We start from the raw sequence: 72,089 nt of genomic DNA on the forward strand, positions 1-72,089 counted from the left end.
AGCTTGTCATATTAGTCAGATCCGGAATAGTATATGGAATACTAATACTCGGTGCCGCGCTATGAGCTTGTAGATCAGCTATTTTTGAATAGCCAAAGAAATCTAAAATGACACAGATACTTTCCCGGATTGAATGTTTTTAAGCTATAACTAGGCTAAGTTTGAACTTAGTGTGAGGTGGTGCAACTGGCCCCATGGAGACGAGCATACTGCTGTGCATGTGGTATCTTCACTTTTTTAAATAAATGCTAATCCCTTCTTTGCATGTCAGCATTGCATCATACACGCATTGTTTCTCCTGAATGCAAAACACCTTTTTAAACTGGCTTCTTCCTCTTCTGTGGTGTCCTCCTGTCCACCTTTTTTATTTTATAGAGTCCAGATGACAGGCAACTGGAGGGGCTGTCCAAGCAGCTGGACTGGGACCAGCGGAAGTTACAGAGATGGTTTCGCCTGCGGCGGAACCAGGACAAGCCCAGTGTACTCAAAAAGTTCTGCGAGAGCATGTAAGTTCAACGAGGACGACGACATTCTGACCTTTGAGTTGCTGCAAAGACAGACCAACTTCAACCACCTAAACCAGTGGTCCGGGGACCACCAGTGGTCCTTTGGGGTGTACCAGGGGGTCCCCAGGGAAATTAGTTAACATAGCGTCACAATCATTTTTAACCACTTAGCTTCGGCTATTCAAAAATAGCATATCTACAAGCTCATAGCACGGCACCGAGTGCCGCGCTATGAGCTTGTAGATCTGACTATTTTTGAAAAATCTTAAAAATGTGTGCAAATCTTTGAATATATATATATTTTAAAGCTAACATTTTTAACTCAAATCTTTGCTTCTGGGTGTCCCTGGCACAAAACATTTTCATATGGGGGTCCGCGGCCAAATGTTTATCAATTTAGGGGTCCTTGGCATGAAAAAGGTTGAAAACCACTGACCTAAGCCATATAATGATGATGCTTTGTCGTATGACGAGTAGCAAAAATAACCGAACTTCCAAGCTTTCAGTTGAACATTTTGATTTTTAAATTTGGTTTTTGAAAAGTTTCCAAAATGTTCACATGACAACATGCCCACAATGAGGAAGTGGACGATAGTTTGAATCGTTCCAACTTTGAGCAGATTCTTTGTTTTTACATTGTTCTGCTTTCCTAACGTTCCTCTTTTGTTCCCGTTTAGGTGGAGGTTAACGTTTTACTTTTGGATATTTATCTACGCAATGCGGCATCTGTGGGTGGTGAGTTTAACTGGCATACACACACGCAGTGCCTTTTAATTCAGCGTGAAACATTCTAAACATTGTTTGTTGGCCACGAAACCTGCCGACTCTCGCAGTGAATTGACAGAACGTGCCAAAGTTGCACCATTCAGGCCCGTATGGGAGGCAAAAGAATGTGTTACCTTGGAGGCCTATTCTTACGTCAGACACGGGTTCCTTCATTTGAATTGAATTGAATTTGCACATTATTTAAATGATGTCTTGGTGTCTCCCTTCAGTCTCCTTGGATGTGGAATACCAGAGAGTGCTGGTACAACTACCCTTTCCAGGTGAAAGATTTTACCCCTCTAACCCTAAATGTCATGTTTAATAGACATAAATATGTGACTGCAGGGGCAGTACGTCAACACCACCATACATTTATTATGTGGGGAAGCTAGCAACTGCTGGAAATGTGTGTGTGTGTGTGTGTGTGTGTGTGTGTGTGTGTGTGTGTGTGTGTGTGTGTGTGTGTGTGTGTGTGTGTGTGTGTGTGTGTGTGTGTGTGTGTGTGTGTGTGTGTGTGTGTGTGTGTGTGTGTGTGTGTGTGTGTGTGTCAGTCACACACACACTACTGGCCAATCGCAGCGTGTCTTTTCCGGGAATTGTCGGAATCTAGTTGTATAAAAATCTAACAGGAATTTTATTTTTATACAACTAGATTCTGACAAATACAGTACTGTGTGTGTTTCGTGTGTAGACGTTCAGCAAAGCCGGATGCACGGTGCACGGTGGATTCAAACGCACCACCTTCGCGGTGGTGGGCAGGCACTTTACCACCGCGCCACCCGAGCGCCAGTATAACGTAGTTTGTTATTATGAAAACCCAAACGTTCTATTGTAACAAACCAAACCGCTTGTAAATCGGTATTCAGCGAGTTATATTATTTTAATTGTGGGCGGAGCTTGCCCCTGCCAATATGTCGGCCGTGGTGATGACTCATCCACTCAGCCAATGCGGGTATCTATGTGCACATCGTTTCTGTCGGGGTGGAAACCACAAATGTCCAAAACTGTTACTTTTCAGAAAATAGCAAAAGTAGCACATCGACAAGCTTAAAAAAACAGCTTGTAGATCTGCTACTCTTTGATGCTTTTGTGTGACGCTGTAGTACGATCAAGCAAGGCATTCATTTACAAAAGAAACACACACACCTGCCCGACAGCAAGCAACGACATATCTTCTGGTTTAGGCCTTATATTGTGAGGGGGATTATGAGGGAATTACCGCAATGTTGTCTTAGTCGGGGCAACATTTTTGACTCGTGTGTCATTATTTTCTTTCGCAACTCCCTCCCACAGCCTCTGAGTCCTGGCCAGCACAACTACTATATCGCTGAGCTGGCCTTCTATTGGTCGCTCATGTTCTCCCAGTTCACGGACATCAAACGGAAGGTGAGTCCTTTGACACGGCGCTATTGGTTGCGGCGTTTCAATAGGCTGAATTTCCAGATTTTCCTGAGACTTTGCCTGTCTGTCGTGTGTGTGTGTGTGCGCACACACATTCACGCCTGACGACGTGATCCTGCTTAAGATATTTTCAAGCTAATCATATTTAAAATAGCCGGAACATCCTGATATTCCTGATATTCTTTTGTCAGTCTGTCATGCGCAACCACCCATCCACAAAGACAACACCACGCATCACATCATGCTTAAGATATGTTCAGGCTAGTCACACGCTTATTACTACACACGTGTGTGTCACACAAGCAAAGCAACTGGGGCACCGAGTTGCTAGCCTGGCTCCACCCCCTGAATCCTTTGCCTAGCATTCAGGGTCTGGTGACGCTGTCGAAGGCGGGTGTTTCTCGGTTGAAAATCTGTACGACGAATAGGGATCGGGATAATCCAGTATGAACCAATCGCGTTGGTTCATAGTCCCACTTTGGCCACGCCCCCATCTCAGAACTCGGCTGCATTGAAAGGGCTTTCAGACTGAATAATGGAGTGAAACGAAATGAATATTCAGGCTGAGTGTCAGGCTACCGAGTTGCTGCAAACACAGATCAACTTCAACCACTTAAAGGGCTAGTTCACCAACAAAATGACTTTTTGTCTATGGATTAGTCACCCCATGGAGACTTGAATTCAAGGATATTCTTCAGTTTTTGTCACATTCCTAAGCCAATAATTATATGACCGGCAGCAGTTCCGGTAGGAGACACAAAGAGTCTCTTTTGTGTCTCTACCGGAACCGCTGCGTAACGGTCCGCTGGTCATCAAATTATTGGCTTAGGAATGAGACAAAAACAAAAAAATATCCATGAATTCAAGTCTCCATGGGGTGACTAATCGATAGGAGAAAAAATAAGTAATGTTTGGGGTGAACTATCCCTTTTAAGCCCCATATAATGATGCTTTGTAGTATGACGAGTAGCAAAAATAACTGTACTTCCAAGCTTTCAATTGAACATGTAGATCTTCTATTTTTGAACATTTAGATTTTTAAAGTTGGACGTTTTTTTTTAAAGTTTCCAAAATGTTCACATGACAACATGACAAAATGACAACATGCCCTCAATGAGGAAGTGGACAATGGTTTGAATCGTTCCATCTCTGAGCACCATGCCTCAGCACCATGCATCAGCACCATGCATCAGCACCATGCATCAGCACCATGCATCAGCACCAACATCCCAGTCACTGCAAGAGTGATTTGCGTCAGTTAACCCATTAAGACTGGGAACGCATCTGTGTCATTTTAGATTTCTTTGGCTATTCAAAAATAGCAGATCTACAAGCTCATAGCGCTGCACTATGAGCTTGTACTGTAGATCTGCATTTTTTTTGAAAAATTGTGCAAATCTTTGAATATATATATATACATTTTCAACTCCAATATTTGCTTCTGGGGGGTCACTGGAACAAAACATTTTGAGGTCCGCGGCCAAATACATATCTAAAATGTTTTTACTAAATCCTAACAGTTTGTTGCTATATCAGTGGTGCTCCAACATTTTCATATCAAGGACCCCCAGAATGATATGTATTTGGCCGTGGACCCCCAGCTCAAAATATGTTGTTCCAGGGACCCCCCAGAAGCACAGATTTGAGTTAAAAATGTTGCTTTAAAAAATATATATATTCAAAGATTTGCAAAAATATTCACGATTCCTCAAAAATAGCAGATCTACAAGCTCATAGCCGCGCTATGAGCTTGTAGATCTGCTATTTTTGAATAGCCAAAGTATAAAATAATGGTTATAGCTCAAATCTAAAATGACACAGATGCGTTTCAGGTCCTAATGGACATGCTGTGTGTCTAGTTCAAGGTTAAGCGTTCTTATTGTCACGTGTAATTACCATACAGCAGTGGCAAATGGAAGTGAAACAAAGTGACATATTTGTACTTGTAGCTCTACTCTCAGTTCCATCCTACCAACATCTACCTGTAGCATCCTGTCCACCCTGTCATCTCCATTCATCTCCCTGATTTGTCTCATTTTCCCCCCTCATCTCACCACAGGATCACCTCATCATGCTGGTCCATCACCTAGCCACCATAACCCTCATTTCTTTCTCCTACGCCAACAACATGCTGCGGGCAGGAACGCTGGTCATGGCGGTCCACGATGCATCCGACATCGTGCTTGAGGTACAAGACTTAAAGACCAATAAAAACATATGTTAACCACTTAAGACCTATTTTAACCCATTAAGACCGGGAACGCATCTGTGTCACTAAGATTTCTTTGGCTATTTAAAAAATAGCAGATCTACAAGCTCCTAGCGCTGCACCGAGTGCCGTGCTACAAGCTCTTTTTTCCCTTTTTTTAAATGTGTGCAAATCTTTGAATATATATATATATATATATGTTTTAAATCGAAAATGTTGTACTCCGATCTGTGCTTCTGGGGGTCCCTGGAAGAACATATTTTGAGATGGGGGGTCCTCGGTCAAATACATATCATTTTGGGGGTCCTTGACATGTAAAAGTTGGAGCACCACTGATATAGCAACATACTGTTAGGATTTAGAAAACATTTTTAGATATGTATTTGGCCGCGGACCCCCCATCTAAAAATGTTTTGTTCCAGGGACCCCCCAGAGGCAAAGATTTCAGTTAAAAATGTTTGCTTTGAAAGAATATATATATTCAAAGATTTGCACACATTTTCACGATTTTTCAAAAATAGCAGATCTACAAGTTCATAGCGCGGCACGAGCTTGTAGATCTGCTATTTTTTGATTAGCCAAAGAAATAAATAAAAAATGACACAGATTTGTTCCCGGTCCTAATGGATTAAACCCTATTTAAAGAAGTATTTAAAAAGTCCTGTAATCTGAGGCCGGCTTCTCACTTTGTGTGTTTTTTTTATTTGGTTTGTTGTTTTTTAATCACACTTGATTTATTCATGTGTAATTCATTCCCTAAAAGTTTGCCAAGCTGTGCAACTACGCCAAGTACCAGCGTCTCTGTGACGGCCTGTTTGTGGTGTTCGCACTGAGCTTCTTCATCACCCGCCTCGTCATCTACCCGTTCTGGTGAGAACCGCTTTCTCAACTAAACCATGTCATGTTTTGGTGTTCTGTGTTAAGTCACTTTTGATGACCAGCAATTTGTTGTTGTTGGGCAGATAAACCTCTTATCTCCATATTTGAACTGTTTGTGGGGTTTTTGTCCGTAAAATTAGATGACCAGCGGACCGGTAGGCAGCGGTTTCCGGTAGGAGACTCTTTGTGTCTCCTACCGGAACCGCTGCCGGTCATCAAATTATTGGCTTAGGAATGTGACAAAAAGTCTCCATAGGGTGACTAATTGATAGAAAAAAAGTCCTTTTGGGGGTAAACTATCTCTTTTAATGTCCTACCTACTTGATCATATTACAGCGTCACACAAAAGCATAAAAAAGTAGCAGATCTACAAGCTCGAAACGACCGAGCTTGTAGATCTGCTACTTTTGAATCCTGAAAAGTAACAGTTTTGGACATATAAATAACGTGTGTGTGTGTGTGTGTGTGTGTGTGTGTGTGTGTGTGTGTGTGTGTGTGTGTGTGTGTGTGTGTGTGTGTGTGTGTGTGTGTGTGTGTGTGTGTGTGTGTGTGTGTGTGTGTGTGTGTGTGTGTGTGTGTGTGTGTGTGTGTGTGCGTGCGTGCGTGCGTGCGTGCGGTACTGGTAGGGTTGTGAACAGCGTTCTGTTTGAGAGCTGGGAGATCATTGGCCCGTACCGGTCGTGGGGTCTGCTGAACGGCTTGCTGCTGGTCCTGCAGTGTCTTCACATCATCTGGTTCTACACCATCTCTCGCATGGCCGTCAACGCCATCTTCAAGGGAAAGGTACTTTGCTAAGACCAGTGGTGGGAAAAGTAATCAAATATTTTACTTAAGTAAAAGTATCAATACTGCAATGTAGATACTCTGTTACAAGTAAAAGTCCGGAATTCTAAACTTACTTGAGTAAAAGTACAAACGTATTGGCATCAAAATGTACTTAAAGTACCGATTATGTCCCAAATGTTCTATCGTGTTCTCGTCCTGCCAAGATATCACAATTTAATTGTGGAATATCTGAATTTGGAAATATCACAATATTCGGTTTGATTGGAAATCGGCCTAACGTCTAGCAATGAGCGGAATCGTGTACGGCCCAATTCCAATGGACCGCTTATCCCATTACGACCGGGAATGCATCGATGTAATTTTAGATTTCTTTGGCTATTCAAAAATAGCAGATATTAGATCATAGAAATTATTGTCATTTAATAATTTTACACATAAAAATAGCAGAAATAGCTGATCTACAAGCTTACAACGCGTCACAAAGTGACGCGTTCTAAGCTTGTAGATCAGCTATTTCTGCTTTTTTTATATTTGAAAATGGGTGAGCATTTTTCAACATAGAAACGATTATGCAAAAATAACTGTGATTATCTCAAATAATAGCGATTAGACGATTATGTAATAATTGTGACAGGCCTATGTGTGCATGGCGTGCATGAGATGGACAGGGTCCCCACGGTCATGAAATTCCTGGAAATATTTTGAAATAAAAATTAAAAAAATCCAGTACTGGAAAAGGTTTGGAATTGATCAAAGGTCCTGGAATTTATCATGGGTCCTGGAAAAATATTTGGCTATGCATTGTTTTTGGCTATTGATTTTGTTAATACAAAACATTTTCATAAACATGTATAACATTACACGAAATATGTAACATAAGTAGTTTTTCGCCGAACGGGCTGTGTGATGGCAGCCTAATGTCTCAATTGTTAGGTTGCACTGCATAGGGTGCCAGGTTGGTGTCACGTGATAAAAAGAACAGAGCTACAAGCTCACAACGTGCTGCAGCGTGATGAGCAGTTAGCTTGTAGAGCTGTTCGTTTGTCACGTGACACCAACCTGGCAACTTGTGCAGGTTGTGTGTTTGCTGTCCCAACAAACAATTGCGAGCAACATGTGAATAGTCGGTGAAGCGTAAACGAACACAGTTAAAATATATCGGTTGAACTAGTAGTATGATCCACAATGCCAGGGAAATGTTTGTTTAATAATTTGTGGCTTACAAATGAAAAATTTAAAGACTGGGTAAAGCGAGAAAAGGACCCGAATAGAGCTGGCTGGTTTTACATAATTATGTTCATCCCTCCTCGTGTCTGACAGTATCCTCTTGTTGAAAACTTAATAGGAAAAACATAGGAAAACCTACAACAAAAGTGTAATTTAAAACATCCTTGCATCCTTCATTACGTTTAAATTCATAAATGGGGCAAATGCAAGGCAATATTATTTAAAAAAAAATAAGTCATACGGATGCCATAATGAGTCTTGTATTCCAGTGAGCTATGCCCTAATTTTGCACAAAATTTTGAATGGAATTGTACCATTCTATATTATGCTTTATTTTTGCTACACTGCCTATGTTTGGGCATTGTACATAGGAGTAAGAGACACATTATTGAGCTGCATGATTGTTATATAGGCCTGGAAATTGGGCTAAATATTCTGGAAAAGTTTTGGAAAAGTTTTGGAAATTCATTGCTAAAAATGTGTGGGGACCCTGGATGGAGGTATTAGCCATGTCCTCAAGGCACACTTCAGTTCACACCCACATGAGTCAGAAATGCTGAGGAAAACGCATCCACTTCTTCTGACGCCTGTGTTTATTAAAGCCGTTACATAATTACTTGCGAGTGCTGACGTCTCCATTTGCTATTTTGGTGTCTTTTGGGTCAGTACCCATCCTGCTCTAAGACGTCTGAGTTCCGGTTTGACCGATATGCTTGTCTACAGTGGTGGAAGAAGTACTCAGATATTTTACTTAGTAAAAGTAGCAATACCACAATATAAAAATACTCTGTTACAGGTAAAAGGCCTGTGTTCAAAATGTTACTTGAGTAAAAGTACAAAAGTATTGGCATCAAAATATACTTAAAGTACCAAAAGTAAAAGTACTCAAATGTTGATAAAAATAGCAGATCTACAAGCTCACAACATGTCTCATCGCGACGCGTTGTGAGCTTATAGATCTGCTATTTTCAAATACTGTAGCCTATGTATAAAATGGGGCTGAAGTGGTTAATGCATGTTTTATAATATAATCATTTATATCTGCTGTGCAAAGTAACTAAAGTTTTCAAATAATTGTAGTGGAGTAAAAGTGCAATATTTGCCTCTAAGATGTAGTGGAGTAGAAGTAAAAAGACAATTGGAAATTCTCCAGTAAAGTAATAGTAAATGTACTTAGTTACTTTACACCACTGGATCCTGCTGGGTCTAACCTTAGATTACGCTGAGTCTAACCGATTCGACTAAACATATTCTTTTGTCATGTTTCAGGTGGAAAGGGACGACCGCAGTGACGTTGAGAGCAGCTCAGAGGAGGAGACGGACACCCACAGCAAACCTCGGCAACACAGCCCGAAACCAAAGGAGGAGAACGGAGCCAACGGTCGTTGTCTCGTCCACCGAGGAGAACCTCACGACCGCTCAGCGCCCACAGAGCTGGACAACGGTACCCAGACGCACCGCTGATGTGGCCCCTAAAAAAAAAACCTCTTCATCCCTGTGGGGGGCCGCGGGAACCTTCCTCCTGGTCCCTGTGACCTACTGAAAGAGCATCAGCTCTCTTCCCTTTTAGAATGAGTATTATTCCAGTTTAAGGGAGAGCGGAATAGACACAGGACAGTGTGTGTGTGGAGATCGTACTGCTATATCTGTGTGTGTTTGTGTTTATATGGAACAATGTTTGTGTCAGTTTCACTGGTCAAATTCATGTTTCATGTCATGTTTGTGGATAAGTCATATTTCTTACATGGCGACAGAGCTTTATCTATGAAATTGTGAATATATATTTGATGATTGTTGGAGATTTACAGTTCTTTTTTTTGTGTGCGTAACTTAACATGCTGCCCGTATTGATGAATATACTGCCTGGTTAATGTTAAAAGGACCAAATATTGAGTTGATTCTAATAAAAAAAAAGGTTTGTTTAGCAAATACAACGGTGTGTAACTAGCGGTTTGACCCTTGAACTAATGGTGCAGAAACTGAATGGTCAACTTGATTGTTGATTAACCTTGTGGGAATGCTCCGCTACAATGTAACCTCTTAACTCTCATTGTGTCACCATCGTAGAGCAACTGAAAAGCATCGTCACTGAAGTCATTATATTTCAGGCTGAACAAAGTGGGTCTACAAAAGCAGATATTAAGAAATAGTTTGAAAGTGCCTACATTAACCGTTTCTACGTACAATGCCATAAATGCAAAGATGCAGTGAATGAATTTAATGAGTTTTAAAGTAGGGATACACGCAGTGGTGTAAAGTACATTTACTCAAGTACTATACTTAAGTACACCTTTGAGGAATTCTTCCCATTTTCAGTACTTTTACTCCACTACAATTATTTGACGGCTTTAGTTACTAGTTACTTTGCAGGTTTAGATTATCACAAAACATACATTAACCACTTCAGCCCTATATACATTTCGGCCATTTGAAAATAGCCGATCTACAAGCTCGACGCATTGTGAGCTTGTAGATCTGCTATTTTCAAATGATGTTTATAATTTTTAACTTGTGAAATGGGACATTCTGCACACTGAGTTACTTTTGATACTTTAAGTATATTTTGATGCCAATACTTTTGTACTTGTACTCAAGTAAAAAATTTTTACCGGACTTTTACTTGTAGCAGTATTTCTACACTGCAATATTGATACTTTTACTTGAGTAAAAAATGTGTAATTGTAGTGAAATTCTTTCCTTACCCGGGCCCGGGCTATGTGGAGAACACGAGAGGAAAAAAGGAAAGTGGGGCCGTACTTGTGACTGCAGCTTACAAAGTGGATTGTGTAGAACTCTAATTATGGCTTTCTGAAGAACAAAAACATACTGACAGAATGCTGAAGAGGAGAGGAAGGACCTTCTGACTCTGTACGGAGCTAAATGAGGGGTTTTGACAAACTAACAGGCAGTCTAGGACTCCTGTTAACTCTGTTAGATTACATTACAGTCATTTAGCAGACGCTTTTATCCAAAGCGACTTACAGTCAGTGCATTCAACATAGATAGGGAACGAAAGGAGCCAGTTGCACCACCTCACACTAAGTTCAAACTTAGCCTAGTTATAGCTTAAATGGCTTTTAAAAAAACGTTTAGACCGGGAAAGTATTGGTGTCATTTTTTAGCTTGAGCTTTGAGCTATGAGCTTGTAGATCTACTATTTTTTAGAAAAATCGTGAATATTTGTGCAAATCTTTAAATATATATTTGTATATTCTTTTACATTTGTAACATATTTTTGTTCCAGGGACCCCCAGAAGCAAAGATTTGAGTTCTATATATATTCAAAGATTTGCACACATTTTCACGATTTTTCAAAAATAGCAGATCTACAAGCTCATAAGGAGCAAGAAAAAGAAAAAGGCCCGTGTTCAAAATTTTACTTGAGTAAAAGTACAAAAGTATTGGCATCAAAATATACCTAGGTACCAGAAGTAGAAGTACTAAAATGGCAAAAATAGCAGATCTACAAGCTCACAACAAGTTGCATCACGGCGCGTTGTGAGCTTGTAGATCGGCTATTTTCAAATAGTCTAGGTATAAAATAGGGCTAAAGTGGTTAATGTATGTTTTATAATGTAATAATTTATATCTGCAAAGTAACTAGTAACTAAAGTTTTCAAATAATTGTAGTGGAGTAAAAGTACAATATTTGCCTCTTGAGATGTAGTATTGAAAATTGGAAATACTCCAGTAAAGTATATATATACCTCAAGTACAGTACTTGAGTAAATGTACTTAGTTACTTTACACCACTGCCGCCTTCTAGAAACCCGGGACTAGTGTTATGCACAGAGACTTTTTTTCTTGAGCCCCCCCTTGAGCCTTAACCTTTTGACCCCGGGGGGCCTTGTTCAGGATTCCATCTCTGACCTCAGTCAGCACCAAGAGAGTAGTTGATGAAGCGTATAACTAATGGTGCATTTACTGGAAGGTGGACAATGTGATGTGTGTTCACACTGGCCACAAGATGTATGGAAGATCAAGAAATGACTTAACCGCATATTCTGGGGGCAAACATTTGCAGAAAATAGCCGATCTACAAGCTCACAACAGGTTGCATTGTGACTGACCAGTTACTTTGTAGATTTTTGATTATTATAACACCCCTATATACAGTTAGGCCATTTGAAAATAGCCGATCTACAAGCTCACAATGTGTCGCATTGTGAGCTTGTAGATCTGCTATTTTCAAAAGATTTTCTACTTTCGGTACTTTAAGTACATTTTGATACCAATACTTTTGTACTTTTACGCAAGTACATTTTTAATTCAGGACTTTTACTTGTAACAGAGTATTTCTGCATTGCGGTATTGATACTTTTACTTACTTTTAAGTAAAAAATGTGAGTGCTTTTTCCATCACTGCCAAATACAGAGCTGACCCCAGTTTACCAAGTATAGAGGGTTTAAGTGGTTAAAATAACAATAACAACTAACATCTATTACAGAAATAGGAATCAGACGATGAACCAAATGCTTCAAAAAGCCAAGCTTTATTCCAACAGTTTGACGTTCAGAACGTCCATCAGAACCCATGTGTGCCCCCTCAATGGCCCGTTTAACCCAAGACCGGGAACGCATCTGTGTCATTTTAAGATTTCTTTGGCTATTCAAAAATAGCAGATCTACAAGCTCATAGAGCTTGTATATCTGCTATTTTTGACAATCTTAAAATGACACAGATGCATTCCCGGATTGAATGGGTTAAAATGAGCAGCCTGGACACAGGTGTGCTGTATTGTTTTCCATATAGGCTGTTTGGGGGGGAGGAGGAGCGCTTGTTGTCGTTACCTCAGACGCCGCAGGCGTTGAGGCTCCGCTAGCCCCGCCCTCAGGCGAGTGGCTGAGGCGAGCCAGCCGATTGGCCGAGCACACCCAACGAGCGGCAAGCGGTGGCGGAGGGAATCGTTCATCACGTGAGGCAAAACAACCGCTCCCCCGTCTCAGCCAATTGGCTCCATGCACAGCAGCCATTTTGGAAATAAATTGGGCCTCTTTCTTACTTCCTTCACAGGTGTTACCAATGACGCTAATGAAGGCTCTGTTCCATTCTGGTCAAACAGAGTCAGGGTGCTGATATTGTGCATGTTGGCTCACTGTAAACACTCTGCTACACTAGTGGGTCTTGAAGTGTGGTCCAGGGACCCTCATGGTTCCTTGAGGGGGTTCCAAATGGCCCCTTACAGGTGTGTAACTCTGAGAGTGCACAAATGGAACCATTTGGTTCCATTTGTGCACTCTCAGAGTTATGGGGGTCCTTGAAATTAAAAGGTTTGAGAACCACTGTGCTACACTAAATGGAACAGAGCCTTCATTAGTATCATTGGTAAAACCTGTGAAGGAAGTAAGGAAGAGGCCCAATTTCTTTCTAATATGGCTGCTGTGCATAGAGCCTATCACAGGCCGAGTCCTTCCCAACAACCATTTGGGGGAAAACAATATGGCCACCGGTGCACCTAAATGATGAAAAGGCCTGCACAGAGAAACTAATTATGGCTGGTGCTCCACATGTGTGCTAGTCTGCTAGAACAGTGCCTCTCAACCTTTTCTGTACCACTGTGCTAGAGGAGTATGCAAACATATAAGAAAGCCAGCAGAACCGGTGCACACACTGTATATAAAAATATAAAACCTCCACCATACTAGTAAAATGACAAAATAAAGAATAAACAAAACACAGGACATAAACCATGTCCTGATACACAAGCATTGACCTTAAACAAGATCCCAATAAAAGCGTTGGCAAACAATTATCCAAAGAAAGGGTTAAACGTTAAAGTCTATCGTCGCCGTCAGGCGGGAAACCTTGTTATTTTTCAGGAAACCTTGTTATTTTTCAGGAAACCGTGTTATTTTTCAGGAGATGGAAACGCATCTTAACCACTGGAACTTTCACTCTGAATCTTTCAAAAATTGCTAAAATAGCCAAACTACAAGCTCACAACGCGTTGCTTGTGAGCTTGTAGACTAACAAAGTAGGGCATTAATTTATAAACAAAATAAACATTTGAAACATGGAGATACAAGGTTTCTGTCTGACAGACTAAAGACTATGTAAAGACCATGTTTAGATTTTCTGAAAGGTTTCACGTCTAAGGAGAATGTTAGCCATGTTCCCCATGCATGGGATTTTTTTAAGTTTGGAAAAGTTTTGGCATTTCTTTGTAAATGTTTTAGCCTAGAACATGGCCAAAACGGAGAGTCCAGGGTTAATGTGATTAAAGTGCATGACTAAAGGCCTGCCGGGTCTAAAGACACTGATGCTGCTCACTAATTCTCGCCCTTAGAGCTCTCCTAGTGTTATCCACATATAATAAGCAAGCCCACAAGGGCAACAAACCCATTCAAACCAGGAACCCATCTCTGTCATTTTTTGTTGAAAACAGTTTTTGTTGAAAAAACTTATGCTGCTATATATCAGTGGTCAAGGACCACCGAAAATGATTATGTATTTGGCCGTGGACCCCCCCCCCCCCCCCTCGATCTCAAAATATTTTGTTCCAGGGACCCCCAAAAGTAAAATAAAATTCACTTAAAAATATATATATATTCAAAGATTTGCTCAAATTCTCACGATTTAAAAAAAATAGCAGATCTACAAGCTCATAGCGCTGCACTCGGTGCCGCGCTATGAGCTTGTAGATCTACTATAGCCAAATAAATCTTAAAATGACACACAGATGCGTTCCCGGTCTTAAAGGGTTAACATAATGGCATAGATACAACTAATGATACCCCACACTGTCATTTTATTGTGCCCGTCTGCAGGCGAGAAAAGAATGTGCCGTTTACCAGTGAAACCGTGTTAAATGAAATGTTGGGAGGTATTAGGTGGCATAATATCTGACCTGAACAATATGTTAGAGGTTTAAGGTTGTCTCATAGAAACTACCCTGGGGACACCGTCAACAACAACGTGAAAAAAAGTGGGTCAGACTAATAAATGGTGAATGCCAGTGCTTGACTCAATCTTTGAGCCCCCTAGTGGTAAGTAACCGGTAATGTCTCATTGTGACCAGTGTAGCCGTACTTCTCTAGTAGAGCCTTTATTTCCACCTGCACTTCAGAGTTATTTTACTATGCCAGACCGTCACCTTTTTTTGCCCTAATGTCTAATCATCTTGAATGATTACATAAAATTGTAATTACAAACATACATTTTAAACAAAACTGTCAATATTTTAAGCAATTTTTCATTACAGGCAAGAACTCTGGGTTCTTTGTTGGCCACTGGAAAAATGTCTAGCTCAATCAAAACAATACCGTGTATTGTAGGATATTATTTTACGATTTTTCAAAGGTTCCAGGGAAAGTGCATTTCTGACCCAAAAGCAAATCATCTCTTAGACTTAGGGGGCAAGTTTCAAATGAAAATCCTGCCACTAAACAAAAAACACACGCGCACGCAGACAGGAGCAATTATTACAACGTGCTGCGGGGCAGGGTAACGACCAATAGCAACGTGCTGCGGGGCAGGGTAACAACCAATAGCAACGTGCTGTAGGGCAGGGTAACAACCAATAGCAACCGTTTTCTCCAGGCAGATTCAGAACTTCTTCTTCAGTATCTGATTTTTTCACACTCGTCCAGCAACTCAAAAGCATCTTCGCTGAAGTCATTGTACCTCAGGCTGCAGAGAATGGAGACATGAAGGAGACATGTTAGACACAGGCTGCAGAGAATGAGACATGAAGGAAATAAAATGAATATCAAATATTTAAATACTAAATCGAGCAACTTAAAAACTGTCTGGGGGCCTGAGTAGACGATAAAATTACCACATTTTTTTTAAAGTGAAATATCCCTTTAAGTACAGTACCTGAGTGAATGTACACTATACTTAGTAACTTTCCTCCACCTCTCACGCCTCTATAGCTTCACCACTAATAAGGTGTTTTTTTTACTCACTTGAGCTCCAGCATGTTGTCGCTGTCCTGCATCACCTGGACCAGCGCTGGCACCGAGGCGTCGGTCAGCACGTTGTTCCTCATGTCGATGCTCTTCAGACGGCTGCTGGCCCTCACGGCGGCACACAGGTCCTCCACACAGCCGTCCGTCAGCTCGATCATCTCCACCCTATAACAGCACAGAGAGAGGAGAGACCCGTTGGGTTCCAGTGATTTCGTCTAAGTTGATTTAGTTTCAGTCGAAGAAAAAACATTTTTCGTCGACTGAAAGTTAATCAACTTTGACGACCCCGATTACCTATTTTCACTGACGAAAACGAAATGAAAAAGAATTAAAAACTAAGCTGCGATGACTAAAACTAAGACTAAATATATTCAAAAAAATAGACTGTAATGTTAGTGAGGGACTAGTGGAGAAGAGATCCAGTAGAACTAAAAGACAAGTCATTTTATGTTTGGTTGCTCTCTGGTGTTGTGCTCTGAAAATAGCCGATCTACAAGCTCACAATGCGTCGCAGCGCGACACGTTGTGAACTTTTTCCGCATGCAACCAAGTGTAAAATCAGCCATTACGACGCCATCAAGGCACCGCCAAAATACATTTTAGTCGACTAAATCAACTGTAGATTTAGTCGACTATAATCTTATGATATTTAGTCGACTAAAACTAGACAAAAACTAAAACATTTCAGATGACTAAAATATAAAACTAAATGGGACTTTATTCCAAAGACTGAAAATTTGCTGTAAAAATCAACACTGTTTTGGATTGAAAATGCTCTCTTCCATTTAGAAACACAATAACAAATGTGTTTCACTCGTCTTAAACAATGCACTGTTTGAACCGTTTCTCTCCGAAGAGACCTTGAACAATGAAAGAGCTCCTTTTCTATGAAAGAGCTCCTGTTTATCTCGGTCTTTTAATGAACTAAATGTCCTCACATTCAAGGTCGGGATGTGACCCGCACCAAAATGATTGCAGAAGCATTTCTATCTGCAGCACCTGGATTTGATTACACAGTCACACCAAGTTTGATCAGTATACAGTGAGATACCACACATCATCTTTTATAGCAATACTATAGAGTATAAAGTCTGTTCTTAGCCATTAAATAGGTTCTGGTGGAACGGCTTACAATTTACTATTTACTATTAAGGCATTTATCAGACGCTCTTAATCCAGAGAGATTTACAGTAAGCAAGGAAAACACAAGGTAATACATCTAATGCATAGGAATAGTAATCTGGGATCATAGGTAAACCAAGAACCTATCATCAGTCTAAACAGTAGAATATATATATAGCCGATCTACAAGCTCACAATGCATCGCATTGTGAGCTTGTAGATCTGCTATTTTCAAAGGATTGTTATACATTTTATACATTTGAAAACTTGGGAAATGGGACCTTCTGCATAATGACTACTTTCATTTTTGCTACTTTAAGTACATTTTGATACCAATACCTTTGTACTTTAACTCAAGTAAATTTAGAATTCCGGATTTTTACTTGTAACAGAGTATTTCTACATTTTGTTTGTTGTTTTTCTACAAAAAAAATGGAGCACTTTTTCCACCACTGACTATTAGCATAATGAAGACAGTGGCGCAGGACATTTTTCACTTTCCCCAAATTTAAGCTGTTTAATAGAGAGTTTGGAAAAGGCAATTCTCTTCAATGCTGCCTTCGAGTACGGCATGGATAGGGGGCATTTGCATTTCTTTCACCATAGTAAATGCTGCATTCATGGTCTGGAGAGAGAGGGCACTTTTTACAGATGGGTAAAAGGGCAGGGGCTTAAGCCTCCTTTTATGTCTATGTGTGCACACGTATTATGGCACTAGTATTGAACCATAATGTGTTGTCACAGCTGGGTAAATAGTGCTGGGACAGGTCAATGATGACACCATCATTATTATGAACATTCATGACGTTCGTTGAAGTGAAATCATGCAAGGTTTGATGTTGTGTTATCCAGTGTTCATATTGACAGCAAATTTTGATTTAATTTTAGGCTCTTTTGAATAAAATTTGAAATGTTTTACTTTTAGTTGACTTTTAGTTGACTAAATATAAGATTTGATCAAATTAGATTTAGGCAGGCCTTGATGGCGTTGTAACGCCTGATTATTAGCCGTGTGCCGAAAATATGTTTTCGGAACGCAGCCAAGCATAAAATGATGTCTTGTTCTCTAGTCCCTCCCTAACATGTTCGTCTAGTTTTTTATATTATTATTATTAGTAGTAGTAGTAGTAGTAGTAGTAGTAGTAGTAGTAGTAGTAGTAGTAGTAGTAGTAGTAGTAGTAGTAGTAGTAGTAGTAGTAGTAGTAGTAGTAGTATATTATATTTAGTCATAAATACGGTCAGGAACATTACCATTAGCTCTGGAGACTGGCAGGTTTAATGTCACTCCAGAGGAAGAGAAATACTGTTTGTTTTGTGAACTTGGTCAAATTGAAAATAAGGTTCACTTTTAGTTTTATTGCTCTAAATATGATGATATAAGAGAGGTTTTTGTTAGTAATAATGTCTTCTATTCGTGGCGATTTCCTTGAGTTAGTTAGATGATTATGAAAAACGTAGATATGTTTTGTTGTGGCAGAGCTTTTGTTGTGGCAGATCTTATTTGTCAAGGTTGGAGAGAAGACAGAACACTCTGTATAATTCTGAGATGTAAGTGAATGTATTATGTGAATATACTGTAAACACACTGTAAGCGTAAAATGGTGTCTTATAAACCCATGAGGGTTGGGCACTTTGTGTGCAGGACACGGAAATACAATGATCTATCTTATCTTTCATAGTTTTAGTCATCATAGCTTAGTTTTTATTTAGTTTTCATAAGTAAAAGGATGTAGTGGACGAACATTTTTCATCATAGTTTTAGTCTAGGAAATGAACACTGGGTGTTATGGTAACTAGTCCATACCCGGTGAAGTGCGCAGGCAAAAGTAGTTGCAAACGTAGAGTTATTGGGCGTCCCGTCGCGGCCCCCCGTCGCGGTTCACCGCACCCACCCCCCCCACGTCGCGGTCCACCCCCCCGTCCCCGTCCCCGTCCCCGTCTGTCCATCGCGGACCCCCCGGGTCCCGTCGTGAACACACACACACACTCTCTGTGTGTGCTTGTGGCAGACAGTGGGTCTATGGATTGGACAGAATTAACAGCTGACGTTTGGTGAAATCGAAAAACGGGCTTCGCAGTTCCGTGGGCATGGTAATGGTCAATGGCTGTGTGCAAATTCAGATCAATTGCTCAAGCCACTGAGGAGAACCGGGCAGACAGTTTTGGCCTCACCACCACCACCACAGAGGTTTGAAGAATTATAGGAGGATGATGCTTAGTGACTCACTCTAGGTTCTCCAGTAGACAGAGAGGGTTTGCTACAGCCTCCCACAGGTGTCTGGCTCCTTGGTCTCCGACGCTGTTCAGAGACACACACAGGGACTTCAGCCGGGACGTCCCGCTCCTCAGCAACGAGCCCAGTTTCTGGAACACCGACTCGGTCATCTCACACCGGGTCAGGCTGGAAGAAACAGTACATTTAACATGAATGGACGTTTCACTCACTGAACGTCACCCAATAGGGCATAGCAGTGGCGGCCATTTTTAGGTGCCAGACAGAAAATCCATAAATTCTTCCCATAGAGCTTTCCCAAAAAATTATTTAAGACCTAAAACCAGGCTCCTGGTGAATCATTTGATTCTGTGTCAAAACATTTTTGAAAACCGCAAAAGATGTTATTTATTATTTTTTATAATATAATTTAACTAGACTGATATTCAAATATCTTTTGACACAGAATATCATTTAGTTCTTAGTTCATGGCTGGAAATAATTTATATATAAATATTTTTGGAAATCTCTATGGGAAAAATAAGGCATGGGTTTTCTATCAGTGGCACCACTGCAATGCCCTATAATTGAAGGAGCAGAGTCAGTTGAAAGGTGCTGTAAGTGATATGTTATGGTTCAAACTAAAAGCATGTTGTTAAAAAGTTAAAGCTAATAATTTCTAATCATTCTGTTTAAAAAGAAAATACATTTTCAGGTGGGACACCAATTGCATCCAATCAGGGGAGAGAACCCATTTATAACCTTTAATTGTATAGTATTCCAATAAAAAAAAAATCTGCACATTGTAGTTTTGTCACTTCTTCCAATTTCACTTGTTCATCCTGTATCCTGTATGCGTTCTCTCTCCTAATTAGATGAAATTGGTATCCCGACCTGAAAATGTATTTTCTGCTTACTAAAGAGCTGGAGAGACAGGGAGACCCCTGTTACTCTATAGACCAATCCACAGACGCGCTGCCTGTAGGCAGCCATAGCTGCGGTGTCAACGCTGCGCACCGCGACACCGCAGCAATGGCCGCCTACAGGCAGCGCGCGTCTGTGGACTCGTCTATAGCAGGGGTCTTCAACAGGGGGTCCGGGATCCCTAGGGGGTCCTCAGAGATACTACAGGGGGTCCGCCAAATCTTTGTATATGGGAACATTAGCCCGAATATAGCAGATCTACAAGCTTACAGCGCCTCGCAGCGCGAGGCGCTGTGAGCTTGTAGATCGGCTATTTTCTGACAGTTGGCGTAGAGGGAAAAAGAGCTGTCCAAGTACAGAGCCAATGGTCAAGTTGAGTAAATATTGAGGGTTTAAAACGTTAACTGTCTGAAAATACACGAAATCCAACTATCTGTGAAATCTATGAAAAAGTTTAATCAACATGAATGAACATGGCGGCGCGACCGATGCTTGCTGCGGCCACTCCTCACAGAGACAGACAAACAGTGCGAAATAGGGCATTAGATAGCGTGACAAGGGAAGTTTACGAACAGGCCAAGTTTAGCTATAGCCGGCAGCTTTTATTAGAAATAAGGAATCAGTGTGGTAACCACCAACCGATAGTTCTAAAGGAGCAGCTAAGCACGCTAGGGCTGCTGTGCAATGCGTGCCGCGCCGGGACCACGGCCCCGTCTGCGGGCACTGTGAGGCGGACCCGCAGGGGTTGGGTGAGAGCAAGGAAGAGGGGGAAGCGCGGAGGAGCTAATGCGAGGCTAAGAGCTAACCCTACCAAGCCGTCTATCCCGACTGTTGTATTAGCGAACGTTCGCGCTTTAAGAGGCAAAATGGACGACATCAGTCTGTGGAGAACGTCTCAGCGGGGAATGAGAGACTGCTGCGTCTTCATTTTCACGGAGACGTTTCTGAAGGACAATATCACAGACGCCGCTGTTGAGCTTACAGGGCTGACACTCCACAGAGCGGACAAATCAGCCGCATCTACGGAGAAGCGTCTGGCTGCAGACTTGTTTCACGAGACGAGCTCAACACGGCCGAGGTGGTGACGTCACGTTCCAGCAGAAGAGGTCCTGCATAATTGTGTTTTAACCACTGGGGGCAGTAACGTGTTGAATTCTTCTGCTTCTCCAAACAAAGAAGAAGGAGACTTGGACTGCAACTCTTAGCTCAGCTCGCCGAAATAAGGTAAAACAATGAGAAAATATTACTATTCCAAGTCTTAACTTATAAAGTTAAACTGCCTGTAACCTAGCGTCATTAACATGAGTTTGTTTTTCTTTTTTGCTGTTCGGGTTGGACTTCTTTTCCGCGCCAAGTAGCCTAGCCTCTTAGCTTAGCCTCTTAGCTTAGCTCACTGGAGTAATGTAATCGATCGAGACGGTATTAATATTACAAGTCTAACTTAACTGGCGTTAGGAGTTAAATGAGTTTGTTTTTTCCTTATTTTTTGCTGTTTGTGTAACATGTACTTGTTTGACCTTTTGGTAAAATTCACGTAAGTATGTTATTAGCTAACGTGTAGCTAGCATTAGCTAACTGGCTCACTCGGTATTTACACCGTGTTCTTGTTAGCTTTTAGATGCTTATCTTCTAACACGCTTGTCTCCTAGGACAGTGTAGCAGTGGCGTAACGCAGAATCGCGGGGCCTCCCCGCGGGAGTTTCACGTACATGCACGCGCTCGCAGCGCGCGTCCATGTGCGTGCACAACCTGAAAAATTTCGGGTCTAAAAAATTCGGGTCTAATTCGGGTCTAATTCGGTTTTATTTTACCAATATAAATCAACTTTTTTCTTTTTTTTTGCTGTAAAAATATTTGTATCAGCGCAGGCGGGCCCCCCCCTGCTGGTGGCCCCCCCGCACCGCATCACTTGCTACCCCTCCGTTACGCCACTGCAGTGTAGTTAAAGCTGAGGTACAAATAAATGACTTTGAGTGGCTATTTCTAGTAGTTCATGAACCATCGTGGGATTGGGAAAATGACAACAGAAGAACGTATCTAGCTACAGTCAGAAGCCTCAAGAATGGAACTCTTTCTGTAGAATAACTACGATCAAAAGTACTTGACAGGACGTCGGAAAATGGAGTTAAAGTTGGTACTTAATATAAGAAAAAAAAGGTGGAATAAACATGGTACAAAACGTTCTTTTTGCTTGTTAGCGTAGCTTTCATTCATTCGCTCCAAAAGCTAGCTCAACATCACTGAATCACAACAACTTTCCCGGTCTTTTCCAACATACGGTTTAGACGCAATGCATTGTGGAACATGGAATTTCTTATTTAACCCTCACAATTCAGTGTCAAACAATGTTTACCAAATAAATCAATATCGATAGACTATTAAATGAAAGAAATCCTTTTAACTCTGCTTTTAACTGTAAATAATACTGTATGAATTTAGCAGCTTTTAGTCAATCATGCAAATGAATTATCATCACAAATTAACTATGTAACCCATTAAGTTACAACACTTTCCACTAATGTGAGACCAGAGATCGAATACCCAAAAATGATCCAACTTTCTAACAACCCCTTTGTAAAGTTCCTCAAATGAGGCAAAAGAGGAGAACCGGCACTCACAAATAGGATTATTATTATTTTATATAATGTTGGATGTTTCGGCCTGACGCCTTCTTCAGCAGAATATACAACGAATGGCATACAGGGAATGAGTAAGAAATTATGTGTTAAAGGAGTATTTCACTTTAAAACACTTCTGGGGTCATTTTAATGTCTACTCTGGCTTTGGTGTGCACCCCAGTCTGTTAAGTAGAATATTTTGAATATTTAAATATTGATTTTATCAGACACGCCTCCCTTACTAATTAACCGTTACTTATTCATCTACCACAATGAAATTAATTCCAAACACACATCCCTGCTTCTGGTGACTGATAATCCTAATGCACGAGGGGGGTTGTGTTTTTTTTTTTAAATAAAAATGGGTCCTGTTATTGGTGCATCATTGGTTGAGACATCATAGCCTGTCAGCCTACGGATGTTGTAGGCTATTTACTTTGTATATCCCTGCTCTGCGAATTCAATGTAATTGTTACTGTAAATTTGTATTTATTTGTCTTTTTTCCCCAGATGCATCATTCCATCTTAAAAGCCACTGAGTCTGTACGGCTTGAAAAATGTACAACCTGCTGCACACTGTACCATAGCCCTTGGTGTTTGAACTTCAAACCAGCCAGATTGCCGGGACTGCAGAAGCATATCAATGCCCATCAAAAAAATGCACTCAATTTGTTTGGCTGAGATGGCCATTCAGCTAAAGAGTTCCACCTGGGGAGACAGAAGTGTTTGGCAAATGGCAATCATGATGGGCAGGTGCAATGTGGGTAATAGGTGTAATAGAGACTAGGTGCAATATGGTTGAGAAGTGCAATATAAGTTTATTGTTAAGGTTTGTACTGTACTGATTCCAGCCACTAAGACGGTCCTCTTCACACAGTCCATGTTTCCCAGGTTCCATCTCTGTAACACTTGTAATGTGTGTGTCCAGTGAGTCAGTCTAGTGACTGCCAGGACTATAGTGTAGTCTATGACGGATGATAAAACAAACTACAAACATTCATCAACAGATGCCTACGACACATCCTGGCAATTTACTGGCCTAACACCATCACAAATGAAGAGCTCTGGCAAACTAGCCTGGTAAACCCTCCCTCCAGAAATCTCATTTGTATTTTATTTCAGGAGTGAGTCTGGCATGAGGGCCTGTTTGGTTTTTTGGCTGTGGGCTGGAGCTGGGCGGGAGTAATGTAGCTTTGATGTCCAAGTGGCCCTTTGATGTCCAATTAAGCCACTTTAGGCTGCAGTGATTATCACCAGGAGTAATTGGTTTGTCTCTGATGTTAATGAGCAGCTTGTATGAAAGGTGTATTGATTAATGATGTGTGAACCACTCGCGTTCCACCTGATTGGCCTACCTCCGCTGTCAATCACAAAACAATGAGCGAGGATGCTGATTGGAGAGTCCATTTGGTGGACGAGCAAGAAACGCCCAGATAAGCCTTCAGGCCAGACTCACTCCTGAAATCAAATGGAAATGAGAATTCCGGAGGGAGGGGCTTTACCAGGCTACTGGCAAACCACACAACAAGAACAAATTGAAACCGAAATTAAACGCAGGAAATGGGGCTGGATTGGGCACACCCTGAGGAAACCATCCTCCAACATAACCAGGCAGGCCTTAACATGGAACCCTCAGGGGAAAAGAAAACCAGGAAGACCCAGCTGTAAAAGGTCTGTCGAGGCGGAACTCAGGGAAAAAGGAACATCTTGGAAGGAAGCAGAGAAGATCGCCCAACACCGAACTAGCTGGAGGAAATTCATAAATGACCTATGCTCCCCAAAGAGCAAAAGGGTTTAAGTCAAGTAAGTCATGACGGATGCCTTGCCCGTAAGAAAGAACGCTTCCATGAGATGGGACTGTGTGTGTCTGTCTGTCTGTCTGAAAAATCATTTTTTGTCTTTTATCCCCCCTATATCTGCGCATCATCGGATGCAATCTTGCCTGCAGATCAGCGGCACACTTTCACTGTCCCTGGTGTGAGAAGACCATTTCAAGGCTTGATGACATGAAAAGACACCTGCTGATTTGCAAACTGCATTCAGGTCCCACACAGTACTCCACCCAGTCTAATCCCTCCACCAGCGGTCAGCCGTTCAGCTCTGCCCAGATGCCCTGTAGTCAGCCGCCAAGCCCTGCTCAGTTGCCCAGCAGCGGTCAGCCGTTCAGCTCTGCCCAGATGCCCTGTAGTCAGCCGTTCAGCTCTGCCCAGATGCCCTGTAGTCAGCCGTTCAGCTCTGCCCAGATGCCCTGTAGTCAGCCGCCCAGTCCTGCTCAGTTACCCAGCCATGGTCAGCCGTTAAGTCCTGCTCAGTTGCCCTGTAGTCAGACGCCCTGCCATGCTCAGCCGTACATCAGCGGTCTGCCGTTCAGCCCTGCACAGCCCTCCAGCAGCGGTCAGCCACCCAGCTCTGCCCAGATGCCCTGTAGTCAGCCGCCAAGCGCTGCTCAGTTGCCCTGTAGTCAGACGCCCTGCCATGCTCAGCCGTACATCAGCGGTCAGCCGTTCAGCCCTGCACAGCCCTCCAGCAGCGGTCAGCCGCCCAGCTCTGCCCAGATGCCCTGTAGTCAGCCGCCAAGCCCTGCTCAGTTGCCCAGCAGCGGTCAGCCGTTCAGCTCTGCCCAGATGCCCTGTAGTCAGCCGCCCAGTCCTGCCCAGATGCCCTGTAGTCAGCCGCCCAGTCCTGCTCAGATGCCCTGTAGTCAGCCGCCCAGCCCTGCTCAGCCCTCCAGCAGTGGTCAGTCCCCCCAGCCCTGCTGAGCCCTCTAGCCATTCCAGTGCTAAATTAAAAATCAAATGCCCGCACTGCTCAAAAGTTATGTACCGGAAAAATCTCCGTGTTCATATTGCACGTAAACATTCAACATCCAAGGACATAACTGCCATAAGCCACCTTGCAGGTAAGGTGAAACTGAACAGGTGGAATCAGTGGTTTTCTAGTTTCCAGTTTCTTCAATGAGGGGTTTTCGCCACCTTTGTCGCACAATACGACTCCATTCATTTACACAATTGTCAAAGTGTCATGAATGGTCAAAGTCTTGCGACTTTGACCATTCCAACTAGATTGACATTGGTGCTTGTAAAGAACATTCCGGGCATATTTGCCAGCATTAGCCATAGATGGATAACACCGTAAGGGGAATCATGGCAGGACGCCCAGAAACCTATATAAGGGGATGAATGACTCATTCAGTCCCGACCTTTAGTGACCCAGTCGATCCCAGCCTTCCCATATATGGAGATCCCCATAGATGGAGACAACCAACCTCCCCAAGTCTGACATCATTGAATCTCCTAGACGGCTATATATGGAGATACCCGGGCATACCTGGCTCTGACATCAGAGAACCCCTCTTGGAACTCCATATATGGAGATAGCCGAAACGTCCAGGACTGATGTCATAGTCCCAGATTTGGGCATAACTGACATAGGCCGCTCCATATATGGAGATGCCTGACACTACCTGACAACACCGTAGTGACATGAGGACCGCAGCCAAGAGTATTGGAGTGCCTTGGTTGGAGGCAGTTCCAGCAGCCACCCAGAGAGACATTAACTCCTTACAGAGAGACAAGCATCGAAGAGAATCCAGCAATAGTTGATTCCCACAGCCTAAACCATCACATATCAGTTTCCCTACTTCGCATAAAGGCTTTCGGATCTGGTTAAAGAATCAGTCGATTATCAGTTTTACAGTGCTGGTGTGAGGAATGTTTTGCCGTACAGTGTATCCGAAGAAAAGACCAGAGAGACGTTCATGGTATCATGCTGCTGTGACAGTAGGACACAAAGTGTACTCCTTTGGAGGAGTCTCTTCCTCGGGCAGTGATGGGCGTGAACATCTTCAACACAGTGTCTTTATGCTGGGAGAAGGTGCCTCCAGTGTGAACTGGAAGAGAACGTTCCACTGAGTATCCCTGCAGACGCTGGTGCCACACAGCTGTGATCATAGGTGAGTCTGTCTACATCTGGGGAGGGTATCCTTAACTCATTCAGTGCCACAGGACGTCAAAGACTTAATTTTTTTTAAAGGTTCAGAACACAAGATATGATGATTTGAAGATTTGCTGCTCCATTCACTCTTTGTTAAACTACTTACTAAAAAAGGCTTTATCTCGGCTCCTAAGCACTTTTTTTTTTACAATGAATTTTGGTTGTGGCACTCCAAAATTCCATAAATAAGCATGGCACTGAAAGAGTTAATGCAATGAGCTTTATTCATTCAATGTCGACACCCACAGATGGCTCCACCACAATGTTTCTGGGACTGTCCCAGAGGGGAGGGACTTGCACTCAGCCTGTGTCTTGGGGAAGGTCATGTATATCCATGGAGGAATGAAATGGTTTCATCCTTTCCGTTATCACATGTTCAAAGGCATGTTCAAGTTGGACACCACGACAATGGTCTGGTCTTTAATCAAGAACAGAAGCGCTGTTTCATCACGATCATTTGGTCACTCTGCCACCATTATCGGGACAAAGTTGTTTGTATTTGGAGGAATTGGTCTAGGGTGGAACTTCCACAACAATGTCAAGAGTGTTTGACACAGACACCGAATGTTAGATGAGCACCCCTTCTGCACAGCTTGTTCCAGAAGGACGCCAGTGTCATTCAGCCTTTGCCTACAATGGAGAGCTGTACATATTTGGTGGCCATAGAGCATTCAGGGGCTTAAATGGTCTGTTGTGGAAATTCAATCCAGATACCTTCTCCTGGAAGAAGGTTGAGCCCAAGGGAAATAGCCTGTCTTCAGGCTATCGCAGCATGTGCTGTTGCATGGTCGGAAATCGTATCATCATCTTTGGAGGACACAAAGGATTCTTCTTCCGGAGGAGAGCCACTGATGACCTGCACATCTTAGACTTCAGTCCTAGTCTGGAGACATTATCCAAGCTAGCAGTTATTCAGTACGGTCTGAAGCAGTCAGAACTCCCACACAACATCAGGTGTGAATTGGCAGCCATGACTACCAACAGTAGTCTATTTTCCTCATTTATGAAAAAAACGATACAAAAATGTAATGACATGTCCAAAGTAGAGGACACGACATCACGTGGGAACACATATCAGTGGTTCTCAAACTTTTTCATGTCAAGGACCCCCAAAATGAATATGTATTTGGCCGCAGACACCCATCTCAAAATATGTTGTTCCAGGGACCCCCAGAAGCAAAGATTTGAGTTACAAATGTTCGCTTTAAAAATATATATACTCAAAGATTTGCACACATTTTCACGATTTAAAAAATAATAGCAGATCTACAAGCTCATAGCGCTGCACTCGGTGCAGCGCAGTGCTATGTCGGACAGCGCTATGTCCGTCAGACCTCATTCTCTGACGGACAAGAAATAAATATAATCCTTTTGCAAAAGACATCCATGTTCCATTCCTTTTTTAAACAATGATCCAAATGGGAATTTTTCAGCAGCTAGAATCATGACAGTTTGACATTGTTTGAGCAGTTTTTGGTGCGCAAAACTAGTCGCAATCTCCCTCGTTAAGTTAATTATGTGCAGCTGCTGTGTTGATCTGCACCGTGCGCAGATCCCCGCCAGGCCAGGATGTCTACCCAGGCCTGTAAAATTCATAGGCAGCCAATTGGAATGAAATCTTCTAAAACTGACTGATATACTGATACAGAACCATATATAGGCTATATAACGTCGCTGTCAGGTGGAAACCTTGTATATCCTTAACCCATTAATACCTGGAACGCATCTGTGTCACTTTAGATGTCTTTGGCTATTCAAAAATAGCAGATATACAAGCTCATAGCGCGGCACCGAGTGCCGCGCTATGAACTTGTAGATCTGCTATTTTTGAAAAATCGTGAAAAAAAAAATGTTTAGATTTTTTTCCAAAAACTGTTAGGATTTAGATTTGTTTTAAAGAATCGCCTCAGGTCTTAAAGGGTTAAATAAAAAGAACAAAAATTAAAATAGCCGATCTACATGCTCACAATGCATTGTATCTCGACACGTTGTGAGCTTGTAGATCTGCTATTTTTACTCTTATAGTGCGACACTCTTGAATGATGAAGTAGGGCATTTATGAAAAAACATAAAAAGTTGAAATATGGAAATACAAGGTTTCTGCCCGACAGCGACAATATATGATTTAATAATTTGCATTTATCCATCAAAACATTATTTATGTTTATTTGTATGGACTTCAAAATGGTCTGTGGAATGTAAAATAAGAGCACTGTTGGCCTATAATGTGTCATTTTCACTGTTGCTACACTTAAAAATATAAAACAACAAGTGTTAACGCATAGTCATATTCATAGCTATTTAGATATTTGGCATAAATATTGAGGTATGACATTTTTTATCGGACAGCCCCATAATTCTAAAGTAGAAAGTAAAATAATGTGTTTAATTGAACGGTAATTAAAATTTAACCTATATCATTTTATAACGTCCAGTCATAAAGGAGATTAGAGTATGGCCAAGGGGGGCTACAGAAACATTACAGGGATGCTTTGACTGCACACTATGGCATGTTTTTAGAGAGGCAGCGACATGTGAGGGCGTCACAGATTTACAGGAATACACAGAGTCGGTGACAGGTTATGTAACCAAGTGCATAGACGATGTGACTGTAACAAAGACGATAAAAGTACGTGCCAGTCAAAAACCATGGCTGACCAGGAAGAGACGCCTACTATTGAGGGCCAGGGATGCTGCCTTTCGATCTGGCGATCCGGTGGCCTATAGGAAGGCAAGAAATGACCTGGAAAGAGGCATTAAAGAGGCAAAAGGACTGTATGGGAAAACATTGGCAAGTCACTTTAATGACAACAAGGACACTCGTTGGCTGTGGCAGGGGTTCCGTACAGTAACAGGCTATAAGCCTGCTCCGCAGCCAGTCCCCACTGACCAATCCCTTCCTGATAACCTTAATGCCTTTTACACACGGTTTGAGGCCACAAATGACGGAGAGGCACAGAGATTTACATCCTCATCCACAGACCAGGTACCCCAGCTATCCACCACTGAGGTCAAGGGGGCCTTTTCCAACATCAACCCTCTAAAGGCTACTGGACCAGACAATCTACCAGGCCGGGTGCTGAAAGACTGTGCAGAGCAGCTAAAAGATGTTTTTACAGACATTTTCAACATCTCTCTCAGCCAAGCCAGAGTACCTGCCTGTTGGAAGAGCGCCACCATCATACCTGTGCCCAAAAAACCCAGCCCAGCCTGCATGAATGATTACCGCCCTGTGGCCCTTACCCCAGTCGTCATGAAATGCTTCGAGAGGCTTGTCATGGGACGTATTACAGCAGGCCTTAGTGCCGACCTGGATCCATTCCAATTCGCTTACAGACCCAACCGTTCGACAGAGGATGCTATATCCACCATGCTCCACTTCACTCTGTCGCATCTGGAAAAGACAAACACCTATGCCAGGATCCTATTCATAGACTTCAGCTCTGCCTTCAATACCATCATACCACAGCAGCTGGTGGAGAAGCTGAGGGTGCTGAATGTGGATACTAGCACCTGTAACTGGATCCTGGACTTCCTGACACATAGGAGACAAACAGTCAAAGTAGGCAGCAACACATCAAAACCTGTTGAAGTGAACACAGGATCTCCTCAGGGCTGCGTACTGAGCCCCTTACTGTTCACTCTGCTTACGCATGACTGCACGGCTAGGTTCAAAAGCAACCACATTTTAAAGTTCGCTGATGACACCACCGTGGTCGGCCTCATAACAAATGAGAATGAAGCTGCCTACAGAATGGAGGTGGAGCAGCTGGCAGTTTGGTGCAAAACGCACAATCTCGCCCTCAATACAGAGAAAACCAAAGAGATGATTGTTGACTTTAGGACAAGGATCAGGCCACAACACCAGCCAATGGACATCGATGGCGCAGCTGTGGAGAGGGTAACCAGCACAACATTCTTGGGTGTACTGTTGACAGAAAATAAAAGAAGGCCCAACAGCGCCTCTACCCCCTCCGTCAGCTGAGGAAAGTGGACCTGCCCATCCCAGCCCTGCCCATGTTCTACAGAGGTGCCATCGAGAGCCTTCTCACTTACTGCTTCACCTCCTGGTATGGAAACAGCACAGCTGAGGAGAGGAAGCAGCTAAACAGGACGGTGAGAACAGCGGAGAAGATCATCGGCACCTCGCTGCCATCTCTGGCAGACATATACAGTCAGAGATGCATGAGGAGGGCAACCAACATCATCAGGGACACCACCCACCCCTCTCACAGCCTGATCTCCCTTCTGCCGTCAGGGAAACGTTACAGAAGCATCAGTGCCAGGACAGAGAGGATGAGGAACACTTTCTTTCCCCAGGCAATCCGATTCTTGAACTCAAATCTCCCCAGTAGATGAACTTTGGGAGGTGTATGCATTCCTGTGCATCAAATCATGAACTAGTTGAAACAGATGAACTATGGATGAATTTCATTCAGTTTTAGTTTTAATACTTAGTTTTTTATCAGGGTATGCTTATTTTATAGTGTGAATTCTTGGTTTTTAGGACCTTTTATTCAGGTCGATAGGGTATGTTTCTGCACTGTTTGTTTTTATTCTTTTATGAATTCTGCTGTCTCTTACTGGGAGAAACATAATTTCGTTTGTTTTTCTGGCACTGCTTGCAGATGGAAAACAAAGGACAAATAAAGCAATCTTGATCTTGATCTGCAACACAATTGTATAAAATATGTAGTGGGGGGTCCCTGCTTCATCTCTATCTTAGCTAAGGGGTCCTTGGCCTGAAAAAGACCCCTGCTCTATAGCAATGATAACTATGAGAGTATACAGTTTAACACTTATTTTAACACAAGAATATCACATAAACCCCCTTTACCAACCTTTTTGTTGTGATAATGTACCTTGTCAATAACCATGATTCTGCTCTGAAGCTTTCAAAACTGAGTCCAGTGTAAATTAGTAAAGAAAAGATGTATGATTTAACCCATTAAAACCTGTGTAACCACTTTAGCCATTATTTTATACTTTGGCTATAAAGAAAATAGCAGATCTACAAGCTCATAGCGCGGCACTAGCTTGTATCATGAAAATGTGTGCAAATCTTTGAATATATATATATATATATTAAAGCGAAATTGTTTTACTCAAATCTTTGCTTCTGGGGGGGTCCCTGGCTGGAACAACATATTTTTAGATGGGGGTCCGCGGCCAAATACATCATTTTGAGGGCCCTTGACATGAAAAAGTTTGAGAACCAATTATTATAGCAACGTACGTTTTTTTTTAAAACTGTTAGGATTTAGAAGACATTTCTAGAATCCCCCAGAAGCAAAGATTTGAGTTACAAATCTTCGCTTAAAATATATATATATTCAAAGATTTGTACACATTGTCATGATAAAAAAGAAATAGCAGATCTACAAGCTCCTAGCGCGGCACCGCGCTATGAGCTTGTAGATCTGCTATTCTTGAATAGCCAAAGTATAAGATAATGGTTAAAGTGGTTCAAATCTAAAATGACAGATGCTTTCCCGGTCTTTAATGCGTTAATTGTGGACAGTACCTGATCTTCTCCAGTGGGCATCCAGGTTTACTGAGGGCTTCGCAGAGCTCCAGCGCCCCCTCCTGGCCTAACTCGTTCACAGACAGGTCCAGCTCCAACAGAGGGCAGTGCTCTGAGCTCAGAGCCTGAGACAGGTCAGCACAGCACTCTGCTGTCACACTGCTGCCAAACAGACTGCAACACAAAACAACACACTCTGCTGTCACACTGCTGCCAAACAGACTGACCACAAAACAACCATTAATGGTGCAACAGTTCATTTAATGGATTATAAAAAAAACAAATACATCCATAAAGTGATCAAATAATCGATTAACACATTCCCTGCCAGAGTTTTTTTTTTAAATTCCCACCAAGTGCCAGCAAGATTTTTAAACCCTTTTCAAGTTTCTATTTTATCAACTCTAAGTTCTCTTCTAAATGGATAAGAATTGATTTAGCATTTTTTGGACAAAACCAGGACTCTCTCAAATCTGGATCGGCACCAGTGTTGATTTTGACAGCAAATCATAGTCATAGTCTTTTGAATAAAATTCCATTTAATTTTTGTCATCATATGACATTCTTTTGTTTTAGTCTAGTTTTAGTCGAATAAATATCATAAGATTATAGTCGACTAAATCTACAGTTGATTTAGTCGACTAAAATGTATTTTGGTGGTGCCTTGATGGCGTGGTAATGGCTGATTTTACATTGGTTGCATGCTGAAAATAGCCGATCTACAAGCTCACAACGCGTCGCGTTGTGAGCTTGTAGATCGGCTATTTTCAGAACGCAACACCCGAGCGCAACCAAACATAAAATGACTTGTCTTTTAGTTCTACTGGATCTCTTCTCCACTCGTCCCTCACTAACATTTTAGTCTAGTTTTTATTTGTTGACAAAATTGTCAATGTATTTAGTCTCAGTTTTAGTCGTCGTAGCTTAGTTTTTATTTGGTTTTCGTCAAAAAGGTTGTCAACGAACAATTTCCATCATTCAGCACTGGATTAAAAACAAACAAATCTGGCATCTGGCGGAGCTCTACTCACTTGAGACTCTGCAGCTTACAGAGTGGACTCTGAAGCGCTCTCGCCAGGTGCTTCACTCCAGCGTCACCTATGGCGTTTCCGGTCAGGTCCAGCGTCCTCACCTCACACCCACCGGAGGACAGCGCTGCCGACAAGGCCTCCATGGACGCTTCGGTCAGCTGACAGGTGTGTAGCCTGGAACATGAACACAAGAGATGTGAGTTTTTTTCTTTTTTATTGAGTGAATACCAGTGTCGATTTCGTCGACTAAAACTATGACGAAAGGTGTTCCGTCGACTAACTTTTTTTCACAGACGAAAACAAAATAAAAACTAAGCTACGATGACTAAAACTAAGACGAGATATATTGACAATTTCGTCAACAAATAAAGGGAAGAGTGGAGAAGAGATCCAGTAGAACCCCTTCCTACTGGAAGAAAGTCCTGTTTCACAAGTTTTCAAATGTATGAAATGTATATAATTCTTTTGAAAATAGCCGATCTACAAGCTCACGATGCGAAGCATCGTGAGCTTGTAGATCGGCTATTTTCAAATGGCCGAAATGTATATAGGGGTGAAGTGGTTATTTGTATGTTTTGTAATAATAATCAAAATTATTCAACTAAGACTATATACAGTATAACTAAATTATAAAACTAAGACTAACTAAATATATTGACAATTTCGTCAACAAATAAAGGAGAAGAGATCCAGTACTAAAAGACAAGTAATTTTATGTTTGGTTGTGCTCTGAAAATAGCAGATCTACAAACTCACAACGCGTTGCGCTGCGAGACGCGTTGTGAGCTTGTAGATCGGCTATGTTCAGCATGCAACCAAGTGTAAAATCAGCCATTTACGACGCCATCAAGGCACCATTTTAGTCGACTAAATCAACTGTAGATTTAGTCGACTATAATCTTATGATATTTAGTCAACTAAAACTAGACTAAAACATTTCAGATGACTAAAATATGACTAAAACTAAATGGAATTTTATTGAAAAGACAAAATCGCAAAAATTTGCTGTCAAAATCAACTCATAAGTCATAATAAAATCAGGAAGGTGTGGAACAACAACGTACGTGAGCGTCTGCACTTTGCAGGAAGGACTGCTCAGAGCGTGGCACAGCTGCGTGGCGCCCTGGTCCTGCAGCTCGTTAAAGTTCAGGTCCAAAACCCGCAGCTGGGCGGCGCCAGACGTCAGCGCGGACACCAGGTCTCCACAGCAAGCCTCAGTCAGCTTGCACACTGTAAGCCTGCAACATAACCAAGAGGATTAGAGGAAGTTCAACATGAGTAAAATACATATTTTTTGGCAAGAGTGAAGGCTCGCAGTCAGAGTGACGAGACAAGTCCGTTTTTGTATCTCTCTGTTATGCCCTTACACAAGAGGCCTCTTACGTAAGGGCATATGGAGGAATAAAGAACGGACTTATCTTGTCACTCTCTGAGTGCGGCCCTTCATTCGTGCCAAATGTTTATGTTTTAAGAGGACAAGGCACCAGAGGAGTCAGAGAGCGCTGGCAACAAATAAAGTATATTTATCATAGGAAATTATGTTTTGCCTTTGGGGGATGCTTCCATAAGCATACTAGAAAATAACAATTGATTATAGGGGTGCGAAAGGCACCGAGTGCCGCGCTATGATCTTGTAGATCTGCTATTTTTGAGGGGGAAAAATCATGAAATTGGGTACAAATCTTTATATATATATATATATATATATATACACTTTCAACTCAAATCTTTGCTTCTGGGGGTCCCTGGAACAAAATATTTTGAGATGGAGGTCCGTGGCCAAATACATATCATTTTGGGGGTCCTTGACATGAAAACATTTGAGAACCACTGATATATACAGCAATATAAGTTATTTTTAACCGTTAGGATCTAGAAGACATTTGTAGAATCCCCCAGAAGCAAAGACTTGAGTTAAAATGTTGCGCTTAAAAAAGAATATATATATATATTCAAAGATTTACCCAAATTGTCACGATTTTTCCAAAACAATTGCAGATCTACAAGCTCGCAGCTTGTAGATCTGCTATTTTTGAATAGCCAAAGTATGAAATAATGCTTAAAGTGGTAACACAGATGCGTTCCCGGTCTTAAGGGGTAAATTAAAAAAAGTTAATTGATAAAAAACTAGAAAATGTGCTCCTCGGAGCACAAGTCTCCGCCAGCAGACCCGTGCTATTTTAATAGCACGGGTCGTTTTGGTAGAACGGGTCGTCTTGGTAGAATGCGCGTGGTTTTTGGTGTTCTGCAGGGGCGACTGAATATGTAGTGTCTGCATCTAAAAGATGTTCTTCTTGAAGCAATGTGTCATATGGGAGTCGTCGTAATTGACTGGTTTGTTCAAATTCTTGTCTGTCTTCTTCATCTTCATTGTCTTGAACAGTTTCAGCAGTTGATTGGTGTGTTTGATCTATGTCAGTTTTCTCTAGTGCTACATAATGTATTTGATCAAGGCGGCCAATTGTTACAGTATTAAGACTTCGGCCTTGTTGTGGGATCAATTCAACTCTATAGTCCTCTTCTGTGTTACTGTTGTAGATGAGTATGCTTTCTTAGCTTTGGCCTTCTGCGCCTTTGCTTGACCAATGTTAGGTGTTCTCAAGAGGGACACACACACGCACGGACGGGTGATTTGTACTGGAAGGTACTGTTCCAATCAAGACTGATTGATCCTGTCTTACCTCACTTCAAAAGACATAAGTGGTCTTTTGAAGTGACACACCTATTTATAGGATTTTATTTCGTCATGCGTCCCTCTAGCCAATCAAAGGCATTGGTGTCAACATATTGACACGTGTCACGTGGAGCTTGACCAATGTTAGCTTGGCTAGGGGCCATGCTAACACACGGCGGGACGAAGCGAAAACATACTCTTAATTTCATTCCTTCTCTCTGTTTCTTAGCTTTGGCCTTCTGCGCCTTTGCGTCTTCATCAGGTTTCAGATGCTCATTTGCTGCTTCTTTAGTTTGCATAATGGGAGTTAGTTACATTGTGTGATCTCAGCCTCCTATTTATATATTTATATTACATATTGTGATGTCACGTAAAACTGACCAATGTTAGGTGTTCTCAGAGGAACACACACACGCACGGACGGGTGATTTGTAGTGCAAGGTACTGTTGGTAGAATGTGCGTGGTTTTTGGTGTTCTGCAGGGGCGACTGAATATGTAGTGTTTGCATCTAAAGAATGTTCTTCTTGAAGCAATGTGTCATATGGGAGTGGTCGTAATTGACTGGTTTGTTCAAATACTTGTCTGTCTTCTTCATCTTCATTGTTGTCTTGAACAGTTTCAGCAGTTGATTGGTGTGTTTGATCTATGTCAGTTTTCTCTAGTGCTACATAATGTATTTGATCAAGGTGGCCAATTGTTACAGTATTAAGACTTCGGCCTTGTTGTTGTGGGATCAATTCAACTCTATAGTCCTCTTCTGTGTTACTGTTGTAGATGAGTATGCTTTCTTAGCTTTGGCCTTCTGCGCCTTTGCTTGACCAATGTTAGGTGTTCTCAGAGGGACACACACACGCACGGACGGGTGATTTGGACTGGAAGGTACTGTTCCAATCAAGACTGATTGATCCTGTCTTACCTCACTTCAAAAACGTAAACGGCTTTTTGAAGTGACACACCTATTTATAGGATTTTATTTCGTCATGCGTCCCTCTAGCCAATCAAAGGCATTGGTGTCAACATATTGACACGTGTCACGAGGAGCTTGACCAATGTTAGCTTGGCTAACAATGTTTGCTCACACACGGCGGGACGAAGCGAAAACATACTCTCCACCTACGGCGGAGACAAAAACACTGCGGTTATTGACGGCTGCATCCCTAATGCATTAAGGGTCATAATCTCACTTCAGTGTGTGTAGCTGGCTGTGTGTGAGGCCGGTGCAGAGCACCCTGAGGCCTGCGTCTCCCAGGTGGCAGTAGGACAGGTCCAGTTCTTTGGCTTTGCCCTCACCGAGAGCCGAGGCCAGGTGAGGGACGGCACCGGGACGCAGGATGCTCTGGGACAACCTGTGGACATGATAGAATTCAGTTATACCGTATGCACCAGGGCAGTGATTCCCAAACAGTGGGTCACGGACCCATTTGTTTCCTATATTTAGTTTTTAATTATGATTTGAAAATATTTTCAATAAATTCCCCCCAAAAATATTCACAAGTTAAAAAAATAACTTTCTTTCAAAGATAGTTTTTTTAAATAGCAGATCTACAAGCTCACTACACAAGGCATTGTGACGTGTTGTGAGCTTGTAGATTGGCTATTTTCACTAGTTTGGGTCCCGGGGAGAGACATTTCTCTTTAGGGTCTCGAGTTAAACGAGAAACAGTGATTTTGAACCCTGTTAAGACCCGAGGCCGATTCTACTAATGCCTTCTAAATCAGTAGGTCTACATTTGTTTCGTGCCATGGACCTACAAAATGATTTACGTTAAAAAAAGAAAAATGTCTGCACAAAGTCACGCGCTGTGAGTTTGTATATCTGCTATTTTTTAATAGCCAACGCTAAAATCGAAAATGACACCCACGCTTTCCCTGTTTTAATGGGTTAATTTCCAGGAACCCCCAGTCTGATATGGATCACGCCAAAGGCCCCCCATTTCAAATGAATGTTTATCTCTGGGACCCCAATCTACAGTATACTGTACAATCCGAAATATTCTGTGGCTCTTGAAAGGTTAGTAAAAAATGCTAAAAAAATGCTGGCACTGGCTGACTTAAAGGAGCATTTCACCCCTGGAAGAAACTGCAATCACTCAATGGTAATAGTATTTGTAGTAGATAACAGTAGCACAATTTAACATTTGCACCCTATGGCCAGAAAAATAATGAAATCTGTGTGTTTGACTAGGGTTTGACTGGACTGCTGCATTACTACAATGACCATAATGCTTTGGTGCACTGCACCTCCTTGTGGCACAGGAGGTTGCATGTGGGTGTGATCTCCAACAATAACATCCAAACAGCATGCCAGTGTTGCCATGTCTGCTTATTATAAGCGGCTTCTTTCTAAAATGTAGTTGATATTTGGGCTTGTTTCCAAATGTTTTGATTGTTGTTTAAACCAGTGGTTCTCAAACATGTTCATGTATTTTTCCACAGACCCCCATCTGAAATTATAATTTGTGCCAGGGAGCAAAATATGTGTCAAAAATATTCCACATTTTGCACTTTTTCCCCCTCAAGATTTTTTTGTAAATAGCAGATCTACAAGCTCACAATGGGTCGCGAAGCGTTGTGAGCTTGTAGATCGGCAATTTTCAAATATATAATATCCCATGTCTAGGTAAAGTGCTCTTGGCCTAGTTATCTTCTTTTGGGCTTGTTTTCATAGACCTGGCTGCTTATTTCTCTCACAATATCTGGCAACACTGGCTGTACCTCGCACACGTTCATCTAGTTACATATATGTCCAAGGATTCGTTAGTGATGTCATATCACCGACAAATCCTTGGTATCTTTATGCAGTTCTACTTCCGTGTCGCATAGTATCGACATCACTGTCGCATCCTTGGTATTATGATCCTAGCCTTTCGTGACGGTGTTTGTTTACCAGCACTGCCACCCCACGCTGTATTTTTTTTTCAAGCTTGCGCTTATGAAACACTACACAGGATTATTATTTAATGTCAACATTCAAGTACAACTATCAGAAGATAACTCAGGTAAAGTAATGCCTCACTCTGCAAGGGGGGTTGCCCGCTGGCCGCAGCTAATGGGAGTGGCCGAGTGGGGAAAGAAGGTTGAACAAAGTGTTACGGACACACCATTGGGGCTGTCTTTGGAGCTGGTCTGACTGAGACGCGCCGAGACATGTAGTGCGGAAAGGAATGAGACCTATCTCTCGTGACGTAAATAACGTCACGATGTACTCGAAGATTACTAGATATCTAAAAACACAGATTATACACAAAAAATAACCAGGATCTTGTTTCTTGAGTCCTCTTGAGTCCTAAACTTCATTAAAATAAGTTTTCGGTGAAGTGTCCCTTTAATTCATTCATTAATTCTGGCACTCAAAGAGTTAGTCGACCAAGACTTTGATCATTTCTTGATGCTTTTGTTCCCCATGCACATGTATCTTGTAACCTCTAGATATAGTTTTTTTAAAATTCTACCAGTCTAGACTGTAACTTTCAATAGCCTGTGGCCATTGTGAGATCAACATTGGCGGATGTTCAGTTCTCAACCTCACCGACCTGATTCAAAAGGCAGGTCTGTGCATGATTGCATGCAGCAAAACACTGTTTTACAGATAATATGCTGATTGCGTTTTCCTTTAGTCAAGGATAGCCAGTGGTGTGTTCTAGGTTCTTTACATGAGGGCATGACGATGACCTGCACGACATGCGCGTGGTCAATGGATGAAACGGTTAGCAGTGGGTGGTAAAAGTACTACTCACATGTTTTACTTAAGTAAAAGTATCAATATAATGTAGAAATACTACACTGCAGTGGAGGGGGGAGGGGGGCTAGTGAAATGGAAGAACACCTCTGTGTTTTTCATTTGGTACGTGAATAGAGGCGTATGCACGTTACAGTGCACGTTACAGTGCACGTACAGCGCACGTTACAGTGCACAACACGTACAGTGCACGCTTCACAGGTCGTGCGCGCTGTAAAGACAACACTGACTGTAATTTTTTTTGGGCCCCCTCGCACGTGCGTTTGGGGGGGGTGGGGAGGGGGGGGGTGAGGAAAAAGTGACGTCCTAAGCATCCAAAAGTGACAGTTTTGAAGGGGCGGGGTTTAAGACGAGGTGGTGGCGAGGAGAAGAGGAGGACATGAAAAACTTCCACTGGTCTAGACTACAGACATATCAATGTATTTATTTTATCATTTTCTTGGGGCTTTTTCTTCTTTTCTAGATGACTTACATGTAGGCCTGTCACAATTATGACATAATCGTCTAATCGATTTTTTTTTGATAATCGTACTTATTTTTGCATAATCTTCATAATCGTTTCCATGTTGAAAACTTTTCACACAGTCTCAAATATGAAAAAAATAGCAGATCTACAAGCTTGTAGATCAGCTATTTCTGCTATTCTTACATGTATAAAATTAACAAATATGTCAATCATTTCTTTGTATTCTTAAGTTGTCATATCTGCCCTGTGCAATTTTTAGATTTTCTTTTTCATATGTTCCAAATGTTCAACGCCTAACACACAACTAAATCGTTAATCGCAATTATTTGAGTGACAATTAATCGTCAACTTGAATTTGTAATCGCGACAGCGGCCCTACACTTACATGATCTTGTTGGCCATGCGCATGGCCGGCTTCAGGACCTCCGCTTGCTCCTCCGTCAGATCCTTGGTGTTGTAGAGGTTCAGCTGCTCCAGCGTGTCGCCGAGGCTCGTCAGCACGTAGTTCAAGCCCACGTAGTCCTGCAGGCTGCCGCCGCCGTAGCTGATGCCGATCCGCGCCGACGGCGTGACGACGTCCCGCACCAGCTGTGCGTTCTGACTCTGGTGCAGGAGGCCGAAGTAGCGGAGGTGTTTGGCTTTGTTGCAGCCTTGCAGCGTCTGCTGAGCGCCGCTCTTGAACCAGGATTTGAAAGCCGCCACCTAAAGATCGGTGTTGATTTTGACAGCAATATTTTTTTTATTTAGTTTTAGTCAGTCTTTTGAATAAAATTCTGTTAGTTTTTTTGTCATATTTTAGTCACCTGAAAGGTTTTAGTTTTAGTCTAGTTTTAGTCGACTATATGTCGTAAGATTTTAGTCGACTAAATCTACAGTTGATTTAGTCGACTAAAATGTATTTTTGGCAGGGCGTGATGGCATCGAAATGAATTTCACAAAATAGCCGATCTACAAGCTCACAACGCGTCGCAGTGCGACGCGTTGTGAGCTTGTAGATCGGCTATTTTCGGTCTGTGACACCTGTGCACCCATGATGACTTGTCTTTTAGTTCTACTGGATCTCTTCTCCACTCGTCCCTCCCAAACATGCTTTGTCTAGTTTTTATTTGTTGACGAAATTGTCAGTATATTTAGTCATAGTTTTTAGTCATTTAGTCAAGTTTTATTTCGTTTTTATTTCGTTTTCGTCAGTGAAAAAAGGTAGTCGACAGACATTTTTCATCATAGTTGTGCTCGACGAAATCAACACTGCACCTGATCGGAGCTGAAGTCCCCCAGCGCGGCCTCCAGGGGTCCCCTCTGAGCGGCTTCGGACAACCCGGACAGGCAGAGCTCCAGAACCTTCACGCGGCCGTCGGGCCTGTCCAGAAGCTCCATCGTCGCGTCGGACGCGGATTTGTCCAGGTAGAAGGACGCGGCCAGCAGGAACTCTCGCACGGCGTGGGAGTGGAAGGAGAATACGCAGCCGTCCGATCCCGGCTCGCCGCCGCCCACGCGCAGGAGGGCGCCGACGGAGGACGAAGCCAGGAACCGTCGAAAGCCGAAGGCGTCCGCCTGGGCTTTGGTGCACCCGGGACCTTGGCCGCAGTGGCGAGCCAGTCTGCCCAGGGCGGACACCAGCTCCCTGTGGCTGAGGTCGGTCTCCTTCACCGAGATGGGCCGGAGCAGGTGGACCAGGAGCTTCACAAACAGCTGAGTCAAGGTCTCGGGAAGACTCTCTCCGGCCTCCGTCAGGGACTTGTAAACGGAACAAACCGTCCAACAGAACCTATATAGGCCAGCGGTGGAAAAAGTACTCAAATGTTTTACTCGAGTAAAAGTATCAATACTGCAATGTGCCATGTTACTAAGCAAACGTCCGGAATTCAAATGTTACTTGAGTAAAAGTACAAAGGTATTGGTATCAAAATGTACTTAAAGTACCAAAAGTAAAAGTACTAAAATGTTTGAAAATAGCAGATCTACAAGCTCACAACGCGTTGTGATGCGACGCGTTGTGAGCTTGTAGATCTGCTATTTTCAAATAGCCTATGTATAAAATAGGGCTTAAAAGTGATTAATGTATGTTTAATAATATCATAATTAATAACTGAAAAGTAACTAGTAACTAAAGTTTTCAAATAATTGTAGTGGAGTAAAAGTACAATATTTGCCTCTGAGATGTAGTGGAGTAGAAGTAAAAGTATTGGAAATTGAAAATACTCAAGTAAAGCACAAATACCTCAAAATTGTACTTCAGTAAGGTAAAAGAAGCAAATGTACTCAAGTTACTTTCCACCACTGACCTAGGCGAGGTGCAGAAATCGTAGAATCCCAGCGTCTTCTCCATGTGCGCGAGCGCGGCGTCGGCTGCCCTCGGTTCCGCGAAGAACCCGCTTGCGTAAGCCTTCCTCTGGGGCTTTAGGAACCCCAGCAGATGCACCGCCTTGGTGACGGGCAGGAACCCGAGGCACTCCGTAGGCCTGGAGGCCAACAGGACGGCAGCTCCTTTCAGCAGGGCTCCTAGGGATGGGTCCCAATAATCACAATATTCACATTGTCGTTTGTAGGATAAAAATCGAATATTAACCCATTAAGGCCGGGAACGCATCTGTGTGTCATTTTAAGATTTCTTTGGGCTGTTCAAAAATAGCAGATCTACAAGCTCATAGCGCGGCAATCGGTGCCGCGCTATGAGCTTGTAGATCTGCAAAAAAAAATTTTATCGTGAAAATTTGTGCAGATCTTTGAATATATATATATATATATATTTTAAAGCAAATTTTTTAACTCAAATCTTTGCTTCTGGGGGTCCCTGGAACAACATATTTTCAGATGAGGGTCCGCGGCCAAATACATAATTTTGGGTGGTCCTTGACATGGAAAAAGGTTAAGCACCACTGATATTATAACATACGTTTTTTTCAAAAAACTGTTAAGAGATTTAGAAGACATTTGTAGAATCCCCCAGAAGCAAAGATTTGAGTTACAAATGTTTGCTTTAAAAAACTATATATATTCAAAGATTTGCACACATTTTCACGATTTTTCAAAAATAGCAGATCTACAAGCTCATAGCGCGGCACTCTGTGCCGCGCTATGAGCTTGTAGATCTGCTATTTTTTAATAGCTAAAGAAATCTAAAATGACAGAGATGCGTCCCCGGATTGAATGGGTTAATTTAGAAAAAGGGGCGTGGTGGAATATTCTAATAATCGGTATGAATAGAATTATAGTAATGGATTTTCATTTTTGGTGACTTTGACACATCCCTACCGTGGAGCAGGCTGCCCACCAAGACGGAGACCGAGGTGGCCTGGCCGCGGTCCGAGCACAGGCTGAGGGACGAGGGGTCCAGGCTGTGTTTGAACACGTCCAGCTCGTCGAATACAAACAGGATCTTCTCAGGCTCCTGCAGACAATAATAATAATAACAGCAATTAGACCTATTTGATCCTGTGTGGGGGGGGGTTCAGTTTTCAGCTTCACCCAGCTCTACTGGCCAGTGGTGGAAAAAGTACTAAAACTTTTTACTTAAGTAAAAGTATCAATACTGCAATATAGAAATACTCTGTTACAATTAAAGGTTGTAAAAGTAGTAATTATGCAGAATGTCCCAATTCAAGTTTTCAAATGTATAAAAATCTTTTGAAAATAGCCGATCTACAAGCTCACAATGCGTCAAATTTCGAGCTTGTAGATCTGCTATTTTCAAATGGCCGAGGCCGTTCGTTACCTGCAGAAGCTGGGAGATGGATTCGGCGGAGAGATGGGCGTAACGGCGCGAGATCAACGTCTCCACGGAGAGCGTCCCGCCGGCGTCGTGGAGCAGATTGAGCTCGTTGAAGTGGAAGTGGAACGCGTAGGAGAAGCCGTGGAGGTGCTGACCTTTGGCCCAGCCCGCCAGCACTTTCTCCAGGGCTGTGGTCTTACCGGAGCCCGCCGGGCCCACCACCGTCACCACCGGCGTCCTGGTGGCGTCGGACAGGGCGCCGAGCACGGCTTGCTCCGCGGAGGTCGGCTCCGGCGTCTTCTCTGCGGACGCGGGTCGAGTCGGCACCTAAAACATGGTGGGCGCCGTTTCAAACGTTAACCCTTTCAGGAACGGGAACGCATACTGTGTCATTTTAGATTATTTTTTTTTAGCTAAAATGTATTCATACTTTGGGCAATTCAAAAATAGCAGATATACCAGCTCATATTTGAAAATATTTGAAAAAAAGATTTGTGCAAAACTTTGAATATATATATTTTTAAAAGCGAACATTTGTAACTCAAATCTTCGCTTCTGAGGATTCTACAAATGTCTTCTAAATCCTTATATTGCTGTAATATCAGTGGTTCTCAAACGTTTTCATGTTAAGAATCACCCAAAATGATATGTAATAGGCCGGGGACCCCCATGTCAAAATATTTTGTCCCAGGGACCCCCACCAGAAGCAAAGATTTGAGTTTTAAAAAAAAAGAAAAAAAAAGGATTGAATGGGTTAAATTGGCAATGTTTTCCCTAAATGTAAAACATGTCATAAATAATAAATGTATGCAGAAATAAAGAATAAAGTATACATGATTTGAACAAGCACGGCACATCATTATCACACCTAAATTTATCTTTCAGCTTATTGTATTATACCAAAAATGACTGGCTATATCACAGGCTTTGTAGCGATTGTAGAAATATTAGGCCTTAAAAGTCATTAAACATTTATTATTACGTATTTGCCCCCCCCATTTATACAATAAAGAGCTTGAAGATCTGGTATTTCTTTTGAAAAATCATGACAATGTGTGCAAACATTTGAATATATATATATTTTTTAAGTGAACAATAGCAGATCTGCTATTTTTGAATAGCCAAAGTATAAAACAAATAATGGTTAAAGTGGTTACATAGATGTGTTCCCGGTATAATATCGGTCAGGTTAATATTGGAATACTGATATATTATTGATTTCAGCTGTTACAATTGCAAACATGACCCACTTTAATTACTTCAGTCTATATTAGTAGCTTAATGACCAGTACAAAAATTCTATTGTCTTTTTTATGTCCAATGTATTTGTATTTAAGTTCATGAAGTTAACATAAGTATAACTAAATGCATTTGAAATTAAATAAAACATTTCAGGATTTTCAGGATTCCAATTAAAAAATAGGACAAAAAAAAAATGGATTCCAATTAAAAAATGGCAAAAATAGCAGATCTACAAGCTCAAAACGCGTCCCAGTGCGACACGTTTTGAGCTTGTAGATCGGCTATTTTTTGCTACTTTTGTGTGACAAAGTACGGCATTAATTTACGAAAAAAAGTTAAAATACGGAGATAAGAGGTGTCTGCCAGACAGTATATGCAATGTGGCCCTCTGGAGTCAGTGTGGAAATATAGTGGCCCTCTCCATCATCAAAGTTGCATCACCCCTGGGTTAAGGGTTATGGTTATGGTTACCTTGGGAGCAGCAGTCATCAGGGGGATGTAGTGGTCCTTAAGGACCACCTCGGCTGGCATCATGCCACCCAGGAGTGTTGATGTGCCCTGCTGAGACCTCTGGCTGATGGCCAACAGGGTCTCTTTCTTGTGCATTGTGACACTGTTAGGAGAGAGAGAGAGGGATACAATACATTGTGACACTGTTAGGAGAGAGAGAGGGATACAATACATTGTGACGCTGTTAGGAGAGAGAGAGAGGGATACAATGCATTGTGACACTGTTAGGAGAGAGAGAGAGGGATACAATACTTTGTGACACTGTTAGGAGAGAGAGAGAGGGATACAATGCATTGTGACACTGTTAGGAGAGAGAGAGAGGGATACAATGCATTGTGACACTGTTAGGAGAGAGAGAGAGGGATACAATGCATTGTGACACTGTTAGGAGAGAGAGAGGGATACAATACTTTGTGACACTGTTAGGAGAGAGAGAGGGATAAAATACATTGTGACGCTGTTAGGAGAGAGAGAGGGATAAAATACATTGTGACGCTGTTAGGAGAGAGAGAGGGATAAAATACATTGTGATACTGTTACAGTAGGCAGGCAGTGGTGTAAAGTAACTAAGTAAATGTACTCAAGTACTGTACTTAAGTACACTTTTGAGGAATCTTTACTTGGAGTATTTCCCATTTTCAATACTTTTACTTCTACTCCACTACATCTCAGAGGCAAATATTGTACTTTTACTCAACTACAATTATTTGACAGCTTTAGTTACTTTGTAGATTTAGATTATTATCACAAAACATACATTAACCACTTCTGCCCTATATACATTTTGGCCATTTGAAAATCACAATGCGTCGCGATGCGACGCATTGTGAGCTTGTAGATCTGCTATTTTATGCTATTTTTAGTGAGTTTGAAGTTACAATGGTTTTGTATAGGAGGGGGTTGTCTGATAAAATGAATATAAAATATCTAAATACTGAATCAAGCAACTTAAAAACTGTCCGGGTTGCTCCCAAAAGCCTGAGTAGATCATGAAATTACCCAATGTTTTTTTTAAAGTGAAATATCCCTTTAAGGACGAAAGAAAAGACAAAAGACCATTACTGCATCAAAACTAATTAACAAACTAAAACTTAACTATAAAAACTTTGGCCAAATTGTCAAATAATTAGAAAGAAAGAGGCAGAAATTGTGAAAATAGCAGATCTACAAGCTCGCATTGCATTGAGAACCACTGCACTACATCATGGGTTCCCAAACTTTTCAGCCCGCGATCCCAAAATAATGCGGCCATTGACTCGCGACCCCACCTAACCCTGGAAGTAATTTATGCACATAAACTTGCACGTTCGGTGCGCATTTGTAATGTATTAAAATGGTAAAATGTACCATTTGTAATCATTTTTAGATTGTATTTCATCCATTCTGTTGAATAAAAGAAAATATATATATTTTTTATGACCAAAATAATTTTGCGACCCCACCGTCAGTGTCCCGCGACCCCAAGTGGGGTCGCGACCCCAACTTTGGGAACCCCGACTCATACATGTTGTCAGTTACTAGGAAGCTTTGCACACATTTTCACGATTTCGCGATCGGTGCCACGCTATGAGCTTGTAAATCTGCTATTTTTGAATAGCCAAAGAAATGTTAAAATGACAGATGTGTTCCCGGATTGAATGGGTTAAATTTGATGGACTATTATTACTAGTATTATTTAAACCCGTGGAGTCTCACCGGTGCAGAGAAAAAGGATAGTCATTTTGTATCTTAAAACAAAATGCCAAACGCCACAAAGGTACAAGTTATTTATGTATTTACATTTTAAAACATTTTCCCATGGACCAGCTGCAGACCTAATTATGCCATGGACCACTAACTAACTAACTATAACCGCCAACTAGGACCATTGGTTGAGAGTATTTATGAGTTCTAGTTATAACTATAATAATACAGTGTTATAAGCCATTCTAATGCATTATAAGTATGTGTATAATGAATTATAGACATGGGATGCATGTTACCAAAAAAGTGTATCTGCATGTTACCAAAAAAACATAATCTAAGCCCATATCCCACCCAACAGATCAGGGTGGTGGTCCCTGGTTGATTCTTAGTCAGGGTGGTGGTCCCTGGTTGATTCTTAGTCAGGGTGGTGGTCCCTGGTTGATTCTTAGTCAGGGTGGTGGTCCCTGGTTGATTCTTAGTCATGGTGGTGGTCCCTGGTTCACAATCAGTTGGAATAAGAAACCTCTGCTCTCCATCAACTCTCTCTGCCACAATGAGCCGATGGTCAGAATTTGGTCAGAATGTATTGAGAGGATGATGGCCCCTTGAGATGCAGCATCTCATTTTAGAGGGGGTCCTATGCACATACGTAAAACATTACGTATACAATACAAATACACAAATGTACAGATACAATCGGCTTGCTCCCACCCACATCCCCATCCCTCAACTCACTTTAAACAAAGAAGTGGAGAATACAGTACTATGACCTATATCAAAGTCAGAAATAAACGTAAGTACAAGCAGTGTTAAAAGCATGAACAGGTAGTTTCGAGATGTGAATACAAGGAAGTCCTGAAGCGGCCAAGAGAGGTAACTGATCTGAGAGAAAGAGGAAGATTGTTCCAATCAAATGGAGCTTTGTAGTGGAATGACCTGCTTGTCCAGCTTCAGAAAATATTCACCTGGGAAACATTAAAGTATAGGGATGGTGTGTGTTTCTACCTGGGTATGGTGACGTATATGGATCCAGAGACTGTTTCAAGTAAGAAGGACAGTTAAAGATCCGACAATCTAGATCTATTATTTTTAGCGAATGTTCCCCCCTGGTTAGGGATGCTGGGGTTAAAGGAGAATTCCGGACAAATTAAGTGTTATCTTTGATGTCTCGTTACTCACCTACCGATGTGAAAAGTAGCGTTCTTTTTTTTCATATATTCCCCTGTCGTCATTTTTTAAACCCCCTCCGTTGTCATAATGGGAGCGCGTGGCTAAGGGAAATTCGTCTATTATAACCGACGCAAAGTTGTTTTTTTCACTACTAGTATTCATAGTAGAGTCTCATGATAGTCAAACATGCGTTGAAACTATCTGCGAGGCTGCCGTCAATGGCGAACGATTTAACACTGGTTGCTTGTTTCTTCCAGAACCTGGCAACTCGTGTTGCCAGAATCTGGAAACAAGCAACCAGTGTTAAATCGTTCGCCATTGACGGCAGCCTCGCAGATAGTTTCAACGCATGTTTGACTATCATGAGACTTTTTTTTTTTTATCCCGCGATTTTTCTAACCCTTTTTTTTCACCCGGTGCCAATTTCCTAAGTGATCCTGGGCGCTACACCAGCCCTACACCAGCGCTACACCAGTCCCCCACTGCCTGGGGAGGCCAGGGCCGAGCTCATGTTTCCTTCAGTGCATGAGAGCCAACTGACCTTCTTGTCACCTGACAGGGGGGAGTTTCCCTGGTAGGATGTAGCGCGTGGAAGGAACACGTTATTCCAACCAGTTCCCTTCCCCTCCATCAGGCGCCCCGGCTGTCATGGGGGAGGCGGTATAGTGACCAGGATTACTACATGTTTTTGTGAGGATATTAACTACCCTGGGAGACACGGGGAGAACATGCAAACTCCACACAGAGTAGGCCCTTTCGCCAACCCCACCTAGGGTATGGGTGCTGATGACGTGGAGGAGAAGACACGCCCCCAGCGCCCACAGCGTCCCCGGCGGGAATCGAGCCCAGATTGTTCCCAGGACCTTCTTGCTGTGAGGCGACAGTGCTACCGACTGCGCCACCGTGGTCCAAGGGGGGGGGGGAGCGTTTTTTAGATAACTTTTTTCATATTTTTATTTTTTTATTGTATTTAATTTTTTTCATTTTCCAAAAACAATATAAAAAATAAATGAAAAAGTAATTGAAAAAACACGGTCTCCTCACGTATTAGAAGGACAATATCAGTCACCAGAACCAAGGACGGGTGTTTCTGATGAATCTAACATGGTTAAAATGTTTGAAGTTACAATGGGTTTGTATAGTTTGTATAGGGCGTGTCTGATGAAATGAATATCAATCTAAATCTAAATACTGAATCAAGCAACTTAAAAACTATCCGGGCTGCTCCCAAAAGCCTGAGTAGACGATAAAATGGCCCACATTTTTTAATAGTTTATTTGCAATGCGTCGCGAAGCATTTTGAAGCATTGTGAGCTTGTAGATCTGTTATTTTCAAATGGCCTAAATGTATATAGGGCTGAAGTGGTTACTGGTTACTGTATGTTTTGTAATAATAATCTAAATCTACAAAGTAACTACTAACTTAAGTTATTATTGCGTAATCTCCAGTAAGATACTTACTATGGGATATCATCGCCCCCTGGCGATCACACAGAGCACACACAGACTCCCGAATTAAATTTCCTATTGGATAGGGTCGTGTGACGCAAAACACCGGCGACCGGTGGTGGTATAAATACCACTGCGTCATATGAGCTCGTCCTCTTCTTCCACTCTGCTTACATGACTGCGCACGGAGCTGAACTAGCACTACGGAGAAAACCTGACGAATTCCAACACAACCCAAAGCGAGGGCATTGGCGTGCTACTCTACGGGCGCTTTCGTAAAAAGTTTTCAGTTATTATAACTCTCCCGAGTTCCTTCAATTTATTTACTCTTATTATTACTTTCTTTCCTGTCCTCTCCGTTTTCTCGCCACGAGGCGAAAGCTAAGCTAAGCTAAACGCTAACGCTAAGTCCTAAACAAAGCAGCTAGGCTAGCTACCTAGTCTTTTGTTGTTTGTTTGCCTCGTGCTCGACGGAGAAAGGAAAGAATGGAGGCGCCTCGTCCATGCGCCATGCGAGGATGCGAATACCTCGTAGCTGCGGACGATGACCACCGCCTCTGCCTGTCCTGCTTGGGGCCTAACCACGCCTGGCTCGCCCGTAACCGAGACGAACACGGGTGCGACCCCTGCAGGAGCTTCTCTGAGGCCCAGCTGGAGCGACGCCTGGCCAGGGCCACCTCGCTAGCTGCCTCAGGTAACGGCTGTGTTAGCCCCGAGGCGCCGCCCGCCAAAGCACCAAGGGCGCCGGCGGCTAGCACTAGCCTGGGGGCCATGGGCCCTCCTCTCTACTCGGCCCCACGTTCCAGTGGAGCCATCAGCAAGGTCCGTAATGAGGAGGCCTTAAGGATCACCTCCTCATCCCCGGACCCAGACGCCGCTGTCGAGGCCGTCGGGCCAAAGCGGGGGTCGGTGAGACTGAGCCACGGGAGTGGCCCCGTCTTCGTCGACCACGGTAAGAGGTCCATCACCGCCACCCACGCTGCTCTCTACAAGGCCTCTGCTACGGCTGTCAAGGCCTTGAATGTGGGTTCGCTGCTCCAGGGCTCGGCCGTGGCGAAGCTTAAAGAGCGGATAGCCCGGCCCCTGCTGGACTCAGACACAGCGGCGGATGTGCACTCCGCCTCACTCGACGATGCAGTGCAGCTCGCGAGGCTGGTCCAGCTCGCGATTCTCTGATCCTGCAACGCGCTGATGTGGACGGGCCGAGCCATGGCTCTCACGGTGGACCCATGGTCTTGCCGGGGGGCAGGACCTGTGGCCTTGGGCAGGTGTTTGGGTAGGGTTGGTAAACATGGGCTCCCCCGGGGGACGTTTATGTGTCCCATAGTAAGTATCTTACTGGAGATTACGCAATAATAACCCAGGGTTACGTATGTAACCCCGGTTTTATTAGTAACGTAAGTAAGATACTTTTTAACCCCCTCTGTGCGCAGTGTGGCGTGCAGAGTGGAAGGTTTCAGAGGACGAGCTCATATGACGCAGTGGTATTTATACCACCACTGGTTGCCGGTGTTTTGCGTCACAAGACCCTATCCAATAGGAAATAGAATTCGGGAGTCTGTTTGTGCTCTGTGTGATCGCCAGGGGGCGATGATATCCCATAGTAAGTATCTTACTTACGTTACTAATAAAACCGGGGTTACATACGTAACCCTGGGTTTTCAAATAATTGTAATGGAGTAGAAAGTACAATATTTGCCTCTGAGATGTAGAGTAGAAGTTAAAGTACTGACAATTGGAAGTACTCCAGTAAAATAAAATAAAATATCTCAAAATTGTACAGTACTTAAGTACAGTACTTGAGTAAATGTACTTAGTTACTTTGACACCACTGGTTAAAGTAAGTTGTTGGACAACCTTAAAGTAAAATAACATGCAAAGTCCTCTAAGGGTTGATATCAAACATACAGCAGATGTTTTTTTTGCATAACGATCTTTGTAGTCAGGGCTGCCAACATTGGACTGTCAGAATCCAGGAGATTTAGGAGCCACACCCCCAGCACCCTCACACAACCCATAAACCAATATATAACATTTGCATTATACACGTTCACTGGAAAGGGTTTACAACAAAGCTTACAGTGCTCGTTATTAACTGTTCCACAGATGTAACAGACTCTGACTGCATTACAATGATTAAAAACAGAGTCAACAGTAACAAAATAAAACATCACAATATTTGGACTGTGAATCAAGGAATGATGGGTACAATTTCATCCTTTAAAACGCTAATAGTCGGCCTACAGACTGAAGCAATGTAAGGGGGGGGGGGTCCCCAGGTGACAGTGAAAAATGTAAAAGAAAAAAAAAGTGTACACCCCCAAAAAACAGTAAGAAAATAAATGAAAAAAGAACAGAAAGAGGACGGTGTTTCTGATGAATCTAACATGGTTAAAATTGAGTTTTAACCACATAGTCAGGGGATATTAAAAACATCTTGGAATAAATTCCTTACCAAAAAAAATCTTCACCAATGTGTTTGTAAAGGTGTCTCGTAACACATCTCACAAAGACTGAAATGCAGTTTCCCTAGGAGAATTTTTGACAGCTCCTGAAAGTTGGGGTATCCATTGCAAGCATTTGTTTTGCACCAAAACCACTCCTTGGGCTAAAAACAGCCATAGCCATCCTTTTCCAGGTATACTTTTTGTGTAAAAAACCCATTGAGATTGGGCCGTTTTTAGCCCAAGGAGTGGTTTTGGTGCAAAACAAATGCTTGGATTCAGAATCATAAAAACACCCTAGTTTGACCCCTCACATGCTACTTAAAACAGAATTTAATTTTGTTTTTTTTCCCCCACATAAGGTTATGGTGGGTACCCCAACTTTCAGCAGCTGTCAAAAATTCCCCTAGGGAAACTGCATTTCAGTCTTTGTGAGATGTGTTACTAGACACTTTTACAAACACATTGGTGAAGATTTTTTTTGGTAAGGAATTTATTCCAAGATTGGACATCTTTCTGCTAATATCCCCTGACTAACAGGAACCATGTCAGACTAAATGCATAGAGTTAAAAATAATAGAGAGGGCACCGGATATCGCCTCCCATCCACTTGCATTGAGTTGCTCACCCAGCCATAGAGTTAAAAATAATAGAGAGGGCACCGGATATCGCCTCCCATCCACTTGCATTGATTTGCTCACCCAGCGCATGGGCTCAATTGAACCCTTCTTCCGGGTTGGAAACGTATTGGAAAATGTGATGGGCGCGGCCTATTTGGGGCTTCAGTGACGTCACTGAAGCCCCATGGGCTCGTTCACATACATTGGCCACACCTGCAATACCTCAAATGGCCAGCATGTTCAATTGGCTTCAATGAAACCACTGGGTTCTGGGGGCTTGCACCCAGCGCATGGGCTCAATTGAACCCTTCTTCCGGGTTGAAAACGTATTGGAAAATGTGATGGGCGCGGCCTATTTGGGGCTCCAGTGACGTCACTGAAGCCCCATGGGCTCGTTCACATACATTGGCCACACCTGCAATACCTCAAATGGCCAGCATGTTCAATTGGCTTCAATGAAACCACTGGGTTCTGGGGGCTTGACTAAATGTGATGCCTCAACAATTCCCAAGTGCTTGTCTGGGTGGGGGTCCCCAGTTCAAATATGATTATGTTGGGGGGTCCCCAGTTCAAATATGATTATGTTGGGGGGTCCCCAGTTTAAATATGATTATGTTGGGGGGTCCCCAGTTCAAATATTATTCTTTTTGGGGGTCGTGGCCTGAAAAGGTTGAGAACCACTGATCTAGTTAGTTAGTAGGAACTTTATAGCCTGATATATCAGGCAGTCCACTCAGAGAGTGGGCGGGGTCTATGGTCTGGAACCAGGCTAGGAACGTTATGGTAGAACTTCCTACACTACAGTAATGTGTGACATATAGGGCTGAAGTTGTTAATGCATGTTTTGTAACAATAATCTAAATCTACAAAGTTACTAGTAACTAAAGATTTAAAATAATTGTAAAGAAAAAGTACAGAAATTTGGAAATACTCCAGTTAAGTAAAAAAAAAATACCTCAAAATTGTACTTATAAGTACAATACTTGAGTAAATGTACTTAGTTACTTTACACCAGAAAAAGTACGGAGTTTCCTCGAGTAACGTTAGCCCAGGTCCAGAGCGTCAGTGAGTTCTCTCTAACGCTCTGCCAGCCGCTCGCCTCTGCTCATAGACAAATAATTCCACTGCCCTGCGAGGGCTCCAACTGTAGTAAAAATAAACAAAACCACTTCATTATTCACCGAAACAAAGGTTTTTTTGTGTTGTTCAAAGTCTATTCTCGGAGGTGGGAAGCCTCTCAGCACCCCACCTTCTCTGTAAAATACACTTTTTGGACAGAAAAGAAAATATTTCACCGAAAGGAAAAATCTGGTCAATAGAAAAAATCCGATCTGTAGAGGGCGCAGTGGAGCAACCAAAAACATTTGTTTTCCTTTCGGTGAAATATTTTATTTTCTGGCCAAAAAGTGTAATTTACAGAGAAGGTGGGGTGCTGAGAGGCTTCCCACCTCCGAGAACAGACTTTCAACAACACAAAACAGCCTTTGTTTCGGTGAGTAGCGAAGTGATTTTGTTTAGTTTTACTACAGTTGGAGCCCTCGCAGGGCAGTGGAATTCCTTGTCTATGAGCAGAGCCCAGCGCCTGGCAGAGCGTTAGAGAGAACTCACTGACGCTCTGGACCAGAGCTTCGTAACGTGCGAATAACCACAGCTGCACAGTTATACTTTCAGTTTGAGCATTCATTCACAATGCATGTTTAATGAATGAGTTAATGAGTTAAATTACCTTGGATCAGACATCAGTGCGATGTGAAAGAGACGAGTATTTCTTAAAGAGTATCTGCTAAATACTTTAGCTACGGATACAACTCCAATCACATTCAAAACCATAGAACATAGATCACAACACAAAGAGCTGGGTCACGTGACCACGGATGGACACAGTGAGACCGGAAGTTAATTTGACTTTACCTCCAAAATAAGTGCTGTGTAGTTAATTTTTTTAACAGGTTACCGAGCGACTGTATGCCTTTGTTCTGAAGGAACACTCTAGCTGCTTCCGGTTTAGCCATGGCTCACATGATGGTCGTCTGTCACGAACATATCATGGATCAACCTGCTTTTTAAAGATATTCTATATACGGCCCGTACAGCTACATGAATGTTCAAATTTCAAATATGAATTTCTGACCTCGTGGCCACGGATGTTAAAATACTGTACGAGTCCTCAGAAGTACCCGTATTGTCCGTATTGTTCAATAAAAAGCATTTTAATCCGATTGGTGGCCATTTTCTTCGTTTTTTCTCCAATTGCTTTCAACTACGTTACCCTATCGGTTAGGTGGTATATTGCATTGTGATACATTATAACTCTATGTAGTAAATGGCCAGCAATCAAATTAAAATAAATGTCATTTAACAATACAGAAGATACGGGTACTTTTGAGGATCCGTGCATCATTTTAACATTTGTGGCCATAAAGTAAGAACTTTAATATTTGAAATCTGAACGTTTATGTAGATGTACAAATTGTAAATGTAGAAAGTGCATTCACCAGGTTGAAGTTCATCCATGACTGTGAATGATTCAGGGCTAGATCCGGTTCGACTGTGAGTCACAACCAGTGAGTCAGCAGCACGAGTGCGGAACTGCATGGTTGTAGTTTCTTGGAATGAGCACTAGATGGCAGTGATGACTAATATAACCTTTCCCCTTGATTCTCATGGCATTTCTTTCTGGTGATGAGAGAGAATGTTTTTTAAAAAATCAATCAATGAAGCAATTCTCCCTCACTTTGTCCTTCTGTCCCTCAACAAAATGGTACCACAGTGGCCTTGATGCCACGCCCACACTGCTCCAGTTGATTTCACAGTTTTCTCCTCTGCCTCTGTCCTGTTAAAACCGTTTTTAAACACCAGTGTCTTTTGTAGAGATTCTCAATTCTTAACCCCCCCTGACTCCCCGTCTTCAAAGAGTGCAGTGACTCTGATTGGTGCAGGGTTGAGTGTGTATGAACTTTTGACTCAGGAGGTTCTATACAAATATTGTTCATTCGTACATACCAATACATTAATTTGTGAAATAAAGAGCTTTTTTATTTACGTATTTCACTGATAGTTAGACTATTTAAAAAAATAATTATACATTAAATTAAAATGATTATTTCCATGGACTTATTTGATAGCCTTCCTGCCCTGACATTTTGCCACTTTTGCCCTAAAAAGCGCTGGAATTGCAGGCCTGCTTTGGTGTGTTTGGTATGGGATGGAGTGAAGAGAACGAAGGTGGCAAGGAATTCTGCATCAAGATGTCGAGGCAAAACAAAGTCACAGACATGTTGTATTTCTGAGATAGAAGTTTTATTACATGAGCAGTAATAGTTCTCCAGACCATCGTTATGTTGCACAGTAGGCTACTCACAACAGCATACAGCATGAAGGGCCATTTTGACTCTATAATCATCATTGGCCTTACATGTTTTGACAAGCTGAATATTAAATATTCAGCTTGTCAAAATGTAAGGCCAATGATGATCAGCATGTTGTGCATCACACGCACATGCTAGTCTGTTAGGCTAATACAGTGAATGGAGAGACAGTAAGGCTGTACCTAACACTATATGAAGACATTATTTCACAAATGACAATGAATGTAAAACAACAAAGCAGTGGTGGGACAAGTACTCGCATTTCTTACTTACGTAAAAGTATCAATACTGCAATGTAGAAATACTTTGTTACAAGTAAAAGTCCGGAATAAAAAATGTACTTGAGTAAAAGTACAAAGGTATTGGAATCAAAATGTAATTAAAGTACCAAAAGCAGAAATTACTCATTATGCAGAATGTCCCATTTCACATGTTTGTATACAAATCTTTTGAAAATAGCAGATCTACAAGCTCATTGTGAGCTTGTAGATCGGCTATTTTCAAATGGCCAAAATGTATATAGGGCTAAAGTGGATTAATGTGTGTTTTGTAATAATAATCAAAATCTCCAAAGTAACAGGTAACTGTACTGTATACTGTACTGTACTGCAGTGTTAATTATGTTGACTAAGACTAAAAGACTACGGTTTTGATATTTAGTCGACTAAGACTAGACTAAGACTAAACCATTTCAGAAGACTAAAATGGGACTAAAACTAGTGTTATTCACTGTTATTCAAAAGACTAAAACTAAATCAGAATTTGCTGTCAAAATTAACAGTGCTGTACTGTATGTTTCAGTTTCAGTTACTCAGGTCTTGGTGCTCAGGGGTCTGGTCGAGATCCTTGGTCTTCGGGGGCTCAGGGGTCTGGTTGAGATCCTTGGTCTTCAGGGTCTCGGGGGTCTGGTCGAGATCCTTGGTCTTCGGGGTCTCGGGGGTCTGGTTGAGATCCTTGGTCTTCAGGGTCTCGGGGGTCTGGTCGAGATCCTTGGTCTTCGGGGGCTCAGGGGTCTGGTCGAGATCCTTGGTCTTCGGGGTCTCGGGGGTCTGGTCGAGGTCCTTGGTCTTCGGGGGCTCAGGGGTCTGGTCGAGATCCTTGGTCTTCGGGGTCTCGGGGGTCTGGTCGAGGTCCTTGGTCTTCGGGGTCTCGGGGGTCTGGTCGAGATCCTTGGTCTTCGGGGTCTCGGGGGTCTGGTCGAGATCCTTGGTCTTCGGGGTCTCGGGGGTCTGGTCGAGATCCTTGGTCTTCGGGGGCTCAGGGGTCTGCAAAGACAAGTTTATTTTATTTTTGGAATAATATTGTTCACTTTGATGATACTGACTTTATATTGATGATAATAAATCCAGTGGTGTAAAGTAACTAAGTACATTTACTCAAGTACTGTTTACTAAAATGCTGAGGTACTTTTACTTTACTGGAGTATTTCAAATTGTCTATACTTTTACTTCTACCCCACTACATCTCAGAGGCAAATGTTGTACTTTTACTCCACTACAATTATGCGTTGTGAGCTTGTAGATCGGCTATTTTCAAACATTTTACTACTTTTACTTTTGGTACTTAAAGTACATTTTGATACCAATACTTTTGTACTGTTACTCAAGTAATTTTTTAATTCCGGACTTTTCCTTGTAACAAGAGTACTCCTAACAATGCAGTATTTCATACTTTCACTTAAGTAAAACATTTGAGTACTTTTTCCACCACTGAATAAACCTGTGTTTGTAACAAAGGACGCCGACAAAGTACCAAACGCAGCAGGCTGACTTCTTCCTTTCAGGTTTATTTTTTTTCTCTCAATCACATTAACATCAACATGGATCACCCTATCATCAGCATCAGACATAGTCATCCATCTCATCATCATCATCATCATCATCATCAGCATAAGCCTGACATTCACACTACACCAGTGGGTCTCAAAGTGTGGTCCAGGGACCCTAAATGGTTCCTTGAGGGGGTTCCTAATGGACCCCTTACGGGTGTGCAACTCTGAGAGTGTACGAATGGAACCAAATGGACCTGTAAGGGTCCATTTGGTTCCATTTGTACACTCTCAGAGTTATTATGGGGCTCCTTGAAATCAAAAAGTCTGAGAACCACTGTAATACACTAAATGGATCAGAGCCTTCATTAGAATCATTGGTAACACCTGTGAAGGAAGTAGGGAAGAGGCCCAATTTCTTTCCAATATGGCTGCTGTGCACATAGCCTATAGTGACAGCAGGTAAAAGTTGAATACAAGACAAAAAAAAAACAATGATGTAAGAGAACAGTAGAGGAAACGGAGGTGAGTGGAGCTGCCTTTGCAATGCATTCAATTTGATTTGGAAGGAGATCTGTTGGCGTTTCGCTGCTGCTTGGGTTAAACACAAGAACACCACAAGAATGAACAATCAAATCAACAAAAAGAGCAGATTAGGATTTCTTTCGTGTCTTTTGCAAACATATTTGGAAAATGAAGGCTTTTTTTTTTTAAAACGATGCACATTTCAAGTTTTTTTTTGTTTAGCTTAATAAATGGTTATAGACTTGGGTAAGGACTACTGTACTGTATAAAGCTGGATTGCGCGCAAGAAGAGAGAGAGAGAGAGAGAGAGAGAGAGAGAGAGAGAGAGAGAGAGAGAGAGATCAAAGTTATAAGGACGAGGTGATGACAGACGAATCATCGTAGTGGGGGAGGAAATGGGCAGGATTTTATGTTCCAATTTACAAAATGAATGGAAGACAACATAAAGCATGCCATCTATTGGAATGTGCAGGACAGGATAAAAAGGACTCCCACAAGACAAAAAAAAAAAAAAAAAATCATGAAAGACCAATGGTCAAAAAGGTGATCCTGCCTAACAACTTATCATCACAACTACACAAACGACGTCAACAACGCATTTTCTGACAATGTACTATTTGGCAGGGAGAAAGAAAGAGTGACGCCTGATTTAAACTTAGATGCTGAAAATAGCAGACCCATAAGCAGTGGTGGAAAGTAACTAAGTAGGCCTACATGTACTCAAGTACTGCACTTAAGTACAATTTTGAGGTATTTGTAGTTTGCTCGAGTATTTCCAGTTTTCAATACTTCTACTTCACAACATCTCAGAGGCCAAAATTAAACTTTTACTCGCGACGCATTGTGAGCTTGTAGATCTGCTATTTTCAAAAGATCTGCATACATATGAAAACTTGAAATGGGACATTTTGCATAATGAGTACTTTTACTTTTGGTACTTTAAGTAGATTTTGATGCAAATACTTATAAATACTTTTACACAAGTACATTTTGAATTCCGGACTTTTACTTGTAACAATAGTATTTCTACATCGCAGTATTGATACTTTTACTGAAGTAAAACATTTGAGTACTTGTTCCACCACTGCCTATAAGCTCACAACGTGCTGTGACTGTGAGCTTATAGGTCTGCTATTTTTTTGGCGTATAAATCAGGGCTCGACTGCGGGCAGTGTGAGCGGGTACCTCACACTGCACCGTGAATAAAAGCTCATTAGTTCTTGTTTAAAGCATGTCATTGCACAAAGTCAGACAGTGAAGCAATACTGCATGGCTGCGTTATCTCCATATGAGTCATAGAAGTGTGGCGATAGCTGTCTGCGTGTGGGTTAAACGTTTTTTTTTTTGTATCCTTTTCTTTCCATACTGAACTCATAACAATGCTACAGGTTTCACTACAGGCAGTACAAACTAGCCAGCATTACAACAAGAAATAGCATTTTAATGAAAGACATTTTCTTTTTTTGAAGGTTATACATTCAACATGTTTTTTTTCTCCCCTTTTGCCTCTAAAGCTACAATATACATTGAGTCTTTGTTACAGGTTATGTTCACTATAGCTTCTCAATTGCCTTTAAAAAAAAAAGAATAATGAACAAACAAAGAAAAACAAAAAATATCTGAGCAACTCTACCATAAAAACAAAAACAAACAAAAAAAATCCTTTCCTTTTCATATAACAAGCGACACAGAAACAACAATATATGAAAAAGCCACACAGATCTCTTTATGTTGCATATGTACAGGAACGCCCCTGAAACTAAACATCCATCTATATCGTCACTGCTTTGTCTTATGCCCCGTCCCGTCCAGGCGAGTGGAAATCGCCCCACTATACACACACACACACACACACACACACACACACACACACACACACACACACACACACACACACACACACACACACACACACACACACACACACACACACACACACACACACACACACACACGATACGAGAGTGCAGTCTAGCCAACACCAACTCGAGGGAGGGACCCCTGAATCGCTGCCCTCCACACTCTACTATCTAACTTCAGGGTCTTGAGCTCTACTGTAGCTGTTGTTAGCTAAGTTGTCGCGCTGCAGTGCATGTAGGTAGGACACACACACACACACACACACACACACACACACACACACACACACACACACACACACACACACACACACACACACACACACACACACACACACACACACACACACACACACACACACACACACACACACACACACACTCCATCTTCCTACAGTATGTACTGGCTTGTACTTTTCGGGGATTAAGTTGCACTCGCTCATCCGTTAAATCCTTGGCCTTCCTTGCACTAACCAACACATTGGTATCCATAACTAAAATATACCAGCTGCATTCGTATACTCGTTATAACCTCAGCTCAGTGAAACGTTGATTATGCTAAAAGCTTTTTCATTTTATTTCCAGGTTAAGGAAGCCCAAAAGGTCAAAAGGTGAGATTTATGGGGAATGGGGGCGGGGTTTAACCAGACCCCATAGAGAGAGAGAGTTCCGCCACGCGTTGTTCTCGCCGCAAAGCGGGGCTGCTATGGGGCTGTAGTTTCCAAACATTGGAACTTCTTCATTGAGATAGACGGAGCATTTCCGCATTCCATTCTTACAAACGTCACTCTCATACAGTGGCGGAAAGTAACTAAGAACATTTACTTAAATACTGTACTCAAGTACAATTTTGAGGTATTTGTACTTTACTTGAGTATTTCCGATACTTTTACTTCTACTCCACTACATCTCAGAGGCAAATATTTTGGTCCACTACAATTATTTGAAAACTTTAGTTACTAGTTACTTTTCAGATATAAATTATGATATTATGAAACATACATTAACAGCTTTAGCCCTATTTCATACCTAGGCTATTTGAAAATAGCCGATCTACAAGCTCACAACGCGTCGCATCGTGACGCGTTGTGAGCTTGTAGATCTGCTATTTTCAAACATTTTAGTACTTTTACTTTTGGTACTTTAAGTACATTTTGATGCCAATACTTCTGTACTTTTACTCAAGTAAATTTTGAATTCTGGACTTACTTGTAACAGAGTATTTTTATATTGCAGTATTGGTACTTTTACTTAAGTAAAGAATTTGAGTACTTTTTACACCACTGCTCTCATACTAGATCACACTGGGTTTAACTGGTCACCACTGTTAAGGGCCGCACCGCAAGAATGACAACTATAACGATAAACTACAAATCGTCTCTGTCGCGTGGAAACCTCACGTATCCAAAACTGTTACTTTTCAAGATTCAAATTCAAAACTAACAAAAGCAGCAGATCTACAAGCTCAAAACGTGTCGCTTCGCACGTTTAGTTTCACTTGTAGATCTGCTACTTTTGATGCTTTTGTGTGACGCTGGTAGTATGATCAAGTAGGGCGTTCATTTACAACAAAAAAATACACAAAAAGTTTGAATGTGGAGAAAAGAGGTTGCTACAGCAACAAAATATAGTTTTCTCAATTTGTTGTAACTGGAGTGGATGGCAGAGTCAGTTATCTGCTTGCTGAGAGCTAAAATAGACGCCATGGCGTTCTCAGACGGAAATAAATCTCCTCAGTGAACACGACCCCGAACTGCAAGCACCGCCGTGCCACAATAAAACCCTGGCAAGTTTCTAGAGAACCCAGTCCGGACGAGCTGCGCACGCACACACACACACACACACACACACACACACACACACACACACACACACACACACACACACACACACACACACACACACACACACACACACACACACACACACACACACACACACACACACACACACACACACACACACACACACACACACACACACACACACACACACCCCTGAACCCCCATTTCATCAGGCAGTGACGACCCCTCCCCCAGATGACAAACACAACAAAAAGAACTCTAGTCATCTCAATGTTGGTATAAAATCCCCCATGTATAAAAACATGTCTTTGCGCAGTGCAAGTTAGTGCAATTAACGTTTAGGTATGACGCACAGTATACCTTTTTTTTCTCTCTCCTTTTTAAAAAATGTTCTTTTCATTGGCACTTTGTGAAGTTTTTCTGACCAGAAATAGGCCCTTTTTATTTTCCTGTCGGCCGTCCCCCAGACCCAGCTTATCTGAGAGGCCGCTTGAACTTAATGTCTTTTACAGGCAGATTAATCAGTCAAAGAAATAAGTTAAAACAAAAAACAAACAAAAATAAAAACGCAACTTGGCCAGTATGGTTGGTTCATGGCCTTGGGACAGAATGAGATGTTTGGTTAACTGTTTGTTTGGGTGAATTATGTCTGTTGTTTTGTTTATTTTTACCACCTGCGTTCAAACAAGGAAGTAATCTTGTGTCTTGAGCTAAAAAGGTTTGGGAACCGCTGCTTATAGGGTTAGGGTCAGGTTCCATGAGAGGAGCCCAATCAAACTCAAAGGTCCGCTCGTTTTGTGTGCTTATATCGGAAGAAAGAGGCACACTGTGTGTGTGTGTGTGTGTGTGTGTGTGTGTGTGTGTGTGTGTGTGTGTGTGTGTGTGTGTGTGTGTGTGTGTGTGTGTGTGTGTGTGTGTGTGTGTGTGTGTGTGTGTGTGTGTGTGTGTGTGTGTGTGTGTGTGTGTGTGCCTATGTTTAAAATAGGGCTGAAGTGGTTAATGTATGTTTCATAATATCATAATTTATATCTGAAAAGTAACTAGTAACTAAATCTTTCAAATCATTGTAGTGGAGTAAAAGTACAATATTTGCCTCTGAGATGTAGTGGAGTAGAAGTAAAAGTATTGGAAATTGGAAATACTCAAGTAAAGTACAAGTACTAAATTGTACTTAGGTACAGTACTTAAGTAAATGTACTTAGTTACTTTCCACCACTGGACATGTGTCGTTGTAGCAGGTCAGTGAAGGGTCCTGGACATCACATTGTACTTCCATGTACTGTTATGTACTGTCATGTACTATTCTCATGTCTTACTAAATAAACTACATCAATCAATCAAACTATATGCTTCAAAGTGAGGCTCTACGTGCAGCACCTGCAGTACTTGAGTCAAAGTATAGATACTCATGGTGAACATTAATAAACTACAAATGAAGGTTGCTCAGTCAAATTTGTTTCCAGTTAAAGCATTGGAGTAGGTCCTTTTAAAAATGCATTAAAGTATTAAAAAGTACATTTTCGTTATAATATCAAAGCATGCTATATTAAAATATAGACACTTTCCAAAACTTTTTCAGAAATGTAAACTACTAGAGACGGCACCAAATGCAGACATACAATCTTGGGCTGTAGGGTGCTGCCTTCTACTGTCCGAAATCAGCGTGACACAAAGCAACAGGGGGTAAACAGAATTCGATAGGTAATGAAATGTGGTGTTACGGTCATAGAAGGAAGGATGAACGTCTGCCTCTAGAGGGGGTAAACAGAATTCGATAGGTAATGAAATGTGGTGTAACTGTCATAGAAGGAAGGATGAACGTCTGCCTCTAGATCATCCCTAGCCAATGACAGATCGGAAGCTGGACTATGAGCGACGCGGAAAGTAGATGAAGAAGAAGGATAGAATAGTGAGCAACGGAGGCAAAATATGGGCCAAATAACGAATACAAATGTATACTGAACAATTGAAAGTAGGCTACACCATCCAAAGGCTCCGGGCATGATCAATTTTTAGGCCGAAAATGTGTTGGAAATTGGAGACGTGGTCTGCCAGAACATAGAACTAGAACGTAGCAGAGACAATGAATAACATGGTATTATTAAGATTCAAGCACATCTTCTATTTCAGGCAAAAATAGGAAAAAACAAAGCCAAAAATTTTCAGTAAGGCTTATAAAGGCTTGTCAGAGGGGAAGAAAATAGCTACTATGGACTTAGACCCATTCTTTGTATATTGTTTTGGTTTTATTTTCTCTATCCTTTCTTCTCATGTTTTCTGTTATGTATGCACGCGCCCTTGTATTTGTGTGTAGTGTTTTGATGTGGCTCGCCCCTCTATTTAACCTCTATTTATTTCACTTTCATTCTCAACATGAATACCGTTAAAGGATTAAAAGTTGTCCATTTGAATATATTAGAAGCTTTTTTCCCAAAATGGTCCTGCTGAGACGATGGGTTGCTCGTTACAAATGTCATTACAGTGTCTGAAACATGGTTAAGCAGTGATATTTCTGATGAGCAAATCCAGATTGATGGTTATGTTTTGTTTAGAACAGATAGAAGCAGTAGAGGGGGTGGTGGTGTGGCAACGTACGTTAATTCTAATCTAAACTCCGAACGTATTATTCCTCAAATCGTTTCAGAGAACTTCGAATGTGTTTTTGTTTAATTAAAATGTCATCATAATAAGCACTTGATTATTGAAATTTCTATAAGCTCCCATCAGCACCTTCTGACTCTACTGAAACAACATTGTCTCTCTTAGATTTAATATTTCTCATCCAGATTATTGAGTCAGGGGTACTTTCTGATTGCTTTAGTGATCATTCTGTAATTCTCTGTGTCTGGAGGATTCTGATACAATTCTGCGTCCTCCTCCAAAAAACATGAGACAATGTAAAAACATAGATATTGATCATTTCATTCAGGATGTTGTTTCTATAGACTGGGATAGGTTTCAGTTGACACCCTTTGTTGAAGAGGTTTGGAATTTTCTTTTGGAGGAGTTAACTAAAGTTATTGATAAACATGCCCCTTGGAAATCTGTGAGAGTTAAGGGTAGACATTTACCATGGATTAGTTCTGATTTGTCTTTTTAAACGTAGAGAAAGGGCTTGGGAAAAATATAGAGCTAGTAGAGACCAAACTGACTGGGATGCTTACAAAACATTTTGAAATTATTGTAAAACTCAAACCAGGAATGCTGAGGCTATAATTATTATAGAAATAGTCTCTCTCTCATTTTCAAAACCCTAAACAGTTCTGGAAAAGGATGAACAGCGAAAAAAGTTCTGTCACACACATTTGTAGTAATGACGAGATTGTCCATGCTCTGATCTCAAATAAAATCTTCATTTTTCTTCTGTTGGTAACGTTTACTCACCCTACTCACCCTACACTTAAAATAATATGATAGCAATCCCATTATTCCTGGATCATTTACAAATTTCACGAGTAATTTCTAACCTAATATGGATGGATGTGCTGTTGGTCCTGATGGTTTGGATGCAAAATGTATTAAATTAGCTTCTCAAGTACCTATTTTATCCTCTAGCTGATTTGTTTAATTTGTCATTATCTACCTGTCAGCTTCCATCTGTCTGGAAATGTGCGACAGTTACTCCACTTCATAAGGAAGGTGATCCATTGGATGTTAGCAACAACAGACCAATCTCTATCATTTGTTCCACTGCTAAAATATTTGTTAATTTCTAATCAATTATCTCTATATGTAAATGATTTCAATATATTATCTCCATTTCAATATGGCTTTCGTTCACATTTTTTCTACCACTACTGCTCTCCAGTGGTGTAAAGTAACTAAGTACATTTACTTAAGTGCTGTAGTTAAGTACAATTTTGAGGTACTTTTACTTTACTGGAGTATTTCCAATTTTTAGTACTTATTTTTTTTCAGTACTTATTTTTTTTTACTTCTACCCCACTACATCTCAGAGGCAAATATTATACTTTTACTTCACTACAATTATTAGAAAACTTTAGTTATTAGTTATTTTGTAGATTTTGGTTATTATTACAAAACATACATTATACATTTCGGCCATTTGAAATTAGCCAATCTACAAGCTCGATGCGACGTATTGTGAGCTTGTAGATCTGCCATTTTCAAAAGATTTGTATACATTTGCAAACTTGCGAAATGGGACATACTGCATAATGACTACTTTTACTTTTGTACTTTAAGTATATTTTGATACCAATACTTTAGTACTTTTACTCAAGTAATTTTTGAATTCCGCACTTTTGTTTTATTTTCATTTAAATTGTATTTAAATGTTATTTTATTTAAGGTTACTAGTATACCGAGGTAGTGGGGTTTGAGATGGTGGAGATATGTCCTTGACTTGCTTTGTTCTGTGTTGTTGGATTGTTTTCTTGTTTTGTGGTGTGCTTTGAGGACCCCCTCTAAAACGAGATGCTGCATCTCAAGGGTCTTTTTTCAAAATAAATAAATACACATTTTACTAAATATTAGTTGTTGATTGTTTTCTTGCCTACAATTTTCTCATAATCCTTGGAGTCTGAAATAAGGTTGTGTGTGTGTGTGTGTGTGTGTGTGTGTGTGTGTGTGTGTGTGTGTGTGTGTGTGTGTGTGTGTGTGTGTGTGTGTGTGTGTGTGCGTGTGCGTGCGCTATGTCGTCATAGCCAGTGCAGTGCCACGTTTGATTACCTCATTAATAAATGACATGACCTGCCCGGTGAGACATGTTCAACACCTCTTATGAACGTGTAGTGTGGTGAAGTAAGTATGTACATTTTATTTGTATGGCACCTCTCACAGAGAGAACTCAAAGTGCTTTACATACAACACAAATAAAGACACAGCACGAAGCATTCAAATGATTAAAAACAACAAAAACACAAACTAAAAATCTAAGACATTCCACAAATGCTTGTTTATAGTGTTTTTAAGTGGTTCTTAAAAATGTCCACTGAGGCTGCAGCTCTCAAGACCTGTGGAATGGCATTCCATACCTTGTTGTGCTGCTCACAGAGGAGCACGGAGGGGGGAGCAATTAGGGGTTAAGTGTCTTGCTCAGGGACATTTCGACTCTGACGCCCTATTTAAAACAATTTGAAAATAGAAGATCTACAAGCACACAACCATGCAAGTGCACACATAGACATCAAAGGGGGCTTGAGCCCCTGCCCTTTTATGCGATAAGAAGTGCCCTCCCCAAACCATGGACGCAGCATTTATAATGGTGAAAAAAACGCAAATGCCCCTTCTCCATGCTGTACTCGAAGGCAGCATTTAAGATAATTGGAAAAGGAACCTTCACTGACCTGCTACAACCATATTATGTGCCCAGCAAGACCCAAGGTCAGCTGATACCAGGTTGGGCGGCAATAGTTGAATGGTTAGTGAAGTGAGCCCGCCTGGGATGCCTAAGGTTCGAAGTGTCCCAGAGCAAGATACTCAACCTCTAACTGCTCCCAAAAACAAAAAGGTACGGAATGCCCCTGCACAGGTCTTAAGAGCTGCAGTTTCTGTGAACATTTTTAAGAACCACTTAAAAACACTGCTGTTTAAACAAGCATTTGTGGAATGTCTTCTATTTTTTTGGTTGTTGTTTTTGACCATTTGAATTCTTCGTGCGGTGTCTTTATTTCTGTTGTATGTAAAGCACTTTGTGAGTTGCATACAAATAAATTGTATATATACTTACTTCACCACACTACACATTCATAAGAGTTGTTGAACAAGCGTAGCACTTGCCCTAGCCTCGATAACCTTCCAGGCTTATGCAAAGGCTAAAATGTAAATTAGATAGCATGTTATGTAGACAGATGCCAGGTTCATTTGTAGACCTGGCATATAGTGTGTATAATTTCAATGTCCTGATTATAGATTTTTTGATATTATACTGACTGATTATAGATTTTTGGTCTACCTATGATCCTAGATTACTATTTCTATGCATTTGATGTATTACCTTGTGTTTACCTTGATTACTGTAAATCGCTCTGGATTAAGAGCATCTGCTAAATGCCTAAATTGTAAGTTGTAATGTTTCACCGGGCAGGTCATGTCATTTGTTAATGAGGTAATCAAACGTGGCACTGCACTGGCTTTAACTGTATTAGACACTATGGATGATGATGGTGCTGTTGTTCCACAAATGGAAGGACTGTTTTAAGCCCGCTCTTAAACTTGTGTCTGCCTCCTGGCCCAAATCTCCAAGATGGTTCCACAGGAGAACAGTTTTGGCACTGTTTTTGCTATATTGAAATAGAGCCAAGATATGCTTTAATCTTAATAATACCAATTTTACTGAAGTCTGGAGACATTATTTCAGCCTGGTACCTGTTAGAATCTTAAAATACACACTTTAAGGATTGAGAAAATGCTGTTTAATCTTGCTCGGGGACACTGATGTATTTAGTAAAAACAAAATGATATAATTTCTATGTGATTTGAACATTTTGGGTTATTTATTGCGTTTTTTGTCCTGTAATAGAATCAATATGTGCTTGAATCTGAATAATAACCACTTTATTGAATTCCTTTGGTCCAAATTGTATGGGGAAAAAACATATTTGAAGGTTGTTTCCTTCAAAAGTGTTTTTTCCATTTTTTCCATTTTCTGGTTTGGGTTCAGGATATGTGTACTAATAAATGGTTAAAATGAACCCCATGGGACATTATTTCAGCTTGTTACCTGACAGAATCTTAAAATTCAAGGAATAATAAAAATCCAGGTGGCGAAAAAGTAGGTCCACCCTACAGTATGCGTGTGGGCCCCACTTTCCATTCCATCTAGACTTAACATAAATATGTACATTTTGTGTTGCGTCACATTAACTCAATTCATCCGTTTATAACTCAGAGAGTGTACAAATGTAACCAAATGGACCCCCAAAGATCCTTTTGGTTATATTTTGTACAATCAGAGTTAAATTAATGTTGAGGATTTTACTGTAACCAGAGAGACTGAGTGATGAGCAAGTGATGTAGAATTCAATCTATGTTGGTTACATCAATGTTTCCCAAAATGAGATTAAATCGGTCTTCTTTTTTTTTTTCCCCAAAGAAATAATGTAATTATTAAAGTTAATTTTTATTTGTTTTAAGACATATTGAGAATAGCTGGTGTGTAGATTGTCTATTTTCACTGTTTTTGAAATAGGGCTTACGGTAAGTGGTTTAGGGAAACACCTGTGGTCAAATACCTTGGTTCTATTCAAGGAGGCAGGAACAATGCAACCTGTTTGTATAGCGATGGGTAGCTGGGGGCCAGACAGGGACCCAGGGAGGGTGGTATGTGACATATACCTGGTTCCTCCACATTGGTGGGCCACATAACTTCACCACCATGCCACACCCAGTGTTTTGTGTATAAAAGAGGACAGCTCTCATCTACACTCTATCCTCTCTGCACACCAACAGGGACTCCTTCTCCACCACCACACACCACGACCACCAACCAACCAACCAACCAACCAGCCATGTGTATCAAGAAGAACCAGCGCATCGGCCTGTACAAGGCAGGGGTTTCAGTACCTTCATTGGCTGGTCTTTGGGGTCCTGCAGTATCCTGTACACCAAGGCGATCTTTGATGTCATCACATCTCTGCTGTGAAACTGTCTACAGATGTAAGTATACCAGTGGTGTAAATTAACCTAGTACATTTACTCAAGTGCTGTAATTAAGTAAAATTTTTAGGTATTTTTACTTTCCAATTTTCAATAGTTTTACTTCTACTCCATTACATCTCAGAGGCAAATATTGTACCTTTACTCCACTACAATTATTTGAAAACTTTAGTTACTAGCGCAATGTGACGCTTGTAGATCTGCTATTTTTTAAGTGAATGTGAAAGTGGTTAAGTGTGTGTGTGGGTTTTTATAAATGTTGAACCAATGGAAAGTATTAAGAAGAGCTTGTGACTAAATAATGACATTGGATCCATTTCCTGAAAAGTAACAGTTTGGACTCTTTCCTCTCTAGGCCCTGGACATGTAACCACATGTGGGGACCATGTTTGGGTTGTGAAGATCAAGGCTCCCCCGAAGACCACTGATCACCATCACGATCACGATCCCAAATGCTCAATGTGCAACCAGGACTTGCCTTTTTACCCCACTGTTCTCAACTAGACCCCCGAGATCCCCAAGCCCACTGTCCCCGAGATCCCCAAGCCCACTGTTCTCGACCAGACCCCCGAGACCCCGAAGACCAAGGACCTCGACCAGACCCCTGAGCCCCCGAAGACCAAGGACCTCGACCAGACCCCTGAGCCCCCGAAGACCAAGGACCTCGACCAGACCCCCGAGCACCAAGACCTGAGTAACTGAAGCTGAAACATACAGTACAGCACTGTTCATTTTGACAGCAAATTCTGATTTAGTTTTAGTCTTTTGAATAACAGTGAATAACACAAGTTTTAGTCCCATTTTAGTCTTCTGAAATGGTTTAGTCTTAGTCTAGTCTTAGTCGACTAAATATCAAAACCGTAGTCTTTTAGTCTTAGTCAACATAATTAACACTGCAGTACAGTACAGTATATAGAATAATAACATGAAGCATCATGGTTATTATTAACAGCCTGTTACTGTATTGTGCTCGTATCCCATCATACGAGTGTAATAGCCTACACAAAGTTTACTAAACCACTGAGACAAACTGTGTATTCACTTATGCCTTATACTTCATAATGGCATTTTGAATACTGACAAACGTTAACTCAGTTGCATGATCGTTTAAAATATGTCCAATGCATAAATACACATCCATGTTGCTTTGTTGCAGTGGTGGAAAGTAACTAAGTACATTTACTCAAGTACTGTACTTAAGTACAATTTTGAGGTATTTTTTACTTTACTGGAGTATTTCCAATTTTCAGTACTTTTACTTCTACTCCACTACTCCGAAGCAAATGTTATGCTTTTACTCCACTACAATTATTTGAAAACTTGAGTTACATGTTACTTTGGAGATTTTGATTATTATTACAAAACACACATTAATCCACTTTAGCCCTATATACATTTTGGCCATTTGAAAATAGCCGATCTACAAGCTCACAATGAGCTTGTAGATCTGCTATTTTCAAAAGATGTGAAATGGGACATTCTGCATAATGAGTAATTTCTGCTTTTGGTACTTTAATTACATTTTGATTCCAATACCTTTGTACTTTTACTCAAGTAAATTTTTTATTCCGGACTTTTACTTGTAACAAAGTATTTCTACATTGCAGTATTGATACTTTTACTTAAGTAAGAAATGCGAGTACTTGTCCCACCACTGCTTTGTTGTTTTACATTCATTGTCATTTGTGAAATAATGTCTTCATATAGTGTTAGGTACAGCCTTACTGTCTCTCCATTCACTGTATTAGCCTAACAGACTAGCGTGTGCGCGTGATGCACAACATATGCTGATCATCATTGGCCTTACATGTTTTGACAAGCTGAATATTATAGAGTCAAAATGGCCCTTCATGCTGTATGCTGTTGTGAGTAGCCTACTGTGCAACATAACGATGGTCTGGAGAACTATTACTGCTCATGTAATAAAACTTCTATCTCAGAAATACAACATGTCTGTGGCTCACCACCTTCGCTCTCTTCACTCCATCTCATAGCAAACACATCAAAGCAGGCCTGCAATTCCAGCGCTTTTTAGGGCAAAAGTGGCAAAATGTCAGGGCAGGAAGGCTATCAAATAAGTCCATGGAAATAATCATTTTAACTTAATGTTTTTTTTAAAACATCTATCAGTGAAATACATAAATAAAAAAGCTCTGTATTTCACAAAATAATGTGCTCACACTCAGCCCTGCACCAATCAGAGTCACTGCACTCATGAATTCAAACTGATTAATGATCTCTGGGGTTTTCTCTCCCGTACAGTATGAACAGTATGAATTCAAACTGATTAATGATCTCTGGGGTTTTCTCTCCCGTACAGTAT

At 41.5% G+C, this 72,089-nt stretch overlaps 2 protein-coding genes across 2 annotated transcripts in view; one reads left to right on the forward strand and one right to left on the reverse strand.

Moving 5' to 3' along the window:
- Positions 1-9,679, forward strand: part of LOC308097517 (ceramide synthase 5-like) — a 15,060-nt gene extending 5,381 nt beyond the window's left edge. The window contains exons 3-10 of the mRNA XM_080445337.1: positions 376-506; positions 1,184-1,241; positions 1,502-1,552; positions 2,565-2,657; positions 4,732-4,860; positions 5,645-5,751; positions 6,387-6,543; positions 9,043-9,679. Coding sequence (XP_080301463.1) covers positions 376-506; positions 1,184-1,241; positions 1,502-1,552; positions 2,565-2,657; positions 4,732-4,860; positions 5,645-5,751; positions 6,387-6,543; positions 9,043-9,237 — 921 coding nt within the window. The 3' untranslated portion in view covers positions 9,238-9,679. The remainder of the gene's footprint in view (positions 1-375; positions 507-1,183; positions 1,242-1,501; positions 1,553-2,564; positions 2,658-4,731; positions 4,861-5,644; positions 5,752-6,386; positions 6,544-9,042) is intronic.
- A 4,749-nt stretch (positions 9,680-14,428) lies between these two features.
- Positions 14,429-54,674, reverse strand: LOC308097509 (NACHT, LRR and PYD domains-containing protein 3). The gene is made up of 14 exons (XM_080445321.1): positions 54,548-54,674; positions 45,414-45,555; positions 43,704-44,027; positions 43,244-43,379; positions 42,274-42,490; positions 41,243-41,756; positions 40,374-40,690; positions 36,968-37,129; positions 34,173-34,346; positions 33,109-33,282; positions 32,078-32,251; positions 19,034-19,207; positions 15,682-15,849; positions 14,429-15,403 (listed from the first exon to the last, which is right to left on the reverse strand). The coding sequence occupies exons 1-14, from the start codon at positions 54,649-54,651 to the stop codon at positions 15,334-15,336; spliced, it is 2,850 nt and encodes a 949-aa protein (XP_080301447.1). The 5' UTR covers positions 54,652-54,674; the 3' UTR covers positions 14,429-15,333.
- Positions 54,675-72,089: the final 17,415 nt, after the last annotated feature.

The sequence above is a fragment of the Gymnoscopelus braueri genome (genome assembly GCF_963280865.1).
Source record: "Gymnoscopelus braueri genome assembly, chromosome: 12".
NCBI lineage: Eukaryota > Metazoa > Chordata > Actinopteri > Myctophiformes > Myctophidae > Gymnoscopelus > Gymnoscopelus braueri.

Excerpts from the sequence above, each read along its gene's own strand:
- LOC308097509 (XM_080445321.1), bottom strand. The coding sequence starts at position 54,651 with ATGGTTTTGAATGTGATTGGAGTTGTATCCGTAGCTAAAGTATTTAGC. Across the intron at positions 37,130-40,373 it reads CGCATGGCCAACAAGATCAT|GTTGTCCCAGAGCATCCTGC; the intron begins GTAAGTGTAGGG and ends TCATGTCCACAG. Across the intron at positions 15,850-19,033 it reads TGTCTACTGGAGAACCTAGA|GGTGGAGATGATCGAGCTGA; the intron begins GTGAGTCACTAA and ends GTGCTGTTATAG.